Source organism: Tenrec ecaudatus, unplaced genomic scaffold (genome assembly GCF_050624435.1).
Source record: "Tenrec ecaudatus isolate mTenEca1 unplaced genomic scaffold, mTenEca1.hap1 Scaffold_230, whole genome shotgun sequence".
NCBI classification, from domain to species: domain Eukaryota; kingdom Metazoa; phylum Chordata; class Mammalia; order Afrosoricida; family Tenrecidae; genus Tenrec; species Tenrec ecaudatus.
In genome coordinates, this window is record NW_027458508.1 from 124,431 (window position 1) to 196,519 (window position 72,089).

Genomic DNA, 72,089 nt, shown 5'->3' on the forward strand with positions numbered 1-72,089 from the left:
TTCCATTTGGAAAACAGTTGAAATCAAAGACCCAAACAATTAGGTTAAAGAACTATTGGACCACATGAACTCCTACCTCCTGAGGGGTACCAACTCCCACAATCAAACGGGTCCAGTTGTGTAATTGAGGGGTAAAATTAAAGAGACAACAGACAAAATAAAGTATACAATTGCTCACCTTCAGGACGGCCATGATCTCAACACCCAGGTCCACACACAGAGAGAAAATGTATCATATTTCTAATCATGCTGTATATACATTTTGAGGACATTCAAGCCCCCTAGTGACAGGTAACCATATGCGTAACAGGAAGGGGCTGTACAATAGGTTTATGCGTGACAGAAAGGGGACGAGCTAGGAATACACACACAATAGGAAGGGGGAAACACTGGGGATACACCTGTGACAAGATACCCGCTAAGCAGCTGACCTCCAAGTGTACAGTCATTTACCATGTGTCATAATAAGGTTGTGACAACCTGGGGAAAACCTTTCTGTATCCCACAACCTCTCTAACCTTAAGACGAGGAGAACTGGAAGGTTCCTGGCTACCACTCTAGTAAAAATCGAAGATCCTGAACAGAGTAGGAGAGAAAAGACCAGCTTCACTGGTCTGATAAAGACAGGTAGAGAATCCCCTCTCCCCCTAAGACTATAACCCTTAAACATCCGTCAAACCTGAAAATGAACCTATTCCCAGAGATCATTTTTATGCCATACTGGACAGACCTGTAAAATAGTAACACTTGTGAGGACTCATGAGAACAAAGTATACTGACAATCATATGAGAAGAAATGTTGCTAAAAGCCAAGTTCAGAAGGCAGGAAGAGGGTGAAATGGGAACCCAAAAAGGATGTATAAGGGATTACAACTAATGTCACAAAAGAAACAAATTAAGAATTGTTGAATGCGAAACTAATTCTGTAAACAGGTACAATGATGAAGTGTTCTTTAATTAAATAAAAACTTAGTATTAGATTGTTGTTGCTGTGCATGTTGGGTGCTGTTTAAGATTTTCAACTCAGCAACCCCATAAGTGTTTGTTGGGGCTGTAGTTTTGGTCATCTCTACTATATTTTAAATTATGAAATGATGAAATGTTAAGTAAGTGAGTAAAGCTTTTCCAAAAAGTCATGTGGAAATAGAACCAAAAGATAATCAAGAAGGACTTCTGCCAAGATTAAATAGACACCGAGAGATTGAGACAGAGTCACAGAACAGAGGCAGGGTTCAGACAAAAATGAGTGAAAGAGAAAGATTTTATTGAGGGAAAAGAACTCCCAGATGGATTCCGCAACCCAACAAGAATAGGTTAAGGAAGTCGCGCATGGTGCTAGGGTGGCAGGATATATACATATTATATGAGCTTAAAGGCATATGGGCCGGTAAGGGGAAGGGAGGTTCTTTGTACTGCGGCTGAAGTTTCGGAGCAGGAGATGACCTGTCCATAAATCATCTTGTTCTCAGCAAACCTGCTTCCTGGCACGCTGGGGGGGAGTCTGTGTTCTGCCCGGGGGTAAGCTTTGTGACATGCTGGAGGCAGCTGCTTTGAAGTTCAGCAGGTCATTTGTCTTCTTGAGAGGCTGGTGCAAGGGGCTGCCTGGTCCGGACCTGGCCCAAACAGACACACTACCAAGATCCTGTACAAGAAATATGTGAAAGACCAAATAAAACACGAATGAAAATCCAGGGACCCTCAGTTTTAGAGGAGAGGATAGAGAGATTATTTGAATGCTGACTACAAGAAGCTGAATAAAATCTAAATATGAAGACACGAGACTAGTAAATTCTCAACTGACATTACAGCACATCCATTATGAAAATTGTGTTTAATGTGAAATCATCACTATAATCAACATTGGAAGATTTTCTTCTTGTACCCATTGCTGTTGAACATTATGAAGTTTTGTGAACAGGGTTTGATCAGAACAATGAGCTGACAACTGCCCCATATCAATAGCTGGCAGCCCAGGTGCCCAGCCCTCCCCCTCCCCCCACCCATTTACCATAGGTGTTCTACCTACAGGTGGGGGCCACTTTTTGACTAATGATAGTGGCCAACATCTTCTAAATCTGTTCTCAACTGCACTCCGCAGTGAACAGAGAATTATAGTCATTCCCGTTCTGTGTCACACCCATAAGGAGACAGGTGCTTAGCACCTAACAACATATAATCACCAATTAAGTACAAATAATACCATTACAGTACACTGAAAAATTCAATTTCATTTCACCCAAAGAAACAATTCACCAAAATAAAGATCTAGAAACCCTTTCTAAGGAAGAAATGTCATGGGAACTTCCTAATAGTTAATAATTGGGCATTTTACATAGAGAATATTGCAAGGCAAACAAAACTTTGGGAAAATTCAGGGACGACTACAATAACAAAATTAATGAAACATTAGAAATTATACCAACACAGCAAATTAAAATCCAAAAGATTACAGAAGTAGGTAGCATTGAAGGTAAGTCAATGAAATGTAATCAAGAAGAAACATTCATCAAGAGAAGACAAAGCTCATTAAGCTGATCATTTTTAGGTGCTATTTAGTTGGTTCCTCATAGCAACCCAGTGTACAAAAGAGCAAAATACTACCGTCCTGTGCCTCTTCACAATTAGGTTTGAACTTGTAACCATTTTATCAGTCCATTGTGAGAATCTTTTTTACTACCCTATTTTAACAAGTCTGATGTCCAACATCTTGAGACAATATGTTCAAAGTATGTGAAATGAAATCTTGTCATCTTTACCATTAAGGATCATTCTAGCTGTATTTGTTCTAGAATACTTGTTCTGCCTGTCCCTGGTCTTCTCACTGTTCTTCATCAATACCATGATTCAAATGTATCCATTCTTCTCTGGTCTTAATGCCCAAATGCCACACTCTCTTGGGTCAGACAGGTCTCAGTCTCAAAGTGACTCCCTTGCTCTTCAACACTAAAATGTCTTGTGCAGCAGATTTGCCCAGTGCAATACTGTTTGTTTTCTTGACTGCTCCTTCCATGGGCATTGCTTGTCAATCCAAGCAGAATGACATTTTAGATAATATTAGTCTTTACCATAATGTTGACTACTGATTATAAGGGTTTTGGTTTCCTTTGCATTGAGTTGTATTCCATACTGAAGATTGCAACCCTTGATCTTCATCAGCAAGTGTTTCAGGTCCTCACCTGTAGCAGTTGAGGTGTCATCTGTATATTGTAAGTTGTTAATAAACACTCTCTCCAATCCTGGGCCTGTCTTCATATGTTCTTAGATTATTATTTCACCATATATTTTGATTAAATATGGCGAAAGAAAGCAGCTCTGACATGAATATTAGCTGCTTTTAAACAGCCCCATATTGTTCTATTCCAATGAATGCCTCAAATACCACTTGGTTTGTACAGGGATGATCAAGGGTTGAGGAATTCCCATTTTTCCAAATGTGATCAATAGTTATGATCTATGTACCCTGTTACCTTTACAACGCAAGTAGCAACAGTTGTTATCTTTGTTCAGCCAAGATCCATCTCATATAATCAATGATAAATCCTTTGTTCCACATCCTCTCCTGAATCTGACTTGAATTTCTGGCAGCACTCTGTTGATTGTAACCATTGATGAATTTTTTTCAGCAAAAGTTTATTTAACAGATATTAATATAAGAAGTTTGATAACTTCTGAAGTCTGTTGTGTCACCTTTCTTTGACGTAGGCACAGATTTTCAGTTGGCCTTGTAACCTTGTGCCAAATTTCTTAGGCATAGACGAGCCTGTATATTACTTCGCTGAAGAAACATTTCCATTGACCAATTGCAGGAACTTTATTTTTTGCGAATGCCTTTGATAGGGCTTGGACTTCTTCCTTCAATACCATTGGTTTTTGATCAGAAGTTACCTCTTAAAATAGCTGAATGTACTTTTCAGTACAGTGAGTGTTCTTCCCATCATCTTTGGGTACTTCCTGCTTTGTTCAATATTTTGCCCATAGGAATCCTTAATGTTTAACTCAAGGCTTGGATTTTTTTTTTTTCAGTCCTTCAGCATGAGATATGTTGAGTGTGTTCTTCCTTTTTGGTTTTCTAACTTCAAGTCTGCATATTTGATACTTTGTCTCATTAATCTGCCCTTTGTGATTTTCTGTGAACTTCATTTCTTAAATTTATTACAGTTGATCTATGATCAACTGCAAGTTTTAGGGTCTCTTCTGATATCTGCTTTATTTTCTTTTTATTGGCATATTGCTTTCTTATTATATAACCTTGTCATTTATTTCATCCCACAGCATATCAGTTGTCATCAGTGTTGTTATATTTAATGCTGTTCTTGATGTGTCTATAAAATTGAGGTGGGATATATGCAAGGTCATATTGGGGCTTTTGTGGGCATGTTTTAATTTTCAACATCAACCTGAACTTTTTTGTGAGCAACTGATGTTCTGTTTCACAGTCAGCCTTTTGGCTGCTATTACTGAGCTTCTCTGTCATCTCTTCCCATGGAGGTAGTCAGTATGAGACCTATTTATACATTCTGTATGCTGTCTATCCAAGTACACATTATGTTGTTGAAAAAGGTATTGCATTTAAGTCCATCTCAGCAAATTCTATCATGCAATCAGCATCTTTTGTTTCTCTGAAGCCATAGTTTCAAACTATTGTCCCTCTTTGTTCCAGCTCTCATTCCAATTATCAATAATGCATCTTGATTATATTTGTGATCAGTTCAGACTGAAGTTGGTAGAATTCAATTTCTTTATTCTTAAATTAGAATAATAGTCATACTAATTGGGCTTCCTTGTAGGTATATAGATATTTTCATATTACAGAAAGCATTGTACTTTAAGTTTTGAAATTCTCTTTAATCCACATTCACACAATTCAATAGTTCAGTCATATCAAGAAGAATTGTACTATCATTACCACAATTTCAGAATATTTTCTCTATACCCCCCCACTCCCATGGTTAAATCATCTTTAAATTGAGTTGTGTAATCACCTTGAGTCCTAGTACTCACTCCCCCTCCCACCTTCATTGTTTACTCCCGAAATAGCCTCACCCTCCCCAATCCCTGCTCACCCACCCCTATATCTCCTAGAAACCCTTTCATCAGTTAACTATATTTATCCACTCCTGTGCTTCAACTGGTAAATCCAACAGAAATAATAACAAAAAATAAAATGATATGGATAAGACAATAATATATAAAGACAAATAAAAAGCACCACCATCATTTTTTTTTCCTAACACACCACCATCAATATTTTAAAGGCCAGGGAAGAAGTTTTTATCATGGAGTAAGCAAGAGATCCTTACACCTAGAACAAATTCAGGATGGATCTAGAAGGTCAACTGATCAAATCCCAAGTTTGATCCAGCATAATCAGGATGACAATGATTTTTGTTTGGTAGTAAGTATTTCAGACCTTTGCCTGTAACTAGAGATCTGCCAGTGGCTTAATTTGTCTTGATATTCTGCAGATGGATTTTGGGCTCCCACTGTCCTCCATAGCCTTCCACAAATTGGGTGTTCATAATTTTAGGTCTGATATTACTTCTTTCATCATATTTGAGTTTATTGTCATCTTTGACTCATACGAGCTGGTTTTCTTCCATGTTGGCTTAGTGGACTCCTTACTTAGATGGCTTTTTATTTGAATACACACCTTAAAACCACAAACACGATTCCACTTGAGAGCCAGGCACCATCTGCTTTCTCACCACAATGCGTAGGACACTCTTCAGTGATCTTTTCATGTGAGTGAGTATTGAGCAGGGCCATGTTTTCAGAACTGACTATTCTTGGGCTGGAGCTAGAGTTCATTTGGGGCCCATAATCTAGCTGCTTCTCCCGGGGATATTCATGACTCAGGTTTACTGTGGTGGTTGTGTGTGTTAGTCCAGGTAGAGAGATCCAGGGAGACACTCGTGTATAAAAAAAACTTTATATAAAAGAGCAACTGTATATTGAGAAAACATCCCTGCCCAGTCCAGATCAAGTCCATAAGTCTGATATTAGTCCATATGTCCAATACCAGTCTATAAATTCCTCTTCAGACTCAAGCAACACATGCAATGATGTTGAATGAGGAAAATCACAGGCCAGTGGGTGAAAAATCCGGATCCAGTGGTGGTGGAAGCATCTGAGCGATGTCATGGGTCTCCATATGACTCCTCCATCTCCAGGGCCCTGGCTCCATCAGTGTAGCTCCCAGTGGCTTGTCAACAGGAATGTCTCACAGGGAGACAAACAGAGTGAATCAGATACAGAAAACCTTAAGAGTAGAAACAACATTGTCAGAGATGGTGCCAGAAGATGAGCCTTCAGTCCAGAAGACACTCAGTATGACTCCAGGAGAACTGCCTTCACAAAGTAGAGTCTATTGTGATGTGGGTGGAATACACCCTACATGAGTAAAGCCTTCAGGACCTTCATTTACTGATGGGACATGACTCAAAAGGAGAAGAGATAGCTGAAAACACCAATTACCATATATGCTTGAGTGTAAGCCACGTTTTTTGTTTTTTGTTTTTAATTTTAACAATTTATTAGGGGCTCATACAATTCTTATCACAGTTCATACATATACATAAATCAATTGTATAAAGCACAACTGTGCAGTCTTTGCCCTAATCATTTTTTCTCCTCTTTTCTTTTTTTACATTTTATTAGGGACTCATACAACTCTTATCACCATCCATACATATACATACATCAATTGTATAAAGCACATCCATACATTCCCTGCCCCAATCATTCTCAAGGCATTTGCTCTCCACTTAAGCCCCTTGCATCAGGTCCTCTTTTTTCCCCCTCCCTCCCCTTTCTCCCCTCCCTCATGTGCCCTTGGTAATTTATACATCGTTATGTTGTCATATCTTGCCCTATCCGGAGTCTCCCTTCCCCCCTTCTCTGCTGTCCCTCTCCCAGGGAAGAGGTCACATGTGGATCCTTGTAATCAGTTCCCCCTTTCCAACCCACTCACCCTCCACTCTCCCAGCATCGTCCCTCACACCCTTGGTCCTGAAGGTATCATCCACCCTGGATTCCCTGTACCTCCAGCCCTCATATGTACCAGTGTACAGCCTCTGTCCTATCCAGGCCTGCAAGTTAGAATTTGGATCATGGTAGTTCGGGGGGCGGGAAGCATCCAGGATCTGGGGGAAAGCTGTGTTCTTCATCGGTACTACCTCGCACCCTAATTAACCCATCTCCTCTCCTAAACGCCTCTATGAGGGGATCTCCATTGGCCGACACTTGGGCCTTGGGTCTCCACTCTGCACTTCCCCCTTCATTTAATATGGTATATATATACATATACACATATATACACATACATACACACACTTATATCGTTGTTTGTTTTTTTTTGCATGATGCCTTATACCTGGTCCCTTGGCACCTCGTGATCGCACTGGTCGGTGTGCTTCTTCCATGTGGGTAAGCCACGTTTTTCAGCACATTTTAATGTAATTTTTGTGGTAAAATTAGGTGCTTCGGCAGATATTCAGGTCATATACTTGAGTATATACAGTAATGGAACTTAGAATGTAGGGATTTAGGAAAATTGAGAGTTGTAAAAAATGAAATGGAAGTCAGAAATACATATTCGTGGTGTTAGTGAACCAAAATGGACTAGCATTGGCCATTCTGAATCTAAATGTAGCTTGCTGAGAATGATAGATTCAAGAGGAATAGTGTTTCATGCATTGTCAAAAAGGACATTTCAAGATCTAGAGTATAATGCTGTCTGCGATGCAAAATCTATCCTCATATATGGAAATCCAAACAATTGTGATTATTCAAATTTACATACCAACCATTCAAGCTAGTGATACAGAAATTGAAAATTTCTACCTATGTACCTATGTCTCCATTCTGTAATTTATCAAACATGGGAATACTGCATAGTTTAAAATCATGAAAGGTGTTAGGTTTATACTGTCTTACCATACTTACTCAATCTGTATGATTAGCTCAATTATATAAAGAATGTCACACCAGAATTGGAGGAAGACATATTAACAAACTGCAATATGCGGATGACACAACCTTGCTTGCTGAAAATGAAGAGAAATGGAAGCACTTGCTGATGAAGGTCAAGGATTGCAGCCTTCAGTATGGGTTACTACTCTATAAGGTAAACCAAAATACAACTGGACCAGTAGGTAACAGCATGATAAATGGAGAAAAGGTTGAAGTTGTCAAGGATTTTGTCTTGATTGGATCCACAATCAATGCTCATGGATGCAGCAGTCAAAGAAATCAGAAGACATGTATTTGGGTAACTGAATATTTTGAGTACCAAGTTGCGCCTGACCATGCCGTGGCATTTTTTTTCTTTTTTTACATTTTATTAGGGACTCATACAACTCTTATCACCATCCATACATATACATACATCAATTGTATAAAGCACATCCATACATTCCCTGCCCCAATCATTCTCAAGGCATTTGCTCTCCACTTAAGCCCCTTGCATCAGGTCCTCTTTTTTTTCCCCACTCCCTCCCCTTTCTCCCCTCCCTCATGTGCCCTTGGTAATTTATACATCGTTATGTTGTCATATCTTGCCCTGTCAGGAGTCTCCCTTCCCCCCTTGTCTGCTGTCCCTCTCCCAGGGAAGAGGTCACATGTGGATCCTTGTAATCAGTTCCCCCTTTCCAACCCACTCACCCTCCACTCTCCCAGCATCGTCCCTCACACCCTTGGTCCTGAAGGTATCATCCACCCTGGATTCCCTGTGCCTCCAGCCCTCATATGTACCAGTGTACAGCCTCTGTCCTATCCAGGCCTGCAAGGTAGAATTCGGATCATGGTAGTTGGGGTGAGGAAGCATCTAGGATCTGGGGGAAATTTGTGTTCTTCATCGGTACTACCTCACACCCTAATTAACCCATCTCCTCGCCTAAACGCCTCTATGAGGGGATCTCCATTGGCCGACACTTGGGCCTTGGGTCTCCACTCTGCTCTTCCCACTTCATTTAATATGGTATATATATACATATATACACATGCATATACACATATATACACATACATACACACACTTACATCTTTTTTTTAAAAAATTTTTTTTATTTTAACAATTTATTGGGGCTGATACAATTCTTTTCACAGTTCATACATATACATACATCAATTGTATAAAGCACATCTGTACAGTCTTTGCCCTAATCATTTTTTTCTCTTTTCTTCTTTTACATTTTATTAGGGACTCAAGCAACTCTTACCACAATCCATACATATACATACATCAATTTTATAAAGCACATCCATACATTCCCGGCCCCAATCATTCTCAAGGCATTTGCTCTCCACTTAAGCCCCTTGCATCAGGTCCTCTTTTTTCCACCCCCCTTCCTCCCCATTCCCCCTCCCTTGTATGCCCTTGGTAATTTATACCTCGTTATTTTGTCATATCTTGCCCTATCCGGAGTCTCCCTTCCCCCGTTCTCTGCTGTCCCTCTCCCAGGGAAGAGGTCACATGTGGATCCTTGTAATCAGTTCCCCCTTTCCAACCCACTCACCCTCCACTCTCCCAGCATCGTCCCTCACACCCTTGGTCCTGAAGGTATCACCCACCCTGGATTCCCTGTACCTCCAACCCTCATATGTACCCGTGTACAGCCTCTGTCCTATCCAGCCCTGTAAGGCAGAATTCGGATCATGGTAGTTGGGGTGAGGAAGCATCCAGGATCTGGGGGAAAGCTGTGTTCTTCATCGATACTACCTCACACCCTAATTAACCCATCTCCTCTCCTAAACCCCTCTATGAGGGGATCTCCATTGGTCGACACTTGGGCCTTGGGTCTCCACTCTGCACTTCCCCCTTCATTTATTATGATATATATATACATATATACATACATATATACATATACACATATATACACATACATACACACACATATATCTTTTTTTTTTGCATGATGCCTTTTACCTGGTCCCTTGGGCACCTCGGGATCGCACTGGCCGATGTGCTTCTTCCATGTGGGCTTATTTGCTTCTGAGCTAGATGGCCGCTTGTTCACCTTCAAGCCTTTAAGACCCCAGACACTATCTCTTTTGATAGCCGGGCACCATCAGCTTTCTTCACCACATTTGCTTATGCACCCATTTGTCTTCAGCGATCCTATCATGGAGGTGTGCAGTCAATGATATGATTTTTTGTTCTTTGATGCCTGGTAACTGATCCCTTTGGGACCACTCGATCACACAGGCTGGTGTGTTCTTCCATGTGGACTTTGTTGCTTCTGAGCTAGATGGCTGCTTGTTTATCTTCAAGCCTTTAAGACCCCAGTCACTATCTCTTTTGATAGCCGGGCACCATCCGCTTTCTTCACCACATTTACTTGTTCACCCACTTTGGCTCCAGCCATTGTGTCGGGAGAGTGAGCATCATAAAGTTCCAATTTAATAAAAGAAGGTATTCATGCATTGAGGGAGTGTTTGAGTAGAGGCCCAAGGTCCTTCCGCCACCTTAATACTTGACTTAAAAATATAGACACATAGATCTATTTCCACATCCTCCTATATATATTTGCATGTACATGTATTTATCTAGACCTCCATGAATGCATTTTGACTCCTAGCTCTTTCCTCCATCTCCCTTGACTTTCCTCCTGCCCTACTACCATGCTTCGTCGCCACCTGGGCTAGAGTATACCTCTTCTCTAAGCAACCTTACACTTGATCATTTCCCACCAGGCCTGCCACTCCCCCTTCTCTACCATTTGGGGTCCCATGTTTATCCCTTGTCCCTGGGTTTGTTAACACCACTTCCTTATACCCCTCTAGCCCCCCCACCCCAAGTCCCCCCGGCACTGTCGGTCCCGTTGTTTTTCCTCCAGATAGTTCATCCAGCCTGTCCTATTCAGACAGACCTGTGGAGACACTAACATGCACGAAAACAAGACAGAGGAAAACAAAGCAACAGTATACAACCAGGCAACAAAACAACAAAAACAAACCACTGACAAAGAACAGAACAAAACAGTTCACAAGAGAAAAGCTTGTAGTTAGTTCAGGGATCGTTTGCTGGCCCTTAGGAGCGTTTTCCAGTCCAGTCTTTTGGGGGCCATGGAATTTTTAATCATCTCATTCACATGTAAAAATTGGACATTGATTAAGGAAGATCAATGTAGAATCGATGTATTTGAATTATGGTGCTTGTGAAAAATATTGGAAGTAATTGGACTGCCAAAAAACAACAACAAATCTGTTTTGGAAGAAGTACAGCCGGAATGCTCCTTAGATACAAGGATGGCAAGATGTTGGACATTGGACAGGTTTTCAGTAGAGACCAGTCCCTGAAAGAATTCTTGTTACAGAAAAGGCACAGCAAAAAAGATGGATTGACATGATTGAAATCATAGGCTCAAAGAGAAAACGTGTGTAAGGATGACACAAGAAACAAGCACTGTTTCCTTATGTTGTCGATAGGGTCACCGAGTCTGAACTGACTGGGTGGCACCTAACAAAACAAGATTGAATATATGCCATCAGTTATATCTATTTTTTATGTTCAAATAAATCTTTATTTTTTTAAATCATTTTATTGGGGGCTCATACAACTCTTATCACAATCCATAGCACATCAATTGTGTCAAGCACATTTGTACATTCGTTGCCCACATCATTCTCAAAACATTTGCTCTCCACTTAAGCCCTTGGCATCAGCTCCTCATTCCCCCCCCCACCCGTCGCTGCCCTCTCTCTCATTAACCCTTGGCAATGTATTATTTTGTAATATCTTGCACTGTCCAACATCGCCCTCCACCAACTTTTCTGTTGTCCATTCCCCAGGGAGGAGGTTATATGTACATCCTTGTAATCGGTTTCCCCTCCCCCCCCTCCTTCCACCCTCCTGGTATCCCCACTCTCACCACTGGTCCTGAAGGGATCATCTGTCCTGGATTCCCTGTTTTTCCAGTTCCTATCTGTACCAGTGTACATCCTCTCATCTAGCCAAATTTGTAAATTAGAATTGGGATCATGATAGTGGTGGGGAAGGAAGCATTAAAGAACTAGAAGAAAGTTGTAAGTTTCATTGTTGCTACAATGCATCCTGATTGGCTGTCTCGCCCCACCCCCCAACCCTTCTGTAAGGGGATGTCCAGTTGTCTACAGATGAGTCTCTCTTGGTTCCCTAATCTGCACCCCCCTCGTTCACAATGATAATATTTTTTGTTCTTTGATGGCTCCTACCTCATCCCTTTGACACCTCATAATCCCACAGGCTGGTGTGCTTCTTCCATGTGGGCTTTGTTGCTCCTCAGCTAGATGGTCGCTTGTTTACCTTGAGTCTTTAAGACCTTAGACACTATATCTTTTGCCACCATCAGTTTTCTTCACCACATTTGCTTATGCACTCATTTGTCTTCATCGATTGTGTTGGGAAGGTGAGCATCATGGAATGCCAGTTTAATAGAACACAGTGTTGCATTGAGGCAGTACTTGAATGGAGGCCCAATGTCTATCTACTACCTTAATACTAAACTTTGAGGGCCCGCCAGTCCCTTCAAACCTTGTGGATCTGTGCCTACTTATCTTTATGATGCGCCTCCTGCGACCCAGCAGTGTTGAATTTCCCTCTTAGTAGCTCTCCTGGGTTGATTTCTGTGGAGTCCCTCTGGTATGTGTTACTCAGTCACCATCTTCCCTCCAAGATAGTTTTTTTAGAAAACATTTTATTAGGGGCTCATACATCCAAGATAGTTTTTATTGATTGTGTTATTAAACTTTTTTTGGTCTTCATTGCCTTTTTTCGTGACATTTTTTTTTCTTTGAGAGTGGTGTATTGAAATCTTCTGTTCTTACTGTCGATGTGTCTTGGTCCTTTTTCAATTCTATGAGGATCTGATGTATTTCAAAGGTGTTTCATTGAGTGCATAGATGACTATTATAGTTATGGTTTTCTGAGCTATTTTTCCCTTTATCATTATGTAGTATTCAATCTTTTCTCGTTATGTTGTTTGCCTTGAAGTTTATCTTCTTGGAGATTAATATTGTTACCCCTGCTGAGTTTTGTTGCTGTTTGCTGGGTATGCTTTTGTTCCACCTCTGATTTTTAATGTCTTCAAGTCTCTGTTTGTGAGGTGTTTTTCTTGTAGGCAGCATATTGATGGGGCTTGCTTTCTTATCCATTCAGCTTCTCTCTGTCTCTGTACTGGTGTATTTAGTACATTAACATTCAGTGAAATTATTGACATGTATGTGTATTTGTTTCCACCATTTTGGTTTATATATGCGTGTGTTCTGTGTTTGGATGTGTATTGTGTTCAGTTTCTTTGTTCTTCCTGTGTCGTTCCCTTGCTCTGGGTGTTATTCTGTGTGTGCTGTTTTTTGTGAGGAATTGTCTTGAATGTTGGTTTCAGGTTTGTGTGTTGTTGCTGTTGGTTTTTTTGGCCACAGTACTTCATTGAGTATTTTTTGTAATGGTGGTCTTGCTTTGGCCTTTTCTTGTCTTGAAATAATTGTATTATACCACCATATTAGTTGCTGAACCTTTGTGTGTAATTGATCTTTTTCTCTAGGTGCTTTTAGATTGTTTGTTGTTTCCGTTCTGAGGTTCGACATCTTGACTACAATATGCCGTGGAGTTTGCCTTTTAGAATATCTCCTGGCTGGGGTTCTTTTGGCTTCCTAAACAATCATCTTTTTCTCTTTTAGACATTGAGCAAAGTTCTTTGGCTGGCGCTCTTGGACTATTCTCTGTGTGGATGTAACTTTGTTTGTTTCTTCCTCTTCTGGAATTCCTACAAGATGCAGGTTGTTCCTCTTAATGGTGTCCCACATTATTATCAAGCTTTTCTCAGTCTCTTTTGCATTTTTTGGTTATTTGTCCTTCCTTTAGATTGGAATCTATAGATTTGTCTTTCAGTTCACTAATTTGGGTTTCTATCTCTTCAATTCTGTATCTCTATTTTTTTTACAGCCTCCCGCTTTTCCTTTATAGCAGGGGTGTCAAACTGACCCTGTCGGCCGCATGTAGCCCCTGAGGAGCTTTTTTGTGGCCTGCGATGCTCTGAAATAAAATGAAAATAGAAAAAAATTGTTATGAAGAAAATAGCACTTAGGGGAGATCGAGGCAATACCGTACACACAATTCCCTCGTTAACCCTTTATCTGAAGATGAGTATACATGTGGCCCAGTGCTTTCTGGGGGGCCTGTGGATGTGTATAAATGCACTGACCTAGTTCCAGTGATGATTGGAAGCGATCTGTCTGCCACTCTCAGTGTCACATAATGTAAAGAGATCCCAATAGTAAAAAGGTGAAAAATAGCACTCTGGGTTGTGCTGTTATGATCATACCTAGCAGCAGTGCTAGTGAACATTTTTAGAGGGAAGCCATTACAATTGTGCATCACGTTTGTCAGCTGCCCAAATCTTGGTGTTTTTTATTAGTTACCTTGTTATATTTTCCGGTCACAACATAAGACGTAGTGAAAACTAGTAGAAGGAAAGCACTGTCAAGTTAAGGGTAAAACAATAATTTTAGTTTTATAAATACATTAAATAAAATAAATATTTAAGTAAAAGCTATTATAGTATTTTAATTATCCTATCCATATTCCTGAATCCTCACTTCAAAATAGAAATTGAACAAAATTTGTAAATGTGATGTGGCCCATGTGAATCTTGCCTGTTGCACCAAATGGCCCGCTTTTTATTTGAGTTTGACACCCCTGCTTTGTAATTCTGCTATTATAGTGTTTGATTTTTGTGTTTCTGTTTGTTTCTCTAATGAGGTTATAGCTTTTCTATTGTTTTATTTTTCCTTTCAGACTTCTTTCAGCTGTTGCATGAGCACAAACATCATTCTTTACATTCTTTTTCTGGGAAATCCATAACTTGTACAGTTTCAGGTATTACATTTAAGTCTGATTGCTATTTGGTTATTTGTTTATGTTTCTCTTGTTTTGTGTGTGTGTGTGTGTGTGTGTGTGTGACTAATATCTTCTGTTGTTTCCTTGTCATCTTGGAGTCTATTGGGAGTGTTATGTAGGCGATGTTATTTGGAACTGGTTAACTCTATTAGGTGGTGCAGTAGAGGGCTAATGGATGGTTTGTATTAAGTGTCTGAGGGAGGTTGCTAATTTATGTGTTAAGGGAGTCATATGAAATTTGGGGAGGAAATGTTATGACTGTTGGGAGAGTGAAGGAAGCAGTAGGTTAAAAAAGAGGGTGGAGGATCAGGTAGTGTTATATAGTAGGTTAAAGGAAGGGGTATTTGGCCCTGAAATGCCTCATTTGCAACGATGGATCAATGGGTACTAGTATTTGAGAGCAAAAACAATTTTAAATATTGTGATAGTAGTATTAGTCTTTGGTTTTATGAGTCTGAAAATGTAAGAAAAATTTTGATGATCAGTACAGTGAAACTAAAAGACAGGTTAATGATGTTATGAAGTAAAACTTTGGATATTTAGACTAAATAAAGGAAAATGAAAGAAAAGGGGTAAGAGATGACAGTTTTAATAATAGTAATAGGAAAAATCATACTAGCATAAGATGCAGGAGAGCTGTTAATGTATGTTTGTCCGGGACACTAAGCTTCACACAGAGCTTAGTCTCTGTTGTGGGTGCGAACTAGTAGGTAGATGGGGTGTTAGGGGTCTAGGAAATAAACCAATGAGATCGGAAGGAAAAAACGTAAAGTAATATATCATACAAATATATACAAATGATATATATAAGCTCCCTTATATAAATTCCCTGCCTGGGCTTGTAAAACCTGTTCTGCCTGCCAAACCTGCTCCAGCTTCTTGTTTTGTGATGCAAATACTTAGTCAATGAGTCAGGTGTATGCAATCCAGGTATGTGTAACAAGTAATATGAAAATAAATCCTCAGAGTGGCCCAATTATTTAAGGTACCAGGCCTTTGGGGTGTCTTCTGATCAGGGGTTGTGCTGAGTGGTACCTCAGGAGGGGGCTGGAGCTCTTGGTGTTAATCACTTAACACCTGCTTTCAGCTGCCCTGTTCTCAGCCCTGTGAGGCTCAGTAAGCTGTGAAGTACCCACTACTAGGAGTGAGTCCTAGATGGGGGATCTCCACTGGCAGTCTTCTGGTCTTGGCAGGAAGCCAAAGAAATTTATATTTTTATTTTCCCTGGTCCCAGTCTGGTCACTTCGAATTATGATCCTTTTGCTCTATCACACCCCACTGGCACGTACCCCCCACCCCCTCAGCTAGCTTCCCAATTCAAAGACCCGGGAATCTCCCCTCAGGCGGCCGAGGGGAGATGCCCTAAGCGGTTCTAATTGGCTGGTGTTTCTGCTCTCTCATTGTAGTCTATTTGTGTCTACATATCTTTATGGTGACAATCCTGTGGTCTGGAAGTGCTATCCCTTTCAGTAACTCTTTTGCGCTGTTCTCTGCAGTGTGTGCTGCTTGGTCATCCTCCTCCTCCCAGCTGCCCCTCAATCCCCTCTCAGGTGCTGCTTATCTCCTCTTGCTGCTCTCATTGTCTTTCTTATTTGAAAGTTCATATCCCCTAGGAGGAGTCATCAGGCTGTAACCTGTTTGATAGGTGGGACTAGTGCTACAGTTTCCCACAGGGTCACGTTGACATAACATCTAACTGCCACAACAGCTAAAGCAAACTGCTTGTGCTGCTCCTTTAAAACTGGAATTGAGAAAAACACATTTGCCCAATTAGTAGCTGCTATCAGATACTAGAAGAGATATTAATCTACTCAAGCAATAAAACCATTTCTGGGACAGCAGCTGCAATTGGAGTCACCACCTGGATAAGTTTCCAGGCACCCCCTGCCATTCTCAAAGATCCATCTGTTTTTTGCACTGACCAAATTGACAGGGACAGAAGAGGCATTTTCTGCCTGCAATATGGGAATTAACAGAAGACCTTGTGAGAACAGGTTAGTAAGCAGGTCAACCTTGAAGCTAGGCCCTAATGAATGTCCTCACACAGCAGTGCTGCTGGAGATAAATCTGACAGCACACTGATCCAGAGACAAAAGCTGAGATTGCAATTTAAAGAGCCTCAAGGGTGGTCTAAATAACTAATTAGAAAGCTAATTGTACATCTGTGGAGTGGCAAACTCCTCCCCTTTAAAACTGTCTTTTAGAAACTAGGAGTCTTCCCCTAGACAATGAATGACCCTTCTTAATTTGTGAAAGGGGCCCCCACTACATTCCGGGAGCAAAGCATATTTTATCTATGCTTAAGGTATCCTTTTCACCATGCCAGAAGGACTCACATACTTTCTTTGGAAATGATTCTATCTATGCTTTAATAAAATTGTTGCCCAGCCTGTGTGATCACAAGGTGTAGATGGGATCAGAAAGTGTTAGGGAGCTAGAGGCAGAAACCTCTACCTCTACCTGCCAAGGCCTCCCTCCACCCTTACAGACTGTGGGAAGCTGCTCCAGGCTGGATGGCATGAATAAATTCAGGCAGTTGAGACGAAGCCAGTACTCTTGGGAGGACCTCAATCTAGGCCAGGTGAGCTTAATTGAGTCAATGGAGTCAACCAGTACTGTCAACCACGCCTCCCAGTGGAGGGCCCTGAAAAGTCAGAATTGCAAGGAGATGACAAGCAATTCTCCAGGTCTCCAGACCCCATATGCTAATTGCCATACATTCCTCACTACCCCTGTAAAAACCCTCGCCCCCAGCTGCTGAATGGGACTTCCCTGACCTGTCCGCCTAGGTCACGAAACCTCGGCAGGGAGCCGCAGGAGCCGCCCTACTGCCCCACCTAATAAAGCTATTTCTGTTTCTGCTTTCCTTGTCCTGTCAGTATGTCTGTCTTCCTCCCTGTACCTCAGTTTCACCTTTACACTTCTATCCTTTATAAAAATTCACTTGGATCACAAACCAGGCTTCGGTGTGAATTCATTCTCATGGGAAGCCAATGACCCAGGTATTTCCACCTGAGGAATCTAACAGTATCAGACATCAGGAGACCCCAAACCATCATATGATGTGAATGAAGGGAGTCGGATGGAGACTCAAAGCTCATCTGTAGACAATTGGACATCCCTCACAGGAGGGACAAGTCAGCCAGAGTGCAGTACAGCACCAACGAGACACACATTTCTTTAGTTCTTTAGTGCTTCCCGCACCCCACCCCACCCACCTATCATGACCCCACTTCTACTTTACAAATCCCAGTTCTAGCTTACAAATCTAGCTAGACCAGATGGTACAGATAAGAGCTCTTGTCACACGGGATCCAGGACAGATAAACACATCAGGAACAGTAATGGGAGTAGCAATACTATCAGCGTAGGCCACTTAGGGGGAATGTAGGGGGAGAAGGGGGAGAAACAGAGAATTGATTACAATGATGATGTAGACATAACCCCCACACCCTGAGGGGGACAAACAACAGCAATGTGGGTGAAGGGAGACAGAAGATGGTGTAAGATAGGAAAACGATAATAATTTATCAAGGGTCTTGAGGGTGGGAGGGTGGGTGAGGGAGGGAAAAAAGGAGCTGATATCAAGGGCTCAAGTAGAAAGAAAATGTTTTGAAAATGATGATGGCAACATATGTACAAATATGCTTGACTCCACTGATGTATGGATTGTTATAAAAGAGATGTAAGAGCCCCTAATAAAGTGATTAAAAAACCCCACACTAAAAACTGGCTTAACCGCTGCTGGTGCTTGTGTGTGTGTAAGCACAGCTTATACCTGGACCCTTACAAACCACATAGGTCTAGAGTTTGCTAGTCCCCCCCATAGACAACAGCTCAGTTCGGAAGTAATGGTCTCCAGCCCTATATTCTTCAATTCCTTGATGGTGCAATCTTTGCACCCTGATCTTTGCAATCCCTCCAGGAAAACATAATTGCGTTGGCTTTACCATTTTCCTAAGTAGAGGTAGCTTTACTAGCTTCCACTCCTGCCCCTGCCATAGTAGTCCATGTTCTAGAGTCAGGTAGCCATATGGGGTACTGGCAGTCAGTGAGTCTGTCTATTCCATTTATGTGTTCTAGAACAGGGAAATTACTATAGGATAGGTTTGGGCTCATACTGGATCCCCTGTGAGATCAACCTGAGCTAAGACTCCATTATAACTTGACCTTTATATGCTCCTAGTCTGATTGTGGGACCTTAAAATTTAGGGTCACTTAGATTAATGTCAGTTTGGAGCCAATGTCCAGTAACCATCCCCAACGTCTGATTATTTCCTTTCTCCAATGAATTGTCACTTATAAAAGGCGTAGTTTCCACTGGGCAGGCCTGGGAGAAAGGCTAACTATGCATTTTTTTTATTAGTGTAGTGGGTGCCTTCCTCAAAGGGACCTGGCTTCCCCGTAAATGAAGGGTTTGTGAACTGGCTCAATTTTTGGGAATTGATCGAGCATTTGCGACTCTATATCTGGCTATTTGAATTAGACTGCTATTCAACTGGCCTAGAATTTTTCAACTTGTACAGATCAATGATAGATTTGGTAGGTTTCTCATTTATTTCACTCCTAGGGACACTCTGCTTAGGTATCCAATGCCATACAAATCAGGCTATTCTGTTACTACTTTGACTCTGCTAACCATTTGGCAACCACACCCACCTTGTCTCTGTTAAATGCTACTGCTTACCGCCTACTACCATGGGACCCAATCAGCCATGTTATGTGCAAACGTCTTAATTAGGGTATTTTCCACTGTCAAAACTGGCTCAAAATAAAATATCAATCACAGCAGTCTTTAGAGATACTTAAGATCCCTTCAGAAATTTGTTTCCCACTGAGAGAAAAGGTGTGTCCTCAGTGCATTCCATTTGTGAGTCTATGGGTCTGCCCTGAAACACGCCCATTCCCTTAATCCTCTAAAGTATACCAAGCTAGGTCTGGTACTTCAACTTAACTTGCTCTAAGCCACTGCAGAAGCTTTGCTTCAGTAAACCAAACAGATAAACTATTAGATTCTGTCCTAACGTCTGGTGCTGAAACACTGACTGAAGGATCAGTGCTTAGTTGGTCCACGTCAACACATTCAGAGTGATGCAACCGTTCGCTCCTTGCATCATCATCTCACTCCCGCACACATTCCTCGGGTCTCTGCCTGTACATACTAGAAAATGCTAGCAGTCCTTTAAGAGGATAGCACAGCTCTTTCTGGATCAATATTTGGAGGTCACCTTTGGGATTACTGAGACAAGTTTAGAGGCAGTGTCGAAGCAGGCATGAGTGTCGAAGGTGTTTCCCAGCAAGTGTCAGCATTATCTTGCAAGGCATCTGCTGCAGGGAATGCTCCAGATACAACTCGAGGTTCCCTATCAGCAGGGAAAGTTGGGCTAAGCTCAAGTGCAGGTGGAGGGGACAATGGCTTTACTAATGACGGATTAAACTCTTCAGATGTGAGTGGTAGTGTTGTTGGCAGAAGTAACTCAATGGCATGTCAAGGATCCATGTTCTGATATTTCTGAGAATAATCTTTCCATGTGTCCCTATGATGGTTCGATTTTATATCAGTTTGATGCATCTGTGTAGAAGTATGGGTAGAGTTCAATCTCAATAAGGCCCTCTCCTTGGAGGAGGTGCCCAATTTAGAGAGATGCCATGGACAACTTTCCTTCCCTCTCCCTCCATCCTGCTTACCTTGATTCTGCATCTCTAGGATTCATGGCTGAGCCGGCCTGCTGATCATAGGAGCTGCAGTGCCCTGCCCTCTTCCTGCTGACCTTACATCCAGATGCTCTTGCCCCTACTGGCCTGTGATTTTCCCGATTCCTGCTTTGCCTTTGCTTCATTGGCTGGAAGCTGGGTGAGTCTAAAGGGGACTTCATCTAGCATCTGACCCATGGACTTGAGTTGAACTGGGCTGGGCTTCCTGATGTAAATTTATTTTTGCTATAAAGTTATTTGAGTGTAGTTTGATTTATTTCTCTAGAAAACTCAGCGTAGCACAGTCCTCTCCACCGTAACTTTCAGGTTCCCATTTAGTCCCAATCCATGCTCTCCTGTTAACATCAGAAATCATTCTAAGTAGAGGGTTCAGTTAGTGTTGTAATTCAGCCACTCTTTTTTTTTTAGATTTAGTACTTTTTAAAAAAACATTTTATTAGGGGTTCATACAACTCTTATCACAACCCATACATATACATACATCAATTGTATAAAGCACATCTATACATTATTTGCCCTAATCATTTTCAAAGCATTTGCTCTCCACTTAAGTCCTCTGCATCAGGTCCTCTTTTTTCCCCCCTCCATCCCCGCTCCTCCCTCCCTCATGAGCCCTTGATAATTTATAGATTGTTATTTTGTCATATCTTGCCCTATCCAGAGTCTACCGCCCCCCCCCCTTCTCTGCCGTCCATCTCCCAGGGAGGAGGTCACATGTGGATCCTTGTAATCAGTTCCCCCTTTCCAACCCACTCACCCTCCACTCTCCCAGCATCGGCCCTCACACCCCTGGTCCTGAAGGTATCATCCACCCTGGATTCCCTGTGCCTCCAGCTCCCATATGCACCAGTGTACAACCTCTGCCCTATCCAGTCCTGCAAGGTAGAATTCGGATCATGGTAGGTGGCGGGAGGAAGCATCCAGGATCTGGGGGAAAGCTGTGTTCTTCATCGGTACTACATCGCACCCTGAGTGACCCATCTCCTCTCCTAAACCCCTCTATGAGGGGATCTCCAGTGGCCGACAAATTGGCTTTGGGTCTCCACTCTGCACTTCCCCCTTCATTCACTATGGTGTGTGTGTGTGTGTGTGTGTGTGTATATATGTGTATATATATATATATATATATATATATATAGCATTATGCCTTATACCTGGTCCCTTTGGCACCTCGTGATTGCACAGGCTGGTGTGCTTCTTCCATGTGGCCTTTATTGCTTCTGAGCTAGATGGCCTCTTGTTCACCTTCAAGCCTTTAAGACCCCAGACACTATCTCTTTCGATAGTCGGGCACCATCAGCTTTCTTCGGCACATTTGCTTATGCACCTGTTTGTCTTCGGTGATTGTATCATGGAGGTGTGCAGCATATGATTTGATTTTTTGTTCTTTGATATCTGTTCCCTTCGGGACCATGCAATCACACAGGCTGGTGTGTTCTTCCATGTGGGCTTTGTTGCTTCTGAGCTAGATGGCCGCTTGTATATCTTCAAGCCTTTAAGACCCCAGACACTATCTCTTTTGATAGCCGGGCACCATCAGCTTTCTTCACATTTACTTGTTCACCCGCTTTGGCTTCAGCAGTTGTGTCGGGAGGGTGAGCATCACAGAGTGCCAATTTAATAAAAGAAAGTATTCATACATTGAGGGAGTGCTACTATCTACTTTTTTGCGACACTTCGCTGTAGTACCTTTATCTTCAGTGATCATTTCATGAAGGTGAGTACTGAGCAGGGCCATGATAATTCTTTTTAAGTGTGAGCCCCCAAACCATTCCTGAATCTATGCTTTTTAAAAAATTTGCTAACTTAGGAGTTAATACAAATGTCATATTATTCCATAGTTCAATCACATCAAACAGAATTGTAAAATTGCTGCCACAATCAGTCTTCACACATACATTTCCCTCCTAGACTACTTGACATCATCTCCCTCTTACTTCCCCCGACCCTCTTTATCCTTGCCCCCCCCAAACTATTGTTATATTTTCTTTCTCAAAGTCTCTGGGTCTCATTTACTAAAAAGCAGAAACAAATAACAGCTTCAAGAAAGTGACCCCCATGGTTCTGCACCCCTGAGACACACCTTAATATACCCAAGCACATGCAACACACAGTAGAGGGGCTGTCACAAGATTTCCAGAATAATAGATATCTTAACCCAGCATAAAGGGGGTTGATGTAACATGACCTTATTTGTCCACCAACCATCAGTACACCACTCTTGGTACAGCTGTTTTCTGCTTCCTCAGGCACCATGTATTTCCCGCTTAAGTCCTCATGTTACAAGTGTGTCTGAGGTAGAGTCTAGTTCACCCAGTGGGATTCCCATATGGGGCTCACTGATGTAGCCTCTGGAGCATGCATGCACCCCAAAGATCCAGGATTTGGTGTCCCAGCATTTTATGGCACCTGGTCTGCTTTCCTGGGATACCCCCCCCCAGATGCCCTACACCAGTTCTGCCCACCCATTGCATGCCACTGAAGACACCTCCCATTTATTGTTGCCAAGAGCATCCTAAGTCTTTTGTCCCCCACCTGGAGGTTAGCTCTCCCTCCCTCCCTTCAAAAGGCATGCACCTATGTACCCCCAAATTTGACCATTCCCTTTCATCTCCTGTGCGGCACCTCTCATCAGTAAACCCCATTCCTCCGACGGTGCTACCTCCCTCTCTGGGAGCCCTCACCACAGATCTAAATGGCTACTATTCAGCGAACAGCCACTACCCCCTCGCACCCTCCATTTGATCCCAGCTGTCGTGAGGTGACCTCCGGCCAAGTGACCTACACTATACTCACCAGGAGCAGATGATGTGTAGGTCATTGGCACTGGTCCAGCTCGTTAGCGGCCTGTCTGACCCCAGCCAGACGACTGCATGGCCTGCACGCTTGAGCTTGCGCCTCTTCTGCTGCTTGTTCCTGCTGCTCTGGACTCACACAGTGCTTGTCCTTTCGTGCTTCACTCGCTTCCCTCAGCATGTCTTCCAGAGCCCTCCACGACGTGAGGGGTCTCATTGCTGTTCTTCAGGCATGCGCAGTACTCATCATGTTTATGTACCAGAGGTTTTTTATCCATTGTTGGGAATGGAGGCCGCTTCTAGCAATTGTGAGCTGTGCTGTGATGAACATGGGGGAGCAAATGTCTGCTTATGATGTTTTTTATTTCTTTGGGGTATATGTTCAGTAATGGTATTGCTGGATCATATGGTAGTTCAGTTGCCATCTGTTCTAGGTATCGCCATACTGCCTTCCTGAGTGTCTGTACATATTTACAAGTCCACCAGCAGAGGATAAGAGTTCCTATCTCACCACACACTCTCCAACATTTGCTGTTCTCAGCTTTTTTACTTTAACTGGGCTACAGTTATGGGTGTTAGGTGGTATCTCATGGTTGCTTTGACTTGCATTTCCTGGATAGCTAATGACTGAGAGAACTTACTCATATGTTTATTAGTTATTCGCGTATCATCCTTTGTGAATCATCTGCTCCGGTCCTTTGCCCACTTTTTCATAGGGCTACTAGTTTGTTTTTCTTGCCACCTTGTAAATTCTGTAGATTTTAGTAATTAGTCCTTTGTTATGTCATTACTAAATATCTTTTCCCAGTCTATGGGTCTTTTTACTCTTTCAATGAAGTCTTTTAATGTATGCAAGTTTTTTTATTTTTTAATATGTCCCACTATTTTGTTTTCTATGGATTGTGTCAGCTTTGTTATTTCTGATAGCCCATCTACTGCACTAGGGTTCCTAGTTTTGTCCCATTTTTCTGATCCTGAGAGCTTTGGGTTTTACTTTTAGGAATTTGATCCATCTTGAGTTTGTTTCTGTGCATGGGTGAGGCAGTCGTCTTTTTTTTGTTCTTCTGCAAGTGGATAGCCAGTATTTCCAATAGCATTTATTGAAGAGGTGTCTGCTTCCCATTTAATGTTTTTTAGGCCTTTGTCAACAATAAGTTCTCTGTCTGTGGAAGCTAGAGGGTAGACCGGTGTTAGTTTTGTGAAGGGAAGACAATATAAAACAAGAGATTGGCAAAAAATATTGGAAATGAAAAGACAATGGTAGATTTAACGAGTTATTTAATGTAAAACTGATGTCTGCTCTATAAACCTTCACCTAAGTAACAATAGAAAATATTTTTAAAAACTTAAAAAAATTCTCTGTCTCTAAATTCTATTCTTTAATGACTATTTTAACACAGACACACACACGTTCTATTTTGTTACCATTAGACTCACAGTTTAATGATAAAAATTACATTAAAACAGAACAGAAAAGTTGGTGAAGGGAGACGTCGGACAGTACAAAAAAAAATAAAAGGAATTTTTTTAAATTTATTTTTTTTTAAATTTATTGGGGCTGATACAATTCTTTTCACAGTTCATACATATACATACATCAATTGTATAAAGCACATCTGTACAGTCTTTGCCCTAATCATTTTTTTCTCTTTTCTTCTTTTACATTTTATTAGGGACTCAAACAACTCTTACCACAATCCATACATATACATACATCAATTGTATAAAGCACATCCATACATTCCCTGCCCTAATCATTCTCAAGGCATTTGCTCTCCACTTAAGCCCCTTGCATCAGGTCCTCTTTTGAAATTTTTGTTTTTTAAAAAAGTGACTTAAATAAGAAAAACTGTGCATGAGCAGCCAGTAGTAACTATTGGTCTCTCTGCACTCGGAGGAAACAAGAGTGAAGTCAAAAGACATGTTGAATACAATTATTACAATAGAATGATGAACAACCCAAACATTAGTCTCTATAATCTTGAGCTTGGTAAACCTAAATGGTGCCTGACTCCTGCTACCTATTACTCTGAACACAATCACATTAGAAGGTCCTCAATGGAATGGGGGTAAAATGTGGAACAGAACTCATGATCATAAAACAGACTGGGTTTACTGGTTGAATGGAGTCTAGTAGCATACCCCAAGAATATAACCAATGTCCTCTAGGCGTGGAACTGAAATGACCTTTTTTAAAACCATCAACAGCTTAAAACCCAAAGGGCAGCATTTACCCAATGACAAAGTCCAGAGGGTTACTAAAGAAGGAGTGATGGTAAGAGAAAGCCCAGTGGGGAAGTAGGATGGCACATGGAAGGTATTGGAGTGGATGTGCAAAATCAATGTGTATGAATTTTTCGATGTAAAACTGATGAACTTCTCTGTAAACCTTCACTTAATTGGTAATAAGTATACTTCCCTTCCCCCACCCTAACAGTTTCAGAGTCTCAAATGTTTTCGTGTGTTGTATCTTCATTTTCATTTGACTCTAAATATTCACTGGTTGTTTGTATAATGGTTTAATTTCCATATAATTGTGTATTTCAGTTTCATTGTGTTACCAAATTCTGTTTACATTCAATTGTGATCAAGAAATATACTTTGTCGCAGTCTGCTCCAGCAAGGGGACAGCATGCCACCAGCTGTTGTCAGTTGTCCAGTTCCCTCTGTGTCCCATTAGCTTCCCCCAGGGACGTCATCCTCCGAGCCTGGCGTGCCAGCGTGGGGTCTAGTCCCGCTCTCTTTCTCTTCCTCTCTCCTGGCTTGCCTCTGTGTGGGTGTGGCATGCTGGCTCCTCTCCCTAGCCTGTAGCTCTCTCTCTTCATGCATCCTTCCATGTGACCATGCTGTCCTCATGGTTTGGTGCTTCATAGTAGGGTCTACATGCACTCCAGGCTGGGAGAGGCAGCTCCTGGACAGTCTTGAAGGCCAGCGAAGAGACCCAGGATTTTTGTATATTTCTTTTCTCTTTTTAAAAAATTTTTCTTATTGATTTACTATTTTTATTTTAAAAAATCATTTTGGGCTATGTCATAGTCGGTATACCTACCTATATAGGATAGGTATGGGAGGCATGCTTGAGGTGAGAGCATTGGGACCAACGGTTCCAGGGAGACCTGGGAGGTCAGAGTGGTGGAGGAAGGGGGTGCTGAGCAGGCTGCGCCATGGACAGGGGAACAACTGGGGTGTCAGAGCCAGTAATGAGGATATAGGGATCCAAGGTGGGGGTGGTGGTAATGTTGGAGCAACAGCAGACTAGCTAAGGGGGTTACCAAGAGGCAGAAATAAGGGGAAAGTGGCAGTGGGACATGAGGAAGGTAAAAGGCAACAGAGGAAGGACCAAGGAAGCAAAGCAATGGATAGAGGTATAAACATAGTGGTGTGCATATGTAAATACATTAATCTACAAAAATAGAGGTATTGGCCCATGTACATATATTTATATGGCAATACCCTGAGGTAGGGGATGGACTTTGGGCATCCACTCATATCCTCCTTCCATTCAAGAACACTTTGTTCTATGGGGACCCAATGCCCATCTGTAGACAACTGGACATCCATTGCAGAGCGGTAGTGGGGAGATGAGTCACTCAGGCTTCAGTGTAGCAATAACGAAACTCACAACTTTCCTCTAGTTCTTAAACACTTCCTCCCCCCAACTATCATGATCCCACTTCTACCTTGCAAACCTGGTTAGACCAGAGGATGCACAGCGGTACAGTTGGGATTTGGAAACAGGGAATCTAGGACAGATGAACCCCCTCAGGACCAACAGTGAGAGTGGTGATACCGGGAGGGAAGGAGGGGTAGAAAGGGGAAACCAATCACGGGGATCTATATATAACCTCCTCTCTGGGGAATGGGCAACAGGAAAGTGGGTGAAGGGAGACGCCTGGCAGTGTAAGATAAGATAAAATAATAATTTATAAATTATCAAGGGTTCATGAGGGAGAGGGGAGCGGGGAGGGAGAGGGAGAGAAAAAAGGAAAATGAGGAGCTTATTCCAGGAACCAAAGCGGAATGCGAAGTTTGAGAATGATGAGGGCAATGAATGTATAAGTGTGCTTTACACAATTGATGTATGTGTGGATTGTGATAAGAATTGCATGAGCCCCAATACATAAATTTTTTAAAAAAGAGAAAGTTTTGTTCTAACCAGTCAGCAGCATGAGATGTTTACCCTCCTGACACAATCGCTGAAGACAAAATAGGTGCATAAACAAATGTGGTGAAGAGGGCAAATGGTGCCCGGTTATTAAAAGATATAGTGTCTGGGGTCTAAAAGGCTTGATGTCACACAAGCTGCCATTCAGCAGTGAAGCAACAAGTCCACATGGAAGAAGCACATCGCTGGTGCGATCATGAGGAGTCATAGGAACTGGGCATCAGCAGACACGTAACAAATAAAAACGAGAGGGCTGGAGCAGAGATCCAAAGCTCATCTGTAGATAGTGGAACAATCTCCCCACAGAGGGACCACAGGGAAGGATGAGTCAACTTTCCTCTAGTTCTTAAATATTTCCTCCCCACCACTATCATGATCCCAATTCTATCTTAAAATCTGGCTAGACCAGAGGATGTACACGGGTACAGAAAGAAACACAGGGGATCCAGGACAGATGAACCCCTCAGGACTAGTGGTGAGAGTGGCGATAATTCAAGGGTGGAGGAAAGGTGGGATAGAATGGAGGAACCGATTACAAGGATCTACAATATAAGCCCCTCCCTGAGGAACAGGCAACAGAAAAGTGGGTGAAAGGAGATGTTGGACAGTGTAAGACATAACAAAATAATAGTAATTTATAAATTGTCAAGGGTTCATGAGGGAAGGGGGTGGGGAGGGAGGGGAAAAATGAGGAGCTGATACCAAGGCCTCAAGTAGAAAGAAAGTATTTTGAGAATGATGATGGAAATAAATGTACACATGTGCTTGACACAATGGGTGTAGATATGGATTGTGGTAAAATGATTAAAAAAGAGAGAAAGGAATATAGTCATTGTACAAAAAATAAGAAAAGAATATAAGCCAGGTGACATTCCACCATTTCCAGATCTAGCTCTTTCTTTTTTATTAAATCAGTTTTTGGGGGGCTCGTACAACTTAAAAAATAGTTTTATTGGGGGCTTGTATAACTCTTATCACAATCCATAAATATATCAATTTTCAAGCACATTTGTACATTTGTTCTCATCATTTTCCCTTTTGTGTTCAACTTTGAGTGACTTTCTAGTATCATTCCTTCACATTTCTCACGTTGGAGGACTGGCTTTAAGTTTTCTTGTATGGGAGTCTAATAGCTATGAACGCTCAGCTTTTATCTTGGAATACTTAACTTTTTTTTGAAGGATAATTTTTACAGTCCTTAATTTTTGAAGGACCGCTGTACAACTTGTACAGTGTGAGCATTTTTCATAAAACAAGTATGGATAGATATAATCATATTTATCATATGAGCAAGGGGAACACTGCGGAGCATGTTTGGGAACATGGCAGGGCTGAAAGAGACAGGTTTTGTGCTACATTTTATTCATTCCTAAACAGTGTTATATGAAAAAAGAAACTTTTAATTAAAAATATCTTTTGAAAGAAGGGCTTGGCTCTCCTCCTTGACCCCAGTGAAAAAGCCTATCACTCATACCTGGCCTGCCCTCAAAAGATCAGGTGATATTTTTACATCATTTACCACAATTCATATGCATTCTGATTCAACCCATTAATTGCAGCAATACCGTCAATGTACCATTTGAGTTCAGTTCCCAATCTGCAGGGGGAGAGTGCAAATCTTGGAGGTCCTGCCTATCTCTGTTCGATCAGTAAACCTGGCATCCTTTAGGGTTATGTTCTTAACTTCTCCCCCACTCTAGACAGAACCTTCTGTTGTGATCCTTTTCATAACACTTGGTCATGGTAGCTGGGTGCCGAACAATGTTTTCAATTTCTAGGTTGTGAAGACTGACGTTTTCCTGGTCCTTCAGTCTGGGCACTTAATTCGGAGACCTGGGTTTGCTGACCTGGGTTTGACCAGAGCCTGAGCTGAATGTCTTTGGGTTGAGGCTCATAGCAGAGTTGTATGCCACTTCGGGTGTTTATTAGCATACCTGAAACTCTGTAATGTGTCCTGTTAAACACCTATCCTGAGCATTTCTCTTGGCACTATAACTTATTGAGTTATTAAATTCTTTCATCACGCATTTTGTCTGTGAGTTTCTGTTTAGCCGTTGCAATGTATACATGCAAAAGTAAAAGGGTGGACACTAATCAAGACTATATAATGCATATATAATAAATGTACAAAGAGACCAGGAGACTTACTTACCATCTTTGGGATAGTGCGTGCCTTTAGGACGAGTAAACGGTTGCAATCAATAGAATACGACCTTCACCTCTATCTAAAATATTTTATATCTTTTAAAAAGAAAAATTTCAAAATATTATATTAAATGTATCTAGTTGATGGGTATATGGGTTTTCTCCTAAAACTGTATTTTCTAATTATTTGAGATATTTTATAATTGAAGAACAAAGGACAAAATTGAAATATAGATATTTTTTAATTGAAAAACTGCAAATACAGTGACTCATTTCACATTACAGTAGTAAATTCAGATAAACAAATGACCATCAATTTTGGTATAAAACTATATTTTTATCTTTTTTTAACATATAGTTCAATTCCCAGTGCAAAAACACTCCAATGAATAAAAGATTAATGTACAATAAATACAAGCCTACAGGTGTAACCACAGTACCAATATTTACATGTGGTAAAGTGGTTCCAAACGAACAAGAGTCCTCTCCTTTATTGTCTAGAGGACACTCTGCTTACAGAGGGAAGCCCTTCTGGAAAGTCTGCACTCAGCAGCCATTGGGAAGTGTAACAGAGGACAGAGCTGAATAACCAGACAGTAAAGCTCTTAGGTTCAGGGTAATGGTTTCATGGGACATACCATTAGTTGGCTTATTAACATGTTTGGTGCTTCTGTTCTACCTCCTCCTTCAGTTGTCAGGCACAGTTGGTGTCGATTCATGTGGAACAACAGAATCGAATAGAGTAGGATTCTGGAATGCATGGCTAATTAGCTGCCTCCATAAACAATGCCCTCCTTTGTCACGAGTCCAAATGAACTGCATGGTGCCTGGCTACCACTGCTGAGCATTTTGATCAAAGAGTTCAGAGAAGGATCCTGAACAAAATGGGGCAAAAATACAGACAAGAATAGAAAATTCTCATAATTCCCAACTTTCTGGAGCCATGGAGGGTGGCTGAACTCCTAAAACTATTGCCTTAAACCAGAAATGTACCATAATGTCTTCTTGAAACCAAGTAATAGTTTGGCTTAACTAGTAAAAAAAAAGTCTGCTTTGAGCTTGATGATCTTTTAACAACTATGTATGTGGAATAAAATGGAAAACAATTTGAAGTATTTGCCTGGGACTTTAAACAAAAAACAAAGCCAACCACACTGCCATGAAATCAATTCTGATTCACAATGACCTTACAGGACCGAGTAGACCTGCCCCTGTGCGTTTCTGAGACCGCAACTCTTCATGGGAGCAGACAGCCATGTCTTTCTCCCAAGTCTGTTGGATTTAAAGTGCTGCTTTTGTGGCTCGCAGCCCAGCGCTGTCATCACCATGCCACCTGGACTCCCCTGGAACTCTAAGGGGAGTGAATTTATGCTAACAGATGAGCAACAACTCAAAAAAGCTGAAAATGGCTACAGACCGGAGGAATATAATCCGTATCAGCAAACTGTATACATTAAAAACTGCTGAAGTGATGTATGTTTTGTTGTGTGTCTGCTTAAGAAAACATAAATGAAATTTAAAAGGAAAAATATGATAAAGCTGTCTAGAGCCCTACTTTACATTTTAATCTTTGAAGCCAAAGTCACTACGAATTGTAATTGACTCGATGGCAATGAGAGCTTAAGTCGAAAATGCAGTATTGGAACTGCATTATCTTAACCCACTTTCTCTGTCAGGCCTGACCAAGTGTTTCCATCATGTTTTCCCAGTGGTAAAATTGGGAGTTTTATAAAAATGTGCTCTTGTCCAACACGTGTATGTTCCCAGGATCTGGCACAGAGCAGATGCTGCTGGAATGAGCCAGACACCACAGTCGCCCTGTTTCTGAGGACCATGGCCAATAAGCTGCAAGTGATTAAGGCATCACAGTGGCTCAGGTTTTAAGATTTCCTTTTCAGAATGAATTCCAAGAAAGCAAGCAGTCTTTACACACAGAGGGATGCCGGAGAAATCTTACTGATTAATTTGTTGAGAGCTCTGAGTTTTTCTTCCAAGATGAGGCTGTTTTTCTCAGCTCCTCTTTGTTTCTCTTCAGTAACCTGGAGGGCTTTTAGCAGGTGTGCGTTCTCCACATAAAGCTCCTTGAGCAGCAAATTGGACTTCACGCTGTTTTCAAACTAGAGAGGGAAGAGAGCCACCCATTACTGTGAGTGCAGGGAAGGGGTACATGCTCCCGACCCTGTTCATTCCACGGTCGTTGAAATGATAACTTTAGGTTCTTAAGGATATAACAAAAATATTGCGTGTATGACACTTCTTGTTACCCTGAAGTGAGACCTCCAACTGAGGGTGTGATGAATTATGTACTGGAGAAAATTTACGGGAAATTGTGGGAATCAGTTTAACCGGAAGACCCAAGAGTCACAAATCAACAGTTCTCAGAAAGGCTATTGTACGATACAATAATGAATTGCAAAGAATGACAACAATTTTTGGTTCTTTACTGCCCCTTGCCCTAGGAATCACTGTGGCCCTGACCCCCACTGCTGTTTCCTGGGTCTGAGCTTTCTGCCAAACCCATACGGTTTCACAGATGTGAATGACAGGAAACACTAGCAATGACCTCATTCAAAATACAAGGGCACAAGAATCCCAGCATGGGGTTCAGTCAACACCAAATTTCACTTGTAGAACATAGTCAGTAAGCGCCCACATGCCAGGTCTTGCTCTAGCACTAGCGAAGCAGTGGTGAACGTAGTCTCTGGGCTGTGCGCCACATATGCTAATGAGAACCAAACTTAGTATGCCATATGGGGGAAGTGCTGAGAAAACCAAGCAAGGAGCAAGAGGGGGGCAGCTAGTTGGTTGAGGGAACTGTAACGACTAATGTAAACCTCAATTTGACTAGACTATGATTCTCATCAGTCTGACAGGTGCTTTTTCATAATGGAATCAACTTTCATTTTTGTGATCTGATATGAACAGCCAATCAGTTGAAAGGGAAATTGCCTCGGGAGTGTGGCCAGCTTCCTTTATCGAAGTGGAAGTTGTGGCAAAGTTTGCTCTCTTTCTTGACCTGCACTCTAGTTGCCTGATCTGCAGTTCCTGTGTTATAAACCTGAAGAAGTCTCCAGCCTAACCAGCAGGTCGTGGATTCACCAGTCCTACAACCCCACAAGTCATCAGAAATCCTTAGCTTCCACTGGACACATACGGTAGGTTTGGGACTTGCCAACCTCTACAACTGCATAAACCCCTACCATGCAGCAAATCTCTTTATATGTATGTATGTGTGCATCTCACTGATGCACCCCTCTCGAGAACTCAGACTTAGCTATTTGGCACCAAGAGTGATTCTAGAAGAACAAAACTCAAAGAATAAGTGGTAGTTACATCATTTCATGTCAACTTGAAGATATATGAAAGTGTAAGGGTAGAGTTTAGTCTGTCAATCAGGTCACACCCTGATGGTGACTCTCTGTGGGCGAGACGTTCTCATAAGCAGGGTCCTGGGCACCTCCCCCACTCTCTGTGCCTTCACTTTCCTGGCTGCTGCAAGCACTACGATACGGTCAGTTGGATCCACATAACTACACCCACTGGCCTGTGATTGTCCTGCATTCTGCATCATTGCATGTGACTTAATGAGTCTGAAGAGCGACTTATAGACTGAAGAGCTGGACTGGGATGGAATGTTTTATTGATCCATAATTACTTCTTGAGATAAAACTTTTTCTTATACATATATGAGTATCTCTGGATTTGTTTCTCTAGTCAACCCGGCCCAACACAGAATGCTTTCTTTCTTTTTTAGTTATATACTTTCCTTGGGAACTCTTACATCTCTTATCACAATCCACACAATCATCCATTGTGTCAAGCACATTTGTACATCTGTTGCCATCATCATTCTCAAACATTTGCTTTCTACTTGAGCCCTTGGCATCAGTTCCTTGTTTCCCCCCTCTCCCCAGTCCCCCTCTCTTATGAACCTTTGATAATTTATAAATTGTTATTTTGTCATGTCTTACACTGTCCGACATCTTCCTTCACCCACTTTTCTGTTGTCTGTCCCCCAGGGAGGGGGTTTTATGTAAATCCTTGTGACTGGTTCCCCCTTTCTATTCTACATTCCCTTGACACTCCCGGTATCACCACTCGTCCTGAGGAGTTCATCCATCCTGGATTCCCTGTGTTTCCATTTCCTATCTGTATCAGTCTACATCGTCTGGCCAGATTTGTAAGGTAGCATTGGGATCATGATGGCGGGGGAGGGAGAGGAAGCATTTAAGAACTAGAGGAAAGTTGTATGTTTCATCATTGCTACACTGCACCCTGACTGGCTTGTCTCCTCCCCATGATCCTTCTGTGAGGGGATCTCCAGTTGCCTAAAGATGGGCTTTGTGTCCCTACTCTGCACTTCCCCTCATTCACCATGATAGGATTTTTTGTTCTTTGATGCCTGATATCTGATCCCTTCGACACCTCATGATCACACAGGTTGTTGTGCTTTTTCTATGTGGGTTTTGTTGCTTCTGAGCTAGATGGCCAATTGTTTACCTTCAAGCCTTTAAGACCCCAGATGCTATATCTTTTGATAGCTGGGCACCATCAGCTTTCTTCACCACATTTGCTTATGTACCCATTTGTCTTCAGCGATCATGTCAGGAAGGTGAGCTTCATGGAATACCAGCTTAATAGAACAAAGTGTTCTGACATTGAGGGAGTACTTGAGTGGAGGCCCAATGTCCATCTGCTACCTTAATACTAAATCTATAACTATATGCACATAGATCTATTTCCCCATCATCATATATAAATATATTTACATATGTACACACCTGTACTTAGACCTCTATAAATGCCCTTTGCCTTGTAGTTCTTTCCTCTATTTCCATTTACTTTTCTCTTGTCCCACTATCATGCTCAGCCTTCATTTGAGTTTCAGTAATTCCGCTCAGTTACATTGTCCTTGATCAAGCCCTACTAGGCCTCTTACACCATCCTCGTCACTGATTTTGGAGCACTTGTTGTTCTCTTGTCCCTGGGTTTGTTAACTCCACTACAGCATGCTTTCTGAACTTATTCTCAAGTCTGGCTGGATTTAAAAGTACTAATTGCTCCACTTCCAATAGTAAAGAGGCATAGTAATCCATGGCATGAGGTGGCAATAAAGACAAGCATAATATCCCCACCATTAGATCAAACATCTGTGAGAGACAATGCTGTGAGTGACTACTATTTCATTATTATCTTTCAACATTTTTGTTACACCCACAAGCATAGTGAAGCTGGCTGGTTCAGCTTTCAGATACACAACGCGGAAAGAGAAAATGATGAGTCCAGAGCTTCAAAGTCCTGGCTCAAGCAGTACATAAAGGACCTGAAAGTTGCTATTTGGGTCTTGAAATAAAGTCTTATTTCTTGTAGCAGTGTTGAGATTGCTGAAAACCCATCCAGAGTCTTATCCTCACTACCACTGAGTTGGCTGCAATGCACAGTGACTGCACAAGCCAAAATCGAATGTCCTCGAGGGCTCTGGGGGCTATAAATATTTATCGGAGCACAAACTTCATCTTTTACCTGGGGCATGGCTGGTGCTTTTAAAATCGCTGACCTTTAGCTAACAGTCCAGTTTGTAACCCACACACCACCATCATTCCTGAGTCCTAGCTGAAGAATAGTTCATTACACCATCAACTGAATCCCTTATGTTGAAAGGTTTGACGGGGAAGATGTGAGATCCTGAAAATTGAGATGGGAAAATGTGGACAATAAAAGGATCAAGCTAGGGACATGGAGCCCTTATTGTTGAATTACCTTTTTTTATTTTCAGAAGGACCAGCCTCCTGCCCCCATCTGAAGGGATTAACCCACCTTCTTTGCCTGAATCACCTTCGAGAGTAAAATCAGCCCTCTTATCCTCATCTGACCATAGTCCCACAGCTGTGTCCCAGGAATCTTTGTATGAGGCAAATGCTTTGCAAGATGCACTTTTTGCTTTTAGAACAATAACTAGTGTGAAGTCCACTGTCCCGTGACACGACTTCTTTGAGGCATAAAGTGTGGCCCAGGAGGAGGTATGGCATACTCCAGACAGAGACTGCTTGCTTTTCCTACTGAACACAAGGAGAAACAAAGGCCTCGGGATTAGGTGTGGGAACTGTGTCAGTCTGAGTGTAGTGCTATGAGCCTGCCAAGTGGCAAGTCTTCATTCGATGTTTCAGCTCACGGCGTCAGAAAAGTACCTAGTAGTTACATTGTTGCGGGACGACAATGAGGACTATGAAGTGGCCTACACTGAATGAAGTTGAATTGCTTTTATATACTGGAAAAGGGATCTAAAAGCTGAAGTAAATTGGAATGTTAGAGTAGATTTATCAAGATGGACATACCCACACATGCAGGGGATGCTTAGAGGGCTCTATCAATTCCAAGATGAGCAAGTGTATAGGCCCACAACTCCTATGAATCCTCTGAGGTAGAAATCCACTACACTGTCAGAATATAGATAGTTAATATTTCTCAAAGGATCCCTATGGCACTAAACTGACACTCATTCTAGGAGGCCCAAATGTCAGCTCATGCCTATCCAACAGTGGGTACAGTGGTCTCTGAAATAATCCTGTAATAATCTCTCCAGGTCCAGAATATGCAATTGGCAGAATTTTGGATCCCTGACACATGGAGAAAGGGTTATTACAGTAAGAAAGGCCAAGTGGAAGCCATTAGAACTTTCCTCAAAGAAATATTAGACCAAAAGCAGTATTACATTGCTGGAGAACCTGCAGAGATTAATGTCACCATAAAGACTTGAAGAATGGAGGGGGATGATTTCCACCACAATCTCATTCAACTTACCTATCTGTCTTGTGCAAAAAAAAAAAAAAAAAGGATCTTAAGAGAGTGACAGTGAATTGATATAAACTTAACCAGTGGTGGCTCTGATTGTAACTGCTAATCCAGATGTGGTTTCACTGCTTGAGCACATTAGTACATTTCCTGGAAGACAGCACATAGCTATTGCTTTAATCAATGTCTTTTTCTTGATACCTGTCAGAAGCAGTGTACCTTTAGCTATCAAGGTCAAGAATACAAGGGGGCTTCAAAAAGTTCTTGAATGAGATCAGGTCCCTTAAGGGTAGCATTGGTGAAGAAATTAGATGGTGCCCCACTAATCAGACAGAACAGCATCTGGGATCTTAAAGGCTTGTTTCCAAACAAGCAGCCATCTAAGTGAGATGTCAACTAATCCACATGGAAGAAGCACACCAACATCTGTTATCCATGGATTGTAAATTATATAATCCAAATCGGAAGAAGGGAATAGTATCAAAGCTTAGCAGGCGAGATTCTGGTTTTCAGAAGGGAATGGATGAGAGCGGAAGGCCAAAATACATTTGCAGGAGCTACTCAGCGAATAAGTCTCCAGTGATTTTCCGATGAAACTGAGGAATGGGAAGAACCTGGTTACCAGATGAGAGTACTGAAGATGACTATAGGAAATTAAAATGATAACTCTGACTTGAATAGCTAAAATCTCGAACAGTTAAAACTATGGGGGTTTATTTCTGTTGTATTTTGTCATCGTGGTTAGCCGTCTCGATTCTTTGTTATGTTTTTGCTTAACGCCTGGCCTGCAGTTCTAGTTCATAAACCTGCAGACATCTGTTCCTCTGCTACCCCATGAACCAGCAGAGGTCTCCAAGTTGCCACTGGACCCACGGATATGGGACGTGCTAACCCCCCCATGTGTGTGAGTCACGAAGTACAATTTTCTCAATATATTTACATACATGTTTTACTGGTTTTGCTTGTCTACAGAAACCCCGAGGCTGTTCCTGTAAGATGACATGTGAACGGAGTTCTGAGTAAAATGAGAGTCCAGAGACTATCCCAGTTTTTCCCAAAGGGGGCGGTACTGCCCGTTGGGTAGCAGTGAAACAGTCCAGTGACGATGTCTGGGCCTCAAAGCATCCAGGGGCGCTACACAAGCAGACACCCAAACCGTATCCTGAATTAGGGGCAATAGTACAAAAGATTTTAATGGTCAGGTGGACAATGAGTGATTTTTTTTTCCTGTAAAAAGGGGTGGTAGGCCAAGTAAGTTTAGGAATCTAGGGGCTATGTGAACACCAGGTAGCAAGAAGAGAGATTACAAAGACCTTGCAGCTGGTCAGGGCCTCGGGTGACTAGGTAGCAGCAGGCAGCCACCATAGCTGAAGGTGTGTGCTCCTGAGGAAACATAGACAGGAAGTCAGGGCAGGAGTGGACACTAAATCTAAGAGAGCCTTAAAGGACACCGTGACAAAGTTGACTTTTACTTTGAAGAAGATGGGAAGGTGTGAGGCGCGGCGAGCTGAGATCTCAGAGGTATTGCAGCGCCTGTGCTAAGAAGAAATCAAGGCCGGTATGCAAGGCAGAACCAGGAAGGCCAGAGAGAGGGCATAAAGTGAGGGGGTGTGGACCAGAGTGAGATCAGTGGGGTACGAGTGCTTGGAGTCTATATCCATTCTGAAAGCTGAGCTGCGAATTAGGTGTAGACCCAGGCAGGGGGGACGAACAGTGGCTGAGCCATGAGAGGAGCATGGAAGGGAGAGAAGCAGGGTTGTGAGCACAGAGTCTTTGAAGGGCATTTAAAGAGCAGAGAGGAGGGCTGAGGGCTAGGCCAGAGGGCCAGGCTTCTTTACAATGGGCTTACATACTTATGGCAAGGAGGGCTCCCAGTGAGTGGGGGAATAAAAAAGAGCAAGGCAGGATGGAAAGAAGAGGAGAAAGGGGACTTAAGAGGAGTAGGGGAGGGACAGGAGGAAGTAAAGGAACAGTAGAACAGTGACAGGCATGGTGCCTGGCACTCGGTAGAGCAAAACCTTTTACAGGGCCGAGACTATTTTCCCACAACCACGAACAGGGAAGTGTAAGTGTGTGGGTGCCTATTTATGGCTGTCTGGTGATCAGGAAATGTTACCGGTATTTAGCACCTGTCAGGAAGGATTCTCAAGTACAACACATGTGATATTCCACCAGTGAGCAACATGCTTCCCCCAATGCTAATCTGTTTTCTACTTGAGGTATACGATGGGGTACCCCGAAAACCTGGAATTTTGTTTCAAAGCTTTGTATTTAAATTTTTTTACAAAACAACCTTATCACCTTCAAAGTACTCTCCATTACACCTAATACATTTGTCAATTCTGCGCTTCCATTCTTGGAAACATTGTTTTTTTTTTTTTCAAATTCAGCTGTTTGGACGGCTGACAGCACCTCTCTCATTTTTTTGCTTCATCTCTTCTATATCATCAACTAGCTGTCCTTTCATGTTCCTCTGCATTGGTGGAAACACAAAGAAGTTGCATGGAGTGAAGTCAGGTAAGGTGCATGGGACAAGAGAGGCATGCTGTTTCTTGTCAAAAATTGGCACACTGAGATGGCATGTGAGCAGTTGCATTGTCATGATGGTAAAACCAGTCCCCCATCTGCCACAAATCAGGTCTTTTTTGTTGCACATTGTTACACAATATTTTCAAAACCTCTAAATAGAAAGTTTGATTAACAGTCTGACCTAGTGGAAGGAACTCTAAATGCACTATATTATGGACATCAAAAAAATCAAATGAGCATAATCTTGATCTTTAATTTCACTTGACGAGTTTTTCTTGGGCAAGGTGATGACGGTGTCTTCCCCTGGCTTGACTGAAGTTTGCTTGTCACCAGTAATGACCTTGAGAAAAGTCTGGATCACTTCAGAGTTGTTCTTTCCAAGAATGACTTGTTTCCAGTTGACACTCCTTCTTGGTGGCCTGTCACAAATCTTCTGTTAAACTTCACTGAACTAAGCTCCAAGATAGTCCAGATAACTTCCCCATCTTTTTAATGGTCCATCATTGGTCTTCAAGCAAAAGTGGATGAATTTTTTGGACATTTTTGTCTGTTTGGAAAGTTGATGGACATCCAGAATAAGGTTTGTTATCGATCGACATTTTACCTTTTTGGAAATAAGAAAACTACTGGTACACTTGAGTTTTTTTCAGAGTGCTATCCTTGTAAGTTGTATTCAACATCACAACAGTTTCTGTGACATTTTTCTGGAGCAGAAAGCAAACTTTCACAGCCACACGCAGTTCTCTTAAATGAGCCATCACAAAAAACAAGGTGTGAGCAAAACTGCTTTTATGAAAAAATTCACTGTGACCAGAGAACCTTCCCAGGCGACGCCGCTGGGTGCACTAACTCAACAAGTTGCTCGATGCTCAGCTAGTAGGAACAATGCATCCTATGAAAGCTCCACAGAGTGGAGTTTTCCTGTTTTTCTTTTTTACCCACTCATATATGTTAGGTCATGATTAAGGGGCTGCTCAGATACCTTATCTGTGCAGTATAGTCTCCCCTAACACCCTGACTCTACAGTCCAGGAAAATGTGTTTTCTTCAAAGCCCTTGGCCAACTACAATCTTATTATTAGCTCTCATCAGCTCTAGAATTTAAGTTCCATGAGGGCTTATTTATCTCAGGTCTACCTAGAAAAATGCTTTCCTACACAGTAGGTGCTCAGTAGGCAATGTGCTGAATGAAGGATGCATGAATAAATCCATAACCTTCCTGAGGTTATGTGGCCATCTCAAAAAAGAAACCTTAAAATGATACCCAAAAGAAAATAAGTACAATAAACAAGCTAGTTTTATATATATAATAGAATCTTTTATTGACTGCTATTAATTATGAATCCTGTGGAAAATTACTTCATGTTCAAGTATAAGGTGTTGACTGAGGCTCAGTCTGAGGGGTAACTAATGAACATGGCCTCTCGGAGTCTGTGACCACACAGTCTCTTACTACACCAGCTGTGTGAATACCCAGGAGGTAGAAGTGTGCAGATATAAGATGTTTGTGAGGAAATGACAAGAACTTATCACTCACCTGGTCCTTCTGCTCATCTACTTTTTCTTGTAGAAGCATTTCCATATTCTTTAAGATCATTTCCACTTTATCCACTTGCTTTTCTGTGGTATTAAGTTGTTTTTCATGTATTTCCTGACAAAAGGAGGTTACCAATCAAAAAATTATGTTTTAAAAGAACTAACTTCAAGACATTTAAAATGGTATTTGGGCGAAATGTACACATCTACAAGTTACTAGCTACGAGCCTCTGTCTGAACATGGGATGCTAACAAGCTCTGTCAGGAGTATAGGTGTGGCGCAGGGCGTAGTGTTTTGCATAGGAATCCGACAGTGGCAGTTTCTTACATAGGCTTACAAAAAAACAAAAACAATGCCATCAAGCCAATTTGACTCACAGCGTCCCTCTATAGAGTTTCTGACAGGATTTCTTTATGGGAATAGATAGGCTTATCTTTTTCCCTCGGATCATCTGGTGGATTTGAACTGTCAATCTCGCTGTCAGCAGTCCAATACTTATCTGGTAATGTAACCACTATTCCAAAGGCCTGTCATATATTTTAGCAGTTGTGTTCCTAGGTATTTACTCAAATGAGTTGAAAATCTGTATCCACATAAAAGCCTGCATACAAATATTTATCGTAATTTTATTCATTATTGCCCCAAACTGGAAGTAATCAAGAGGTCCTTCAACAGGTCAATGGCTAAACAAACGAGCATATCTGTATCATGGAAATATTATCTAGCAAAAAAAATAAATGAGCCATCAAGCCATGAAAAAAATATGGAGGAAACTTAAGTACTTATTAAGTACAAGAAACCAGTCTGAAAAAGCTACATAATGCATGATTCCAATTATAAAGCAAAATTAAAGAGACAGAAACAAGGTCAGCGACTAGCAGGAGTTCAAGGAACAATAGAGGAACAAACAGGTGGAGCAGAGAATTTTAAGGGCAGTGAAATTATTCTGCATGAAACTTTAATCTTGGGTACAGGGCATGCCTACGGGCAACCCTAAGCGTCATCCTGAATGGGAACAAGAGACAGCAGTTAATAACGAAAACTGATGCTGTGGAGTTAGTTCTAACTCAGGGCAACACATGTATTTGTCAGAGTCGAAGTGCTCCATGGGGCTTTCTTGGTCATGATCTAACTCTGTAATTCTAACATCCCAGAAAACCTGATCTGATCTGTAACCACATGGAGTTTCTTTCTATCTCGTTATTTATTTTTCAATATGAAAACCGTTTGCAGTAGTGGTCTCATACAATATCTGTCTCTTGTGATTGACTAATTTCACTCAGCAAAATGTTCTCCCGAATAATCCATATTATTGTTTTGCATCACATCTTTTAAAACAGTTGTATTAGCACTTCACCCACGTCATACAATTCAATCAGATCAAGAAAAGTTGTCCAATTGTTACAATATTTAATTCAAAACCTTTTTCTTCTTCCTTGTACTCATTGTAATTCATGTACTTATTTTTTTCTAACTGTGGCACAAATGTACAGAAATATTTTCCAATTGCACAACTTCTAGTTGTATAATTCAGAGCGAGAAGAGGCTCAATAATATTCTTCATGTTGTACAACTATCATTGTTATCTTTTTTCAAACTATCGACCACAGTGACAGAAACTCAATGCTCCCAAAGCAACAGATCTTTCCCCTTCACCCATGGTAACTGTTGGTCAAGTTTGGTTTCTTTTTTTACAGTATTTTAAAAAATCATTTTATTAGGGGCTCATACAACTTTAAAAAAATTTATTATTTTTTTAAACAATTTATTAGGGGCTCATACAACTCTTATCACAATCCATACATATATATACATCAATTGTATAAAGCACATCCATACATTCTTTGCCCTAATCACTCTCAAAGCATTTGCTCTCCACTTAACCCCTCTGCATCAGGTCCTCCCAAGAGCAACCTCACTGGACACCCCTCCCCCACAATGTCAGCCCTCCCTCTTCTCTCCTCAACAGGCATGCACCTATGTTCCCCCAAATTTGACCATTGCCTTTCTTCTTTCCTGTGCTGCCCCTCGCATCAGTAAGCCCCATTCCTCTGACAGGGCTGATTCCCTCTCTGGGAGACCTCACCCCAAATCCACATGGCTACCTCTCAGGGACCAGCATCAACCCCACCCCATCCATCTGATTCCAGCTCTCATGATGTGACCTTCGGCCAAGTGACCTACATGATACTTACTTTGAGCAGATGATGTGTGGCTCTTTAGCGGCCTGCCTGGTCCCCAGCCAGACGACTGGATGGCCTGCACACTTGAACTTGTGCCCGTTCTGCTGCATGTTCCTATTATCGTGGACTCACACAGTGTTTATCCTTCTGTGCTTGACTAGCTTCACTCAGCATAATATCTTCCAGATGCCTCTACAACTTGAGGTGTTTCATTGTTGTTTTTAGGGATGTATTCCATTGTATGTATGTACCAGAGTTTTTATCCACTCTTGTACTGATGGTAATGTAGGCTGTTTCCAGCTTCTTCCTGCCCACCCACCAGCTTTTTGCTACTATGAACTCTGCTGTGATGACCATAGGGGAGGGAAACATCTGTCCGTGATCTGCTTCTTATTTCTTTGGGGTACATACCAGCAATGGTATTGCTGGATCATATGGTAGTTCAGTTGCCATCTGTTTTAGGTATCGCCATACTGCCTTCCAGAGTGCCTGTACATATTTACCAGTCCACCAGCAGGGGATAAGAGTTCCTATCTCACCACACACTCTCCAACATTTGTTGTTCTGTTTCTTTTGAAAAATCATTTTATTGGGGACTTGTACAACTTATTGTAATCCTTCCATTGTGTCAAGCACATTTGTTCATTTGTTGCCATCATCATTTTCAAAATATTTTCTTTCTACTTGAGCCCTTGGCATCAGCTCCTCATTCCTCCCCCTACCTCCGCCCTATCCTCCCTTTCACATTCTGTTTTTTTTAATTGGGCTAGTTATGGGCATTAGGTGGGATCTTATGGTCATTTTGACTCGCATTTCCTGGGTGGCTAGTGACAGGGAGCATGTATCAGTATACCAGTATCAGACTGTTTTGACAACTGTGGCTGTATAAGTAGGTTTTGGGGTCAAGTAATGTGAGATCACCTGCTTTGTTCTTTTTCTTGGGGAGTTCTTTGCTTATCCTGGGTTTCTTCCCTTTTTATATGGAGTTAATAATCAGTGTTTCCATTTCTTTGAAGAATGATGTTAGAATTTGGATCGGCAATGCATTTTATTTGTAGATTGTTTTAGATAGTATCAACATTCTCACAATACTGAGTCTTCTGATCCACAAACACGGAATATGCTTCCATTTGTGTAGATCCCGGTTGGCTTCTTATAGTAATGTTCTATAGTTTTCTTCGTACAAGTCTTGGTTTTTGGTTAAGTTTATTCCCAGGTATTTCAGCTTTTGCAAAGGATACTGATTCCTTGGTATCTTTTTCTGTACCCCCATCCCTGGTATAGAAGAAGTCAATTGTTACTCTTGTATACTGCTACTCTACTAAACTCCTCTATGACTTCCAGCTAGTCTCTTGTGGACCCTTTAGGATTCTCAATATATAAAATCATATTATTTGCAAACAGTGAAGTTTCACTTCTTATAATGAGATTCTTGAGGCTCTTGCTATCTATATTTTCAACTTGTCTTTTCAGAAAGGTTGTAGGAATTCACTCTCTTTTTAAGATTTAATTCCTTTATGCTACTCTTCTAAATAAAGCAGATTTATAAAAAACTATGATATTCCATGTCCTTTTCCCCCAGGCTTCCTGGCTATGTGTGGGGCAGTGTATGTCTCCATATCTTTAAGTTGTTGCTCTCATATTCCCACTCTGCACTGCCCACTCACCTGCTCTTTCACCTGGTGACCAGCCCGATCCATCTTCAGTGTCAGCAACTGAACGGGTACTTGATTTTTCTCATTTTGAGCCTTGTGGACAAAGGCCTCCTCACCCAGGTGAAGGATCCTATGGTTGAGCTGAGATAACTGATCCTTGTATTTCTGACTCTAGAGCAAAAAAGGGTAAAACAATGATTGAAAACAAAAAAGAAGCCCCAGCAGATCCTTTCAGTGGTTAATGAGGGGTAATTTTGTCTCACTGTGGGACGTGGCAACATCTGGAGGCATTTTTCATTGTCATAATTGGGGTAGGTAGGGGTGGCTACTGACATGTAGAAATGCTACTAAATATCCTACAGTGTATAGGACAGCCCCTATACAGACTTATCCAGTCTCACACAGCAATGATGCTGAAGTTGAGAACTCTGCTTTATTCCTGAGAAGAAGTGAGAATACATCTAGACCATTAAGAACATTTAAACCACTGTTCTGAAGGCCTCCCACTTTTATCTAAGTTATTTAAAACATCGTGTTAAGGGGGGGGGGGAGGAAGAAACTTAAAGCATATGAATCTCTTCAAAAGGACCTCTGACCTGTCCCTGATATCCAAATCTATCTGGCAGTAAGTTGTTGATATTCTCAGTACCACTGGGCCAGGAAATTAGAGTGTCTGACAGATGTCCTCTTGGTGTATACACAAATGGCCGTGTGTTCCAACAGTTGCTAGAAAATTTCTCAGTTTTTCACCATAGAGATTTCAGTTACTGTCAACCACTGGTCAGGAGCATCTTTCAATAAATTACAATTTAAAAGAATCAAATTACATTTTTGTTGGATTGCCTTTCTTTTTTTCTCACAACAATTAGTTTTCAGGGGAGAGATCAGCCACAGTTCCAAGGTATTCCCACGTTGGTGTGAATACCTATGGTTCAGCAATGAGCAGAATCATATCATTTTTATCTTGTAGGTTTAATACGCACACACAAGGGTAAGTATAAAAGCATTTTATAATAGAAACTTGTTAAAAATGATTATGGAAACATATGTATGAATGTGCTTGACACAATGAATGTATGTATGGAATGTGATAAGTTGTATGAGCCCCCAATAAAATGATTAAAAAAAGAAACCTTAATTAAACAAAACTATCAAAATATGAAGCTACTGTTTCATGTCATATCTTTATCTATGCCTATATGCTTCTGAAGTGTTTTCATCTTTCTATTCATTTCCCAAAGAATTCTCACTCTTCAATTTATGTCATGTCAAATGGGAGTTTTGTCATGTTCAAGGGATGCAAATCATGTTCGTTTTAAATGTCCTCTGAGCTTGGGAACACAGAGCAGTGTGGAAGGCAGATAAGGCTGCGTCAGGTGGATGGGTCGTTCCCAATGAGGAGCTCGTCAGACAGTCCTTGCTACCCTCCAGGAGGAGCAGGTATGGCGCCGTAACAGAACACACGCCGTGGTACATTTTCCTGTCCTTCTTCCTCCTCCCCAGCGCAGCTTTCCATTCTCTTCAGATGTCTTCCTGAGAAGTCTCTGTGATCATCCTTGAGAAAATATAAAGAGGATTCCTTTGAAACCCAGAAAGAGAGTCTCCAAAGCCTTCTGAGGTGACTTGCCTTGAATTCATCTTTGAGGTCTTCCCGACCTTCATTAAAACGCTAAAAAGTATTGTGTTATGTGGAGCAGCAGCATTCCTGTAAACTTGTGGGGAAACTTAATTAATTTGGGAATATTCACTTGAGTTTTGTTAAAAATGTGATAGCCCTGATGTAAATGAAAATTGATTTTTTAAAATTTATGTTTTTCCCAGATCATTTTATTAGGGCATAATCCAGACATCATACCAATAGCTCTATCAGATCAAGCAGCGTTGTGCAATTACTGCATATAATCAATTTCTTCCTTTTCATACTACGTGATATCAGCTCCCCATTACCTCTTTCCTCCCCATCAATACACCCCAAGAACTCTTACTCCAGTTATTACCTCTACAGATTCACCCAATCTGGGTTTGATAAACCCCCAAACACAGAAAGATACATAACAGAGAATCAAGAAAGGTACCAAAATAACAAAATACAGCAGAGATAAGACCTAATCTAGAAAACAACAGCAAAACCCAGAAAATATTAAAAACTAGATAAAAGTCAAAGTGTATCTAAAGGGAGCTCAAATAACAAGATTTTAACCATTCAAGCCCTATTTATCATTTTAATTTACTATAATCGTCTTTCCAATACCAGCTGCCTGATAACCAGGTTATTCCTATCCCTCAGTGATAGTCAGAGGGGGGCCACTGGAGGCTTATTCCCTGTGGAGAACCTGAACATGTATTTTGGGCTCCCACTGTCAGCCATAGCTTTGTGAACACCAGAATTTCACAAATTTCAGCTCTGACAGCACGCCCTTCTTCAGATCTGGTTTATATAATTGATAATCCTTGGATCATCGATGATCGTGTGCTTCTTCCAGGTGAGTTTACTGACATCTCACTTAGATGGGTGCTTATTTGAAACAAGCTCCAATTATTTCCAACAGGGTTTTGTGGAGACCTTGGGTTTTTCTCTCTCTATAAAATCATACCATCTGCAAATAACTAGAGCTTAATTTCTCTTTGCCCAATTGCACTCCCTTAATCTCTTGTTGCCTTTTGATTCTGGCTAGGATCTAGCACAATGCTGAATAAAAGTGAGGATAATGGGCATCTTTGTCTGGTTCCCATTTTCAATTGCAATGATTTCAGCTTTTCTCCATCCAGTATGATACTGGCTGTTGGATATTAAGACATGGACTTTAGTATATTGAAGAATTTCCTTATATTTAATTATTGTTTTTATTAGGAATGGGTGTTGGATATTGTCAAATGCTTTTACTACATCCATCAATATGATCATCTGGTTCTTCTATATTTTGTTTATATGGTGGTATGAATCCCATTTGGGCATGAAGTATTATTATTATTTTGATATGTTGTTGAATTCTACTGGCCAGGATTTTGTTGAGAATCTATGTTCATGAGAGATATTGGCTTGTAGTTTTCTATTTGTGTGAGGTCTTCCTTTCATTGTCATTGGTTTAGTAATTTTTTCTCCATCTTTTGACTCTCAGTCTGTTTTTGTCTGTGAGTTTGAGGTGTGTTTCTTGAAGGCAGCAGATTGATGGATCTTGTTTCCTAATCCAGTCTGCTACTCTGTCTTTTGACTGGGGTATTTAGCCCATTGATTTTCATTGGTATTAATTCCAAATGCAGGTGAGTTACTATCATATTGTATTATCTGTGTTTGGGAGGGAGGAATCTATTCATGTCCTTGTTTCCCGTCTAGATCTACTGTTTTGGGTGTTGTTTTAGTGTGTTGACTTCTGGAAAGAAGCACGGACTGTGGCGATCTCATAATGTTTTTGTGCTGTTGATTTTCTGACCATAGAGATATGGTTAGTGTTTTCGGCAATGCTGGTTTTGTTTTTATGAATTCTCTAACTATTTCCTTGTTTGGGAATACCTTTATTTCTTCTTTATATGTGATATATCGCTTTGCTGGATACAGGATTTTGGTTGGCAGGTTTTTACTTTGAAAGTTTGATCTATGTTGCTCCATTTTCTTATTTCCTGCATATTTTCTGCTGAGAGCTCTGAGCTTATTCCAATCTGATTACCTCTGAAGGTGACTTTTTCCCTCTCTAGCTGCTCTCAAGATTCTCTCCTTTTCCTTGAAGTTGAATATTTTGACTATCATATGTCCTGATGCCCTCCTATACATGTCCCCTACCCCCACCCCCCGGGTCTAACCTCCTTGGAGTTCTCTCTGTCTCCTGAATGGTTATTATCTCCTCCTTTATAGTACTGGGGAAAATTTCCTCCACAAATTCTCTTACTAATTTATATGTAGATTTGTTTGTTTCTTCCTGTTCCAGTATTCCAAACAAGACATTCATTACTTCTGTTCATGGTTTCTCACATCATCCTCAGGTTTACTTCAGATTATTTTACTCTTTTGTTTGTTTCTCTCATTTGCTGAAGTCTGCATGGTTCTCTTCAAGTTCATAGATTCAATTTTCATTTTCTTCCATTCTATTGTTCAGTTCTTTTTTGGGGGTAATTATTTTATTGGGGGCTCATACTACTTTTATCACAATCCATTCATACATCCATTGTGTCAGCACATTTGTACATTTGTTGCCCTCATCATTCTCAAAACATTGCTTTCTACTTGAGTCCTTGGTATGAGCTCATTTTTTACCCTCCCTCCCTGCCCCCCTTTCTCATGAACACTTAATAATTTATAAATTATTATTAGTCATGTCTTACACTGTTCAACGTCTCTCTTCACCCACTTTTCAGTTGTACATCCCCCAGGGAGGGGGTTATATGTAGATCATTGTAATTGGTTCTCTCTTTCTACCCCCACCTTCCATCCACACTCCCAGTATTGCCACTCCCACCACTGGTCCTGAAGGGTTCATCTATCCTGGATTCCCTGTGTTTTCAGTTCCTCTCTGTACCAGTGTACATCCTCCGGTCTAGCCAGATTTGTAAGATAGAATTGGGATCATGATAGTGGTGGGGAGGAAACATTTAAGAAATAGAGGAAAGTTGTATGTTCATCATTGCTACACTGCACCCTGACTGGCCCATCTCCTCCCCGTGACCCTTCTGTAAGGGGGTGTCCAGTTGCCTACAGATGGGCTTTGGGTCCCCAATCTGCACTCCCCTCATTCACAATGATATTATTTTTTGTTCTTTGATGCCTGATACCTGATCCCTTTGACACTTCATGATCACACAGGCTGGTGTGCTTCTTCCATGTGGGCTTTGGTTGGCCTAGAAGGCCACTTGTTTACCTTCAAACCTTTAAGACTCTAGATGCTATATCTTTTGATAGCCGACACCATTGACTTTCTTCACCACATTTGCCTTCAGTGATTGTGTCTGGAAGGTGAGCATCATGGAATGCCAGTTTAATAGAACAAGTGTTCTTACATTGAGAGAGTACTTGAGTAGGGGCCAAATGTCCATCTGCTACTTTAATACTAAACCTATAAATATATGCATAGTTCTATTTCTCCATCATCATATATAAATATATTTACATATGTACATGCCTATATTTAGAGCTCTATAAATGCTATGTGCCTTGCAGTTCTTTCCTCTATTTCCTTTTACTTTGCTCTTGTTCATGTTCAGCCTTCATTAGGGTTTCAGTAATTCCTCTCGGTTACATTACCCATGATCAAGCCCTACCAGGCCTCTTACACGCTCCTCACCACTGATTTTGGATCACTTGTTGTTCTCTTGTCCCTTGGTTTGTTAACCACTTCTTTTCCCCAACCTTCCCCTCTCTCATGTCCCCCTGGAACTGTCAGTCCCATTGTTTTCTCCTCCAGATTGTTTATCCCACCTATTTTATCTAGATAGACCTGCAGAGATAATAATATACACAAAAACAAGACAGAACAAAACAAAGCAACAAAAGAAAACAAGACAACACCACCAAAAAACAAATGACAAAAAAAGAAAAGCCTGTCAATAGTTCAAGGTCTGTTTGTTGACATTTGCGAGTGTTTGCTGATTGAGCCTGATGGGGTGCCATGCTCTGAACCCAAAGTCTATTTTTGATAATGCCTCGGGACTTCCTTGCTCTGCTTCCCTTGCTGTTCTGTTGCATGCCCTTCATGTTTTGCCTCAGTGTGGTGGGGTCAGATCGGTCTAATTCCCACACTGTGTCTCCAGTGTTGTCCCCTATAGGGCTATGGGTCAGTGGGGGATGTCCTGTCTCATAGTGGGACCAGCCATATGGTCCTCTCTGTGCATTGGCTGTTCTTAGTGGGGATATTGTCCTTAAGGCTTGGTGGGCCAGGATGTGCTCCAGTCTCTCTTCCTCCCCCTTCATTTGCTTCGATTTGCTCTGATCAGACATGTCCCTCTCTCGGAGCTGTAGCTTCAATGCTATCCTCTGAAGTACTTTCTTCTGGGGGCAAGGGCTGCTGTCCATGTAGTTGGGATTGGGGCCAACCCCTCAGACCTCTCTACTGGTTCCTTGCTTCATGCCAGTATGTTGCATTCACATCTTGGAGCATGGGGTAGAAGTCTGGTCCTTCTTTCCCGGCGACGATATGAACAAGACCCTCCCTTTGGATGGGTTAGTTCCCTGTTCCCCAGCTACCCATTTATTTCATTTTCTTCCCCCCCCCCCAACCTTTTTAATTGTCTAACATATGTATCCCTGGATTTGGTCTGGCCCCTGCCATACTACCACCCCAGGAATGTTTGTATACAGTAGCTTTTTCCTTATGTCCCTTTTGCATTTTTTTTAAGTTTACCTCAGCGGACTCATGTTGTATTTGTGTTTTGTGCTTGGCTTACTTTGTTTAGCATCATTTTCTCCAGTTTTTCCCATGTGGCAAGGTGCTTCATGCATTCATCACTGCTTTTCAGTGATGTGTAGTACTCCAGTGTATGTATGTACCATAGTTTTTATTTAAATCATTTTATTAGAGGCTCATACAACTCTTAGCACAATCCATACATACATCAATTATGTAAAGCACATCTGTACCATAGGTTTTTAATCCATTCATCTGTTGATGGAAATTTGGGTTGTTTCCAACTCCTTGCAATTGTAAACTGTGCTGCGATGAACACCGGTATTGCTCAGTTCTCATACAATGTTTTTTAATTCTGTTATCTCATTGTTTTGTTTCTCGGTTTCTTTGGGGTGTGAGGTTTTTAGTATCACACTTTCTTCCTTTTTTCAGAATTGATCCCCAAATCTCTTGTATGGTCACAAACATCATTCACCTGTATTCTCTTTCTGGTAATTTAAGGTCTTCACTTTCTGTGTATTCCAATGAAGTTGCGTAATCTTCAGTTGTTGACTTTTGTTTATCTTGATTTTTTGTGGTTACTACTGCTGACTGTTGTTTGCATGGCATAGTGATCCAACTGTAGATGGTATGTAAGGTTCTGGATTGTGTGTGAGTAGGTGGAGGAGGGAGGGGCAGGACTTGCTCTTTGGGTTAGTGGAGAAAGTTCAGATAGGGGCTGGAAATTGTATTCTGTTGAGATGAGGAAGAAATGATAGAGCTGACTGGGTAGAAGGAATAGGAGATAGGAATACATGAGTAGGATTTAGGTGACAGAAATAATCATAAGTGGTGTTCTGGTTATAGTGGTTTTCTGATAAATTAAAAAAGGGGATTTTAAGGGGTCTGCTAGTACTTGTTAGTTTATGTGAAAGTGTGTCTCACTGTTAAGATTCTGGCTGAGACTGGCTGAAATCCCAAGGAGGTTCTAACTGGTGGCAGTTTCTAACATTTTATATTTTCTTTTGGTTGAGGTTTTTCTCTGTTTTGCTTTGTCATTGTTTGTGCTTTGTGTGATTTTCTGTGTATGAAATCCAGGCTATGTAAATCTCTAGAGACAGTAACTGGAGTGATAGTTGGCTAGGGGCATGGCAGGAAGGTTGCGGGAAGTGGGAAGCTAACAATGAGTGGAAGAAGGAAGAGTTCTGACATTGATGGTGCTGATGACTGCACAACTCTTACTCTTGTACTTCTGCCAAAGAAGCCTCATCTCAATCTAATTATTATCAATGACTAGACAAACCCAAACTTCAAGACACGGAACAAAACAATTGCATGTAATATTCAAAAGTGCCATGGTCTCCAAAATAAAGAATAGACCGAGAGAAAGAGACAAGAAGACATGATATAAATGCCACATGTGATTCTAAGAATTATCAGGATGGCTGGCAGCACCAAAATGGGGTGTCCCTGACGGCAGTAATGTATCCACACGAACTTTCTGATTTTTGACAAGGGAGGTAGTTACTGCATTCTGAAATCGTTGAGGAACAAAGTCCTCTATAATATTCGAAAATAGTTTTTAAAGAAAGAAAGAAAGAGAGAAAGAAAAGTTCATTAGCTTCACATCAGGTGGTAATACTAAACCCGACTGTTGATCATTTCCATTTCAAGGCAGGCCTGATATTTCTCTTTCTTTAAAATATCAATTTCTTTCCTGTTGAAAAAGCAAAATTAACAATATCATTGCCAATTAATGTGTTTTCTTCTTCTAGTAACAGTCCACCATGGCTTGGACAAAAAGGCCCACCCCTACCTCCCCTCATATTCTACGGCCCAGATCCCTCTACACTACTGCTACTGCTATGATTGACAATAGTGGTGGTGGTTCAATCTTGATCCCAAGCTCCTAAAGCCAGAAGAATTTAGGAAAGTTTACCCTTAGGACTTCAAACCGATTCATTCCAGTTCCAACCCCTGTTGATAATTTGAATTTTTGACCTAAATATACTGAATCACAATCAATATTTTAGCAAAGTTCTCAGGCGATTCTTTAATTTTTAAAAAAGTTCTATTGATACATAATTCACATATATACAATTCAATAGTTCAATCATATCAAGATTGTATAATCATCACCACAATCAGTTTTGGAACATTTTCTTCATTCTTGGACTCGTCGTTATTAGCTTTCCATTTCCTTCTAACCAACTGTGTGAAACTCCCAAAGAACCAGTAATCCAGTTAGGGTCTGTATAGATGCACCTATTCTGGACTTCATCTATAGGAAAACATACTTTAAAAACAACAGAAACAACTAACAATAACAAAGTAAAACAGACAAGAACATTTAGAAAAGAAAGCAGAAAGTATTAAAAACTGGAACAAATTAAAAATGGAACTTAAGAGAGATCAAATGACAAGGTGCCAAATTTTAAACTAACTGCATCTCCAATAATCCCCTTTCCAATGCATTTTACATGCGAACAAGGCTGGTCCCATCCTTGGTCTAGGGTCAGATGGGATTCGTCAGGTGACTCTTTTTGAGGCGGAAATGAAAATTTTCAGCAGGGAGGGTGAAACCAAAGCCAGGTGTCACCTTGGTTTGTGCTGGTAACTGCCAAGGTCAATGGTATAGCCTCCCACACCCCTTAACGATTCAGTCTTAGAAACCCTCTACAGACTCAATGAGAGTGGGTTTAGTTTTCGCTTGCAAGATTTTGCCAGATTGTACAAAAGGAGCATTCTCCGTGGCAATCCTTAGTCAAGCAAATTACTACGGATTTAGCAAAGTATGGAACTAGCCACCCAGCAACACAAACACAAACCATCTTACCCTCACTGCGATCTGCTGGGAATGGAGTCTGGTAGTAAACTTAGGAGAAAATGGTTTCAAGGGAAGACCTCCTGGATTTCAGAACTGTAATGATGCAAATCCCCGCTGGTACCTTCCCCTGCCATCCATATTCTGACCGTCATGGCTACTCCATCAACTATGCTCCATGCTCGCAGCAGGTCAGAGTTGACTTTATCTTGAACTTCTTATTTGGAAGAAAAATCAAAAGGCAGACTGCCCTTGGATATGGCTACAGCAGTGAAAACTCACTGACCAGTGTTAGCACTCCACTCCCTGTCCCTTGTTCCTGCCTCAGTGTCCTAGGGCCCAGACCTACCCCTAATGCCGATATCTACATACAAATATAAACCGTGGTGAAAAGTCCACCTGAAATTATTACTGAGTCATGAACATAGATATTGTATTTGTCTAGGAAGGCCCTAGGATCATTTCACTGTACTAAACTATGTCCACCTGTCCTCACCATCAGGTGTGATGCGGAGTACTTTCATACAGGGAATAAGGTGGTATGCCACGATGGCAGAGGTAAGAAGGATGGGTGTAGCAGCTGCTCACTGTGGGGTGGTCAATGCTGCCACATACATACGTGTTCTACCTTTTACGTCCGAGACCAGGCATTCAGGTATGAGAGGGGCTGCCTGCATGTGGAGGTAGGCCAGGGCCCTTTACATATGTGTCATGTCATGGTCAGAGACCAATTAGGTTCATCCACTCTTGGCTTTCTGGAAAGTGAGGTTGATTTGAGAATACGCCCCACTTTCTATCTCAGTAACTTCTACACTCACTTTACAGAGAGGAAACCACTCACTCTGCTATGTGAAAACTGAGTCACAAGCTCAAAGGTCCTAAGTTGAACCTGGACAAGCCTTTACCTCTGTACATCATTTGTTCTTTCTGCAACTTTAAGTTCTTGCTGAATCCTTCCCAATTCATTTGTCAACGATGTGTTTTCTTCAGAAAGCCTCTGTAGCTCGGCTCTGCAAGCACAATTGACAATCAGAAGTAAGTTGGGAACCATGTGCCCATGGTTGGTATCAATGCGTAATACTGAATGTGAGACCTTGGGGCATTCCAAAAGCTATTCCCTGCTAGTGAATCCCGGCAGGGATCTAAGAAACAAGAATGACCAGAGCTTAAAATATATGCACACATTTTCCTCTTTAGTGAGACTGTCACCTGCTATACTCCAAGGTCATCACTGGAAGGAAAAACTGAGGAAGAAACACATATTGATTTATGGAGCGGCCTGATGCACAGTGAATACCTCAGCAGAGAAAGGCAGGTGTCACTATCTACTCCATGACCAAGGCTACCCTGGGCCACATTATTTCCTGACAAACAATTCTTAAATAATCTCTGCCAAGACAACACAAGTGATTTATGACAGGCAAGTATTTTTACCAACAAAAAAATCCCTAATGAGCTTTGAACCCATACTTTCTGTCCTGAACACATGTCGATATTTATCCCCCCAACTACGTCTTTGTCTGGCATCTTGTTAGATTCTAATTTTCCCAATCTAAGTAATCAAGGTACTATATAACCTTGCCATGCTTATCTTATGCATTATGTTCTAGTATCAAGCACAAGTATGTCTCATCTGACTTCATTTGATCTCATGGGGCACTAAGGGAAAAATAGAGAAAAAGAAGTCATGGGAACTTTAAAAGCAGCAAAGGGTTTAGAGTAGGGCTGTCAAATAAATGGGACATGAAATTTGAAATGGTCACCCTGGCTCTAGTATGGGAAACAGACTGATTCTAGGTGTGTACACTGTGTTAGGTGGAGGTGTAATTCTACTTTTGGCTGCTTGGAGCGCAGATACACTGAAGATTGCTCATCCTATCTGCTGAACAATTAAGAGACTATGTGAAGCCAAGTATGTAACTGCCCTCACAGAAGTAATGGAGAACACACTCAGAGCAGAAGACAATGGATGACTAGGGGCTCCGAAAACGTAGACAATTGTGTGTGTCAAGAGATTCCACCAAGAGTCAAAAGAGAAGCTAAAGGCTGTGGAATTTCATATTGGACAATGACATACTGGACAAGAGACTCATCTCTAAAATTTACAGAAAATTGAGTATCTCAACAGAAAGAGATAGGCAATCTAATTTAAAAAATGGTCAAAGGATGTGAACAGATCCTTCACCAAAGAAGACATTCAGGGGGGCAAAAATATATGAAGAAATGCTCTTAATCATTAGCCATTAGAGAAATACACATCAAAATGAGATACGACCTCACCCCCCAAATTAACTGGAAGGTTAAAAAAAACAACAACAGATAACAACAAATGATGGTGAGGGTGTGGAAAGACTGGCACTTTCATACACTGCCGGAGGAACTGGGAAATGGTGCAGCCACTGTGCCAGGCAGTATGGTGCACCCTGAGAAAGTTGGGAAGAGAAATACCATGACACATCAATCCCTCTACTTGGTATGTGTCTTCGAGAAATAAAAACTATGACACAAATAAATAGATACAGACCCATGTTCATCATAGCATTATTCACAATAGCAAAAAACAGGAACAATCTAAATGCCCTGCAGTGGAAGAATGGATGAACAAACTTGGGTGCAATAAACACACAATGAAATGCTATGCAACGTCGAAGAATAACGATGCACCTGCAAAGCCCTCACAGAGGGATGGACACGGAGGACAGTACGCCGAGTGGAATTAGTCAAAAACAAAAAGGACAGATATCGTATGAGACCACCACTATAAAAATCAACAGTAAGTTTTCTTATGGAAATAAAAACATTCTTTGATGGTTGCAGAGGATGGAAAGGGGGGGGGGAGGTGCGGCTAGAACACAGGCAAGTGATAGCCTGGGCGGAGGGGAATGCAACACACAGGAGAAACGATGGAGGCAGGCAGGCGAGTACACGGGTAGTTTGCAAGAGTGAGAAACTACAGACGCAAACACTGTAGGATTCAAAGTCCTACAACAGTGGGGGATTGGGGAATCTACAAGTGAGTACTTGGACATACACACAGGCTGAACAGATAGGAGACTTTTACAAACATATATATATGTGTGTGTGTGTGTGTGTGTGTGTGTGTGTGTGTTTAAAAGAGAGTATTTGTATATTTACTTTTACTGCAAATATATCCATGAATGTGGTGGGGCGAACAGAGGACAAAATTATGACAACTTCTTAAATATAAGCAGATACTCTGAAGGAATAAGGTACTGGGCTTTGGGGGAGTGGTATCACAATAGTTGCAGGGGACAAAATGATCCATTAGCATATCATAGTTCACAAAGACAGTGCTCTACATTCTAATCTGGTAAGTAGCAGCGGTCTTAAAGGTCTCTGAGCAGCCATCTAGGGTGCAAGGACTGATCTCTCCCTGTCCAGAGCAGAGCAGCGGGGTGGCAGTTAAACAGACACAGGGAAAACACTTAGTCGAAGGGACAGTGAGAACACCGGTCTCCACAATCCTGGGCCCAGAAGAACGGGGTGATACCTGGCGCCACCACCACCAGCTCTGCATAAAATCACACTAGAGAGTCCTGGAAAGAGAAGAAGAACCTGTCAATCAAAATCCTAAAAGAAACCAGGCTTACTGGTCAGACAGCGTCTGGTAGGGCCCCTAAGACCGTGCTCCCTTGGGTCTGGACTTCAACTCACTACTGTGTTAGAAAAGTCAACCGTTAAAATGAGATGGGGAGCATTCACCCAAAGACAGAAGGCTAGGAAAGGAGGAGAAAAGGACACAGAAAACAGGGAAGTCGTGGACTAAGGGAGGGCATATTAAGAGGACTGGAATGAATGAATGGCATCAAAATATGTATGAATTGCAGAGTGTTAAAGTATGATCTGCTCTGTAAACCTTAATTCACAATAAAAACTTCATTAAAAAAAGAGTTGTAGTTGAGTTTTGCACAAGACACATTGTTTCTTATGTCAATAAAAAGGTAAACATTATTATATCTTAAAATCTAAAAAATTCCATTCCATACAAACATATTGCATTGACCCAGAACTTTCATAGCAGTAGAAAAATGCAGGCAAGAGAATGAAAAATAAAGTGCAAATGAAATAACTATAGCTCTAAGCAACAATATGGAAGAATCTCACAAGCAACATATGGTAAGAAAGGACGGATGGTATGCTTCTTTTATATAAAGTGCAAAAACAGGCAAAATTAAGGAGTTAGAAGTCAGGATACTGGCTATGTGTGGGGAATCCAGGAGGGTTCTATTTCTTGTTTTGGGTGCTGGTAAAACGATCTGATCTATTTCTTATAAAATCATAGCAGTACACTTTTTTATTGCATATAACATTAGAATATTTTAAAAAATACACACCTAAATACACCAAAGATATGTGATCATGAATGTATCAGAGATAAAAAACATCCAGATCACTGCTGTGGTTGGCAGATTAATGACCTCCTAAAGACTGTTCTGGGAAGCCATGGTGGTGCAGTTGGTATTGTATTCATCTGCATTTCACTCTAGGTTGCTAACTGGAAAGCCAGCAGCTAAAAGACCCACCCACTCACTGCTCTAAAGGAGAACGATGGGGCTTTCTGCTTCTATCAAGATTTATAGCCTCACAAACCCTAGGGATCAGTTTTACTCTGCCCTTTGGGGTGGATATGAGTCAGAATTAACTCGATGGCAGTTGGTAAAACATTATTCATGTTCTAATTCCCGATTGTGAATATTATGTTACATGGCTAAGGGGAATTACAGTTGAAGATGAAATTAAGTCTGCTGATCAGCTGACTGTGAGATAATGAGATTATTCTGGACTATTCTAGTGGGCCTATTGTACAGACTAGGGTCCTTTTAAATGAAAGAGGCAGAAGAGGCACAGCCTTAGATTCAGCCAGCCATTGGACGCTTTGAAAAGTGGAAGAGGCCACGAGTCAAGAAATGTGAGTGGCTTCTAGAAGGTGGAAAAAGTAAGTACATGGGTTCTCCTTAGAACCCCTTGGAAGGGGCACAACCCTGATGACACCTCGATTAGAGTACAATTTAGCTCTCAGTTCTAGCTAACATGCAACTAAGCTGTCAAGAAATTAGCTAAATTTTAACCTATTTCTGACCTGTAGCGTCTAGAACTGTAAGATATTAAATCTGTGTTGTTTTAAGCCACTCAGGGACATGGGTCCATCTATGGAAAATATTGGGAAAGGCCTTCCTATATCCCAGGCTTTTGAGATAGAGCATTTGCCAGCCAAAGTCCTCAAGCGAGAAGGCCAGTTCCACCTGTGGCCTTTCAAGCAGCCTGCCCAGCTGGTGGAATTAAGAACTCCCTCTCAGCTCAGCTTTCTCTAGAAGGCATTGGCTTCTGCGGCCAACATCCGAGTGTCCCAGTCAGTTCTTGGGGCTCTCACAGAATTCACGAAGCAGTAGATCTGTGCCAAGGACACTTTCAATAAATACACACAGTGGGACTAAAGGAAGGTGCTTGGAGCTGGCAGGCAGAGACCTTCAGAGACCCCAAAGGAATGAAATGGGGTTCAGGGCAGTCTTTCGTGGGCCCCGTGAGACAAGCACAGATTTCCTGCCGACAGAGATAGTGAAAACCTGAGTCTAAGCCACAGCAGTCCTCTTGGTGAAGTTCTGGGGGTTTCTGTATGGAAAATTTCTCTTTTCGCATTCACACAGCACCTAGCAACACCACGGCCCGAGTACAGGCCAGACTGGGCTTGTAAGCTTGGGCACACCTGGGCTACGTGGTATTCTCCTGGTGCCGAGTCTACCAGCCTGCTAGGAGGAAAGGGGGTTATGCAATCAAGTCATCAGGGACTGAGATGACTCAGTTCCACTTGTTTAAGAATGGATAGAGGGCAAACCTGTTATTCTCTCTCGAGTCTGCTTCTTTCTCCCTAGCCAGAAGCTTATCTTCCAGCTGTAGGAGCCAGGTTTTCATGTCATTCTTTTCTCTCTCCAGCACAGTTTCTACCTTCTGTTATCGGTACAGCATCTTCTAATTTCTGCTGTCCTGTCCTAGTGGTCCCTACCCCATGCTCACCTTCCAAGACACAGAGGCTCCTAGAGGGGCAGCTTGTGTCCAGCCATGTCCAGTAAGGGCTGCTCTGTGGCTTTGGACTCCTGCTGCTCAGATGATCTTTGCTTCTGACCAGCAAGGCTGCTAGCCAAAGGTACGGGTTTCTCCAGGAACATGGGCCTTGCCCCTCTAGGGGATAGCATAGATCACCCATGTCTCTAAAGGAGCAGGAACCACCTCTATATCATTCACCAAGATGGGATGGCCCTGATAGTGAGCTATGCAGAGGGTCCTCTGGGCTGTGGGGCTGCTCTCGGGACCGGGCTCTGGACAGGATCTGCAGTGAGATGCCTCCCTGGCATACGCAGGAACTCAGCCTCTCCACGTTCTGACCCTGCTGGTCCCATCTCCTTTCTGACTTCTGTGGACCTCAGCAGGCCTGGAGGCAGTTGCCTTTCCCTCCTTCAAGAAGGCTTTCAGCCCCTCTGCCTCCAGGGAAAGCCCTTTTAATTGCTTCCTATATGTGGTTTCTAACTTTTCAAGTGCAAACACTTTGCAAATTTTAGCTTGCTCTTTACTCATCAGCCCTCCCTGCCACCCTCCACCCTCCACCCCCCACCCAACTTGCGTTGCTGCTTCTTGCACTGGGCTAGCATCTCCTTCTGCCTCTCTTCTCTATCCCTTGTCCAAGTCCAGCTGGGCTCCCATGTCTGTCACTAGCTGCAGTTGCCTCTGAAGCATCTTTTTCTTTTTACAGTCCCATTGCTGTAACAAGTGCGCTGCTTCCATCCACAGGAGTTTCTGGCTCAGTTCAGCCTTTGCCCCCTTTCTACAGAAACTTTCACATGGACCTGGCTCAGAAACACGAATGTCACATGTATCACAGGGTTAGAAAGGCCTGCCCAAGCGCACGTTCTAAGTGCACAACTCCTCGCTACTCGTGCCAGCTGTGCTCAGAGAGTGCATGCACAGGATCTAGTTGATAATGCAGCAGACACGACTTGTCAAATGGGACTAAATTTACATTTAGACGGATTAAAATGGAATAAAATCAAAGCTCAGATTCTTGGTCACATCAGTCACTTTCAGTGACCCCATGTGGCCAGTGGCTCCTGTAATGGGCAGGCAAACACAAGATATGTCTATCACTACAGAAAGCTGTATTGGGCAGTACTGGCCTAAAGTTTAGTGAAAAAAAAAAAAGTACCTTTAGTCGAAATTACTCTAAAAAGTATTTTAAACATCCAGGAAAGAGGCCTTTAGAAGCCCCAGGAAAATAACACTGAGGTGGAGTGAGGCCCAGCTGAGAGCAGTCAGCCTGGGAGAACAAGAGTAACTCAGCTCATCAGAGTCATGCAATATGGCTCGACTCACAATCATGACATGGGGTGGGAATGGGGGTGGGAGCAGCCTTCCAGCCAGTTAAGGAAACTCCTGGGACCAGACATGTCCCTTTGCTGCTTCTTAGAGCCTGAAAGGGCTTGGGAATAGTGGCAATGGTCTATAAGGTGTTCTGGACAGTAGCCCGCCCTTTACCAGACAGTTCACAGGTTCAGATACTATGAAGCAAAATTCTCAGGAGGAAGCTCTGGATCATCCTAGCGGGCAGTATGTGTTATTGCAACGCCCAGGTCTGAGGCCACTGTGTGGTCATCTTTTGGGGAACAGAAAGGCAGGGTACAGAAGAGGGTACAATTCAGTAGTCCAGGATTTTCTTTACCGCCCATACTTAAGCTGCCTCAATTTCCTTGCACCATGACAGAAAGGCAGACTGGCTCTGGGATCATCAACCTCCCCAGGTCACAGGACACGGGAGATGGCTTGGTCCACTGTGGTCATCGTAGTGCCACTTCTAACCCGAGCCATGTTCCCAGCTAAGAATGCTTCCCAAGGAGGCTTTGCAGGTCTGGTCAGCAGGGCTCTAGCCCGCTTGGTGTCCAAGTTGGCGAGGGCCAAGATTCTCTGTGGGAGAGTGAGGTCATGATAAATAGGCATGGGCTGGCAGCAACCAGTTATCATTCCACTAAGTGAAACCTACTTGATACGCTCAGTTTTCCAAAGAAATCTTTCATTGCTTTTCTTTGTGATGACACAGCAACTCGCTGCCATGAAACCGATTCTAACTCCTATGCTCTGCAGGATGGAGCAAACTGCTGCCGAGGCTCTCAGATGGTCCCTCTTCTTGGAGGAGCAAGTCTGTTTTTCTCTCACAAAGCAGTTGGGAGGTTGGAATCACCAATCTTGTAGTTAGCAGCCTGATGCTAACCCAAAGCCCCAGCAGGGCTCCTTTCGCTTAGGACAGCTTTGAAAAGCTACCTTCGCAGATAACTGGCCTCCCTATTGCAAAGGAGCTTTTAGCCTTTTTCTCCATTTGCCCACATACTACCGCGTGCACTGGAAAATTAGAACATGACATTAAATAAGGAAGATGCTTTGCTACTTTGTTCCTTTGCTACAGAGAAGTCTGAGGCAGAAAATAAATATGAATGTGTTAAAAGTAGTCTACAAACTAAATTACTTCATAACTTAAGTTTTAATATATATATTTCTAATTTAAGTTAAAACAACTCATACAAAGCCCTATTTTTTCCTACCTTCCTCTCTGTGGCCAGAGAAAAACTACCCACTTAGCATGCACTGCAGTTGAGTCATTTCCTGAATTAAATATCTAATGTGGGTTTTTGGGAAGAACTTCAGACTGAAGGAGGACCCAGAAGAAAACAGGGCAGCAGACCTGATTTGTGGTAGTCCGTGCTGGTGTCTCAGGCGTAGCTTCTCGTCTGGCCACTGAGCTAAGGTGGCCAACTCCTTGGGGCAATGTGGGCCCCCACTCCTTATCTCCCACAGCTGCCCCTGCAGGCTGCAAAGGGCATCCTGAGACTGTGCATGGAGCGCCTCTCTAGCATGCTGACTTCACTTTTGAACATAAGCTCCATTTCCCTTTTCTCCTTCTCAAAGTTTTTCTTCATTAGTTCAATTTCCTGCTTGTAGTTTACCTGGAAAGAGAAACATTAGCCCCTGACAATATGACATGGAAACAGCAAGGTTGTCGGGCATGCCAAGGAGCTGAGGCCTGCAGAAGTCAGGGATGAAAAGGCAGCGGTGACATCCCCAAGACTCAGTGCTCAAGATGTAGGCACAGCCTTGTCTGGACCAGTTGGATAACCTCCCGTGGGAGAAGATATTGTCTGGCCGTTGGCTGGCAAGCTCCGTTTAGGTAAGTAACTTGCACCCAGGAGCTCAGAGGTCCCGGTGGAAACAGGGTGGCTGGCTCTCTGAGTCCTGAAAGTAGAAAGAACGCGGCACATGGCAACTGTGTGCGGACATTCTCTTAGTCACCATCTAAGGAGAGGCAGGAGCTAACTTCATCTGAGAAGACCTTGTCAGCCAGGGTAATCCTGGCTGAGAAACTATGCAGCATCCCACGAGAGGCAAAGCCAAGGATAAGTTATGCTAAGAATGAGGTAGGTGGTGTGAATTCCCACACAGCAGTTGGCAGGGCTGCACTCAGCATGCCAGCCCCCAGCGACTTTGGGCCAGGCACTGACAGTCATTTCTGCTTGTATTTCCCTCAAACTGTCTTCTTAGTGCCCCCGCTCACCAACCAGAGAAATCCAAGGCAGCTGCCTGGAGAAGGGTCAGCACTAAGCACGGCTCTCTGTGCACAAAAGGAAGCCCCAGGCTCCCCCTCGGGCACCCCTCACACCTACCTTCGTCTCCAGCTGGCTCTTGACGTCTTGGTAACGTTCTTTCACCTGCTCCATCATGAGTTCCGTTTCGAGGCTCACTGGAGTAGGAGCTGTAACGCATGTGAAAAAGCCTGCGAAGAAGAGGAAATCTCAGCTTAGCTCAGTGAGGACATTACAGGTTTCTTACAGCTTTCCTATTCCCAAGGGACAACAAAGCACAGATTCTACATGTGCTTTTTCAAGGGAAAGGCAGTGATGGTGGAGTCCTGCCGCACTGGCGTACAACAGCACGCATCACTGGTGATCTGCTATGTTGTATCCATGTAGAATAAAGGATCTCAAACTTATTTGGTCAGCTGTCCAATTTTCAGAAAAATAGTTACCCAGCAACCCTCTGGCAATTAACTTTTATACAATAGCCCATCCCTAATCCAGGATAGGGTGTAGGTTATTTGCTTTGGCAGCTCCCACGGATTATTCCAGTGCCCCCCAGGGGGCAGCATTGCCCACGTTAGGAAACACTCATTTAGAACCATTTCACACTTTCACCAGAACAGATTGCTCAGGAGGCTCCTGCAGCCCATCACACCCTTCAAGTTCCTACAAAGTGGCAGTGATATCGTGTGAAGGGACTTCAAAAAACCTCCAGAACACGGAAGAAAAAGATAATGGAATTGTCCATGAATGTAAGGCCCCCTTGTACTTCACTTCAAGTTTATTCCCTGGTGATGCCAGGATCATAGAGGAGGTGGGGAGATGGAAGAAGTGGGGTGACCTGGTGACACATGCCTCTGGGCAGTGTGATGCCTGGGAATGAGCCTCACTGTGTATGAAGGTGGCCAGACACACCTCATGGCCTGTTTATTAGCTAAAGACTTCAAATTGGCCTCCTCCTCCTCACACAAATAATGCTGGGATTCAGGATATGTAGGAGCTCTGGTGGCATGGTGTTTATGCATTGGACTGTGATCTGAAATGTCAGCAGTTTGAAACCACCATCAAGAGTTACAGTCTCAGAAACCCACAGGGGCAGGTCTCCCATGTCCTATAGGGTCATTATGAGTTGGCATCAACTTGATGGCAGTAAGTCTGTGTGTTGCTCGATAAACTGGTCAGATGATTGCTGAAGCCAAAATGGGTGCATAAGCAAATGTGGTTGAAAAAAGCTGATGGTGCCTGGTTATTAATAGCATATGGGGTCTTAGATGCTTTGCAGTTAAATAAGTGCCCAACTAGCAGGTAAGAAACAAGCCCACAAGGAAGCACACCAGCCTGTGTGATCATGAGGTGTTGAGGAGAAATGGTATCAGAAGTTCAAAAGATAAGCAACCAAATTGATGTGAAGGGGCATGGATGTAGTAGAGACCCAGAAATCACAGCCCCTCTGGTAATTGGACAGTCACGCTCAGAAGGGACACAGGAAGGGATGATAAATCCAGGGTGTGGTATAGCACTGATGAACTACATAATTATCCTCTAGTTCCTTAATATTCCCTCCCCTTATGATTATGGTTTTTATTTGTTTTGCCTCTTTAATCATATCAGATTTGATGTAGGTTCATCGTATATTTAATATCATTTGATACATGAAAGCTAAGATAGATAACCCTTCAGAAACAATAAATGGAGTAACGGTTCCCTGAGGGTACGGGAAGGGGGGAGGAGATAACAGGGAGCTGAGAGCACTGATGACTGAATAACCCCACTCAATGGGATCGAACAACAGAATTGTATGTGAGTGGATATATTGGATGTGCAAGATATGGAAAAAAATAAAGTAAGGTTTCCTGGGGCGGGGTATGGTGGGCAAAGGAGGGAATAAATGGGGAGCAGATATCAAGGAGTTCAAGAAAAAGAAAATGTTTTGAAACGGATTGTGGTAGCAACTGTACAACACTGTTTGATGTGATTTAACTATGGAATGTTATACTTGTAAGATGTCCCAACAAAATGATTTTAAAATACAATAATAATAATAATAATAATAAATAAAGCAGTCAGGCACATTCCATACGTGTGGAATGAGGAATGGTGCTTGAGAGCACTGCAAGGACTCGCTTTCCGACCTGAATCACCACTCCGCACACCAGGCACACAAGGCACATCTTTGAACTACGTGTGTTGCTAGGGCTTGGAAGAGAGCTGGTCTGAGACTCAGAATTGCATTTATGCCATGACTCAGTCTTCATTTTGCAGTGTCAAGGATGGGACGTGGCAAAGTCATCCTCTACTCTCATTGTCACCCTGAAAATGGTGACAAACTTTGACATAAGGGACAAGACAAAAACCTGAATGAGAACCTCTGGAAAGAATTACTTTGCCTTGGAAACTGAGAACTGTCAACTTGCGCAGTCACCTGGGCTGACAGGAGGTCCGTGAGGCTGGACAGTCCACATCACTAGGCTTACTGCAACCCAGCTTCTTACTATTCTCTCAGCAGCAGACAAACATCGGAAGGGTCAACTGAGCCTTGGTGCTGCTTCTAAAATGGTTTCCATCAGAGGGATGGGAGGACAGTACATAAAAAGGCCACATTGTGAAACTGCTAGGTTTCATTAGCGATGGCATGAAGCCTAGGTCTGTGATCTGGTGCCGCAGTCCCCAGTCTCGAGCAGACCCAAGACTTCAGGGCCTTGTCTCCCAGGTTTTGGGTCAGTGGTTCGTGCTGAGGGCCATAAATTCTGTGTAGTTGAGGGGACACAGTGTCCATTTCCCTGGGGATGGCTGACCTGTCTGTTGTGTGGAAGAATACATAGGATGCCTTAAATGGATGTCACAGCACCCTTGGCATCTCTGGATGTGGTGCAGCTGGCTGTGTCAGGCTCCATCCCACATTTCCCAAATGAGTCTAATGGCCTTTGGCTGTTGACTCACAGGATTTCAAGACACCAATCTGCCATTTGCAGGTGAGCAGGTTATGTTGGGGTCCAAAGACGCTGTACCCACATTCAGAGAAAACTTAAGGTTCCCAGGTTGGCTCTTTTAGCTATAATTCATTTACATTTTATTAAATAAATAGCTTTAGAGCACTACAAAACTGGGAAGGAGGAGGATGCAAAATGCTCGACTGCCAAAGATACACAGGTCAGTGTCCACAGATCTCCCTGGGGTGAGGGAGTGGCCTGTCAGTGTCCACAGATCTCCCTGGGGTGAGGGAGTGGCCTGTCAGTGTCCACAGATCTCCCTGGGGTGAGGGAGTGGCCAAAACTTAGCACACAAAACCACTGTGTATCAGAGCTTTGGCAGCAGGGCTGAGAGACTTGCCACGGTGTCTGCTGATGCACAGTTGGGGGCACTGATCCAAGAACCAACCCCTGGCTATACAGGACTATGACAAAACTCTAGGGCAGCTGTGTTACCTCCTTGTTCTTGTCTTTTGAAGGAGCTGAGATTAATCAAACACAGTCTACACTGTAGGTGGAATTTGTCATAAACCTCAGCACTAAGAGGATCCTGAAGCCAGAGATATCTACTTTTAAGCAGATATGCACGCCTATGCACACAGGTCCCAACTGCTTCCAGTGCTTGACCTGTGTCCTGCGCAGGCGCCGCTGGCACAGGTCTATTCTGACGAATTCTGACACTCAAGGGGACAAATCTCAAGCTCTCTCTGAATATCAGGGAGTCATTAATATGTTTTAGATATAATTTATCTCTTTTATTAAAAGAGTTTTCACATCAACCAGCTTACAGCTCAGAGGACAATCTGTATAGAGACTGGTCTGTGACCTGGGCAAAGGAAATATAGCTCCTTTATTTACTGTCACATACCCTCACTCTCTCTGTCTCTAGCCTATGCTGAAACCTCTCCACCAAGTCCCTTCATCTTAATCACAACTCTGGAGGTGGCTTTGGAACATCTACGAGTGATGGACATGCCTCTGATGAGGTCATTGTGAGATCACATAACTGCTGCCATTTCATTACAGTTGATAAAGCCCCCATCCCCTTCCATAAATTCCCAGCTACAAGGAACTCAGCCGGGTGGTGCCAGTGTGTCTGGGGCAGGTGTTTGTGCCTCAATATACCCTATGATGCTTGGAAGTGGCCCATGACACAAACTACGGGTAGGTCTGAGAGATAGCCCAGTTTGCTGGAACAAGGACTCCACCCTTTCCCCAAGAAGATCCTCTACCTTCGGAGCAATCTGCTGGGGGCAGGCATCCATCTGGCCGGAAACTAGATGGGCTACTCTGTGTCTTGTGCATCCATGTCTGTAGGCCTTCCAGCGCAGCCTGCAACTCATCATTGCGGTCCTGCAGGTCCTATAAGCAGAGTAGAGATGGCCCTGCAATCCCCATGCTACACAGCAAGGCCCAAGGAGCAATGCAGCACCGCAGGGTCTGCAGGATGCCCAGTGGAAAGGAAATTCAATTCCTGACAGCAAACATGTAACATTCAAACTATAAGTTTCCAACTATGCAGTGAGTTAAACATGACAGGGATAATTCAGCTTTCTTAAATCCTACATCGCCTTCTATCACTAGAATCATAGCAGGGGCTAAATTTTTTTTTTAAAGTGAAGTGAATGTGGAGGAGAAATGCAGATCACCAACACCTGACTCAACAGGAATGTGTGCAAGTCCACCACAGTGATGGGGTATGGCCAAGAAAAGCAACTCACTGGTGTCCTTTCTCCAGAGGGTTCTGCAGCTTTGACTGTCAAGGCGTTGCCATCATCTTAAAACAAAATGCCACCCAGCAGAGCAGAAAGGCCACATGGATGGCTGAGGCCCAATGAGGCACATAGAGTGGGGGCTGCAGGACAGACAGGCAATGCTGGGAGGCTGCCCTGAATCTGCACCTGGCTGCAGTGGTCTGTCTGCACAGGAGTTGAGGAAATGCACTGTAAAAAGCACACTTGGTTGCCAGGGTTTAGAGGCGAATCTCCCAAGACACAGCTCTCACTTGTAGATATAAGGGTAAGAAGGCAAGAAGCGCCTGTCTGTGGGACTATCGTGGTGTGAAGTCTCTTGGCATGGCTCTTCTGTCTAGGTCTTTGTGATTCCCATTGATGATTAGGTGGGACTTTGCAAATAGGGCATGTCTAACACAAAACAGAGTGGACTGGTTCATTTTCGTTGCCACTTCCCTGGCCATAGGGATGTGTTATCTTAGAACAGGAACAGAGAGGAATCCCATGAACTTAAGGGATAAAGAACTACCAGTGGAGAACAAATGAGATCTCTGTCTAAAGACACGAGGAACCAGAGGCTGTGAAACAGAAATTACTGGACAGACTGAAAGAACAAGGCAAAGTCAGAGGCTGAGGCAAGGAGACACGAGACAGAATTGAAGAGCAACACAGAGACTAAGGACTAGAGAAAGACTTGATTGAGGCGAGATGATACTGTGGACCAATGACTGTATCCTTAGTGTTTTCTGATCTTGGCTTGTAGTAACCCATTAAGTTCTCTAAAAAGCTCCCTTAATTGTGAGTATTGCCTGTGAGCTCTGTGCGACCAGTGCAATGGATTATAGAACACAGCACAAAAGTAGAATGCTGTGGAAGAAACAGTTACTATCAGAAAAGGGTAAAGAATGATGGAGGGTGGAGGCATGCCTGATCTCTATTTTGTGGCAATCGGCCTTGATTGATGGAGCTACGTAGGATTCTTCTCCTTGATGTAGCCAGAGGTCAGCTATGCACTCCATGCGGTTTACTCAGGGACCCTAGATCCCTTCGTGAAGGAATGTGAGGTGTGTGGTCACTTTCCCTTTTGTGCACCTGGGGATGGGGGACTTGGGACTCTTCAGACCTAATGAATACGGCAGCAGTGCTCCCAGGGACTATAGGAGTATGATTCTACCTGGTTTCTCCTTTAGGAAACGTACTCTGGAGGGACACTAGACATTGAACTGTGAAGAAGCCCAAACTGGCCCATCAGGCAGCCACATGGTAAGCGAGCTTTCAGACATTTCTGGTCTAGCCAGTAAGGTGTGTAGCTGAGGCCCCGGCATCATAGGGCAGAGAAGAAACATGTTTGTTATGCTATGTCTGAGTTCCTTCCCACAAAATATAAACTCTATGAGCATATTTAATTGCTATTTTAGGCCATTAAGTGTTGGCGATAATTTCTTATGGAGCCATAGTAACTGGAATAACATGTATGAGTGAGCCACAAATAGCTCATGGAAATAGGATTAAAAGGTAAAGGAATTTTCCATGAATTTTTGAAGCCCTTTTTCTGTAATTTACAAAGGTAAATTACAGTCTCTTGAGGGGAAAAGTATATTAATTTTAAGTGGGAGAGAAAAAAAAGTTCTCACAAAAATCTGTTAAGAAATGGATGGTAGAGACTTCCAGGAAGATGGCGACTGAGTAACACATAGCAGAGGAACTCCACAGAAATCTGTGCAGGAGAGTCACTAAGAGGGAAATTCCACACCACCAGGTCACAGAAGGAGCATCAGAAAGATAAGTAGGCAGAGATCCAATAGGTTTTAAGGAGCTGGGTCTTTTGGCTTACCACAATGGAGGCCAGCTAGGGTTTGACCTTAGCCTAAGGTGACCAGACGTACCGCTTTTTAAACATTTTTTCTCGTGTCTATGGTGTTTTTAAAAAGTCCCAATTTTTGGAAAGAATGCACAACAAGTGAGGGTATATACGGTTTTCGGCTGCCATGTGGCAATTTCACCAGGATATGAGTTTTATCAATGGTGTCCCGCTATACCAATGTTAAAATCTGGTCACCTTACCTTGGCCCGGCCACTGTCTTGGCTGGAGCCAGGATCATTTGTAGGCAACACAGGGGCTTTATCTCAACACAGCCACAGTTTGACACCATCTCAGGGCAGGGATTAAACCCCTCCAGCCCCATGGTCAAGGATCAGGTTCATTTATATTGATGCTTCAGTTTCCCTCTCTTCTCTCTATTCCCCCCTATCCCCCTGTCTCAGTGGGCTGTTTTTTTTCCTTCTCTTTTTCTCTTCCCCTTTCTCTCACACAGCACTGCCAACATCCTGACCACTACCCTTAGCCTAGGGCATTAATGCCTGCACTCAACACTGCTGGGCGAGCTCCTCCCTCTGCAGCATAACCGGAAGCTGGGAAAGCCCACCCACACTCCAACAGGGGATATCCTGCCCAACTTCTTCCCTGGAAAAGCCCACCTGCCGGTCCTCTGTAGTGCTTAAGACATGGCTGGAGAAATTCGGCACCCCTTCTTTGGGGGAAATCCTGCCTGTGTGCCTTGGGGAGCTCCTATCCATCCTCTGTGGGCCCACGTTACTGAGGGAGCTTCCTCCCGCCTGCTGTAGTGCCTCACAGACTAAGAAAGCTTATCAAACACTCACCAGCTTTCCACGGAGCAGTGGGAAACTCTGCCTAACCTACGCAGTGATCTACCTGATCAGGGAAATTCCGCCCACCATTCACGGTGCTCTATACCAAAGCAGGCGACCAACCAGATTTCTGTGACACTCCTGTTGCAGCGGGCACCTTTGCATGCCACCTGTGACAACCCAAGTCGTCATGGGCCACACCATCATGGATTCTTGTGAGATCACCCAGTAAAGCACCATCCTCGTGGATCCACAACAACTCAACCAGCATCTCCGGAGAGGCCCATCCAACTTGTTGACTAGGGAAAGAGTGAAGCCACAGGAGGATAAAGTGGTTGGCTAATTCCATAGTGAAATTAGCTGTAGCAGTTCGAAGAAGCTTTCCTACGAGTCTCCCAGAGAGAGCCAGTGCTCTTTGACTCCCTGAAAAATGGCACCTGGCTCCTCTAAAACAAACAGCAATCAGGCCCAATGACCTCAACAAAAAAACATGAGAAACAAACTTCAATGGCAGAGATGTCCTGAACCGAACGACATGCATAGAAGAAGCAGATATTTATCTGCCACATAAAGAATTTTTCAGAATACTTCTTGCAGTACTACAGGATATGAGAAAAACAACACAGAAAAAAAGATTAAATGAAAGAGGAGATTAAGTCCATACACCAAAGGGAAATACAAGAGATCAGGGAAGAGATAACAAAAACTAGTAGCAGACACACAGACCTCGAGAATCGACTGGAGGAGGCAGATAATTGCACCAGTGACGTAGAGGACAGCCAAGGAGACTTTAAATGCGAACAAAAATCTAATAAGATCATTAGTGAAGCTGAAGAGAACCTAAAAGCTAGGTCTGATGCTATGAAGTGGAACAACATTAGAATTATTGGATTACCAGAGGAAGACACCACAAAGAAGTCAACTGCAACAGAGAGGAAATTCTTGGAGGAAAACTTCCCGAGCTTAATGAATGAAAACCTGGCAACCATTCAGGAGGCTGAAAGAACACCAGTCAGATTGAAACCCAAGAAGAAATCAAGGCACATCATACTTACTATCCAACTTTGAGGAAAAGGAGAAAATCATGAGAAGAGCTAGGGAAAAACAAGCAATCACATAGTTTCCCAAATAAGAATATGCTCAGACCTATCATGTTTCCCCAAAAGTCAGACATCCCCCCAAAATAAGACCTACTTACAGTTTTGCCTCGGGCTGAAATATAAGGCATCTCCCAAAAATAAGACCTCCCCAAAAATCAGCACCCCCGAAGCTACCGTAACTCTGGACTCTGGATCATAGTGGTGGGCACCACCACGCAGCTCACTATTGGCTGCAGCGCAGTCAGAGCAGACAGGTAGTACGAGGTCTCTTTTAATAAAACAATAAACAATAAACGTGTACCACATTCTTCTCCATGGAAAAATAAGATATCCCCTGAAAATAAGACCTAGTGCATCTTTGGGAGCAAAAATTAATATAAGACACTGTCTTATTTTCGGGGAAACAGGGTATCAGAGAACACTATGAAGAAGAGAAGAGAGTTGTTGAGTAACATTGCAAAAATTGAAGGAAAATAAT